The sequence below is a fragment of the Archocentrus centrarchus genome, chromosome 14 (assembly GCF_007364275.1).
Source record: "Archocentrus centrarchus isolate MPI-CPG fArcCen1 chromosome 14, fArcCen1, whole genome shotgun sequence".
NCBI lineage: Eukaryota > Metazoa > Chordata > Actinopteri > Cichliformes > Cichlidae > Archocentrus > Archocentrus centrarchus.
The window spans coordinates 25,644,089-25,716,177 of NC_044359.1; the positions used below are offsets into that span (position 1 = coordinate 25,644,089).

General features: G+C 41.1%; 4 protein-coding genes, 1 long non-coding RNA gene and 1 pseudogene across 5 annotated transcripts; 5 read left to right on the forward strand and 1 right to left on the reverse strand.

Moving 5' to 3' along the window:
• Positions 1-2,340: 2,340 nt before the first annotated feature.
• On the forward strand, positions 2,341-3,066 carry LOC115792569 (olfactory receptor 1500-like; annotated as a pseudogene).
• Positions 3,067-24,080: 21,014 nt separating this feature from the next.
• On the forward strand, positions 24,081-25,061 carry LOC115791463 (olfactory receptor 1-like). The gene has a single exon (XM_030745550.1). It carries the CDS (start codon positions 24,081-24,083, stop codon positions 25,059-25,061), a length of 981 nt encoding a protein of 326 aa, XP_030601410.1.
• Positions 25,062-29,186: 4,125 nt separating this feature from the next.
• LOC115791464 (olfactory receptor 1-like) lies at positions 29,187-36,979 on the forward strand. Its single transcript, XM_030745551.1, has 3 exons — positions 29,187-30,112; positions 30,211-30,246; positions 36,856-36,979. Exons 1-3 carry the CDS (start codon positions 29,187-29,189, stop codon positions 36,977-36,979), a joined length of 1,086 nt encoding a protein of 361 aa, XP_030601411.1.
• A 10,013-nt stretch (positions 36,980-46,992) lies between these two features.
• LOC115791466 (olfactory receptor 1-like) lies at positions 46,993-47,973 on the forward strand. The gene has a single exon (XM_030745552.1). It carries the CDS (start codon positions 46,993-46,995, stop codon positions 47,971-47,973), a length of 981 nt encoding a protein of 326 aa, XP_030601412.1.
• An 8,900-nt stretch (positions 47,974-56,873) lies between these two features.
• Positions 56,874-57,854, forward strand: LOC115791467 (olfactory receptor 1-like). Its single transcript, XM_030745553.1, has one exon. The coding sequence runs from the start codon at positions 56,874-56,876 to the stop codon at positions 57,852-57,854; it is 981 nt and encodes a 326-aa protein (XP_030601413.1).
• A 10,109-nt stretch (positions 57,855-67,963) lies between these two features.
• LOC115791625 (uncharacterized) lies at positions 67,964-69,630 on the reverse strand. Its single transcript, XR_004020969.1, has 3 exons — positions 69,520-69,630; positions 68,134-68,167; positions 67,964-67,998 (listed from the first exon to the last, which is right to left on the reverse strand). It is a non-coding gene; the product is annotated as an uncharacterized LOC115791625 (long non-coding RNA).
• Between the last annotated feature and the right edge of the window lie 2,459 nt (positions 69,631-72,089).

Consider the following 72,089-nt stretch of genomic DNA (forward strand, 5'->3'; position numbering starts at 1 on the left):
AGTTATCTTAGTGTGAAACGTACATACCCAAAATGCAATTACAACGCCTAAGATGAATGGCAGATGTTATGAGATACTCTCACGTGTGGTGTCACAACTCCATGTTTTTTTTTCCCTAGCCATGCTCAAACATCCTGGGTTAGGTCACATGACTGGTTGAGCTCACTAGCTTTCTTAAAGTGACAGTACAGAACAGAACTTATTTCCTTAATTCTGCAGAACCGAACTTAATACACCATACACTAAAGTATTCTGTTAATCGTGTAACAGTACACCTGCAGTTTAACTAATTGATGTGTGTCATCTGGCTTCATGGATAGATAAAGCTTAGTATCATCTGCATAACAATGAAAATGTTTGCAATGCTTTCTAATAACACTGCCTCGGGGAAGCATGTATAATGTAAATAAAATTGGTCCTAGCACAGAACTCTGTGGAACTCCATAATTAACCTTAGTGTGTGAAGAAGACTCCCATTTATATGAACAAATTGGAGTCTATTAAATAAATATGGTTCAAAGTAACGTATTCTTAGTTAAGTTCCCAGTTGCTTTAGACCTTGGTTCTCCCTGTGTCCTGTCCCATAGTGTTTCCTCTCTGTTGCTACTTTCCCACCACTGAGGAGCTGGTTTGCGTGCCAGTGCTCGTGTTGTTCCCAATGAACCAGCGAAACGCTTAAGAACAGGCCCACGTTTCCACCGTGTTTCTGTGAACTCTTCCTTTACGTATGAGTGTGGGCGGGTCCTTGTCTGGACACTGAAGCCAAAGCGCACAAACGTTGGAGAACATGCTCCCTTTTTTGTGCTGCAAATACGTTTACAGTCCAAACCAAACTACTGCAGCATCTTTGTGCAGCACAGAGGTAAACATACAGCGATTAGAGCAAGATGACAAGTACGCACTTTGTGTCCTTTTATCTGTAATATGAACTGATACAAAGCAGCAAGTTCAGCCTTAGAGCCCAACCTAATTCACAGCCGTGAAAATTGCTTTGCTTTTCACATGCAATATGGTAGAAAACTTGATGTTGAGATGGCAGAGTCACGCTCTTCTGCCGCTTTCGCCACACATTCTTGGTCCGAGACCAGCTAGTTTGCGGGGTCGGAGCTGGAAAACCTGCCTAACGATTCAAATAAAGGCACCAGCTCTGGAACCCTGTTGGTGGGAAAGAGGCTTGTGTGGAGTTTCCTGTGTCTGTATTCTCAGTGTGTCGACCCATGTTGTGTCTAGTCTGTGCTCTCTGTGTGTGGTGTCAAGTTTGCGTTTGTTTCCCTGTCTTTTCACTTCTTGTTTTATTTTGCCATCCCCTGTCCCATGTGCTTTATTTTTTGCTTTACTTCCCTGAGTCTCATTAGTGTCATTCTGTTCACCTGTTCTGCCCCAGCTGTTTCCACTCTCCTCTCTTTCCCTCTGTGTATTTATTGTCTGAGTCTTCCCCTTGTCATTTCTCAGTCTTGTTGTGGTATTGGAAGTGTGTCATCCTGTTTTCCTCATGTCTCTAGTTCCTTAGTCAGTTCCCCAGTTTAGGTTTTCTTTAGTTTTGTAACTTACCTGTTTGTTTTTTTTTTTCATGCAATCAGCCACAATAAAGGCTCGCTTTTTGTTACACTCCATCTGGCTGCATTTGGGTCCTCACCTTTTTTCACATGCCACACGGTCGGCCCCAAATTTTTAAACCTTGGGTTGACCAACGTGGCCAAGGCACATACCTAGCGTGACTCTTGTCCCACATCTGGTGTGCAGGCCATCCTTCAAGTGTGAGCCTAATGTAGAAAACAGGAACAAACCATAAAATGATAATAAAATTAAGTGACATATCTTGATGTCAATAAGTCTCTTTAGTCTTCAGCTTCTTCTCATCTGCCTTCAGCATCAGACCCTGCAGCAGCTCCTCTTTAGTCACCAGAGTCTGAAGCTCTTCAGTCTGCAAATTTAAAAAATCTGGGATCAAAACTGGGGACAATGACACCATGTTTACCCCTTTCACCTTTTTGAGGTTCTCAAAGACCCTCAAATTGATCACATATAGACATGGGGAATTTAAATACATATTTTATCCATCTGTCCGTCTGTCCATTCTCTTATGCTTATCAGGCATGCTTTTATGCCTGTGAAGCCCTTTGAGTCTCCACAAGCTTTTTTTTTTTTTTTGTGAACTCAGTGAGTCCAGTACAGCCACTGTGACCTGCTACGGTTAACACAAGGGAACAGGTCGCTGCTATAAGAAATAGAATACAAAGCTGCTCTGCTTCTATTTGGAGACAGCCTTCACTAAACAGGGCTTGCTTAAAGAGATGATAGAGGACAGTGAATTATAGAAAATTAACAAAAGGTCTTCTAATGGAATTTTTTAACTCAGCTGTTGATATAAATACCACCTTTGTGCGACCTGCCTATTTCATAATAAGTGGTTTTATTGGCATACCTAATATTAGCTATTACTTTGTCTTTCTCTGTTTTATTTACATTATTTCAGTGGTGGGAAACACACTTGTGATGATTATAATTATTTTGGATCATACTTTGAGAAGTCCTAAACATATTGCAGTTTGTCATCTTGCATTTACAGACCTGTTAAGTAGCTCTGCTTTGGTGCCAAAGGTTCTTGACATTTTTCTGTTTAAGCATTACAATATTTCCTACAATGACTGCTTGACATTTATGTTTTTCAGTTTTACTTTTGTTTCAATGCAGGCTTTTAATCTGGTTGTACTGTCCTTTGACAGAGTGATGGCGATCATCTTCCCACTGCACTATCAAATGAGAGTGAGCCACAAGCTCATTTTATCTTTGATCGCTTTTTTCTGGCTTCTTGCCATTACTCTTCTGCTCATTGTAGTTGGTCTTCTCACAAGAATTTCTTTCTGTACGTCTGTGGTTATTCAGAGCTATCATTGTGATCATGGCCCTGTATTTCGGCTGGCTGCAATGATGTTAGTCCCAGTCGTGCAATTGCTGATTTCGCAATAGTTCTTGGTCTTGGGTTTCCACTGGCATTTATCTTGGGAAGTTACTGCTGTATTGGCTATTCATTGTCCAAAATTTCTACATTTGGGGAAAGAGTGAAGGGTATAAAAACCTGCACAGGTCACCTTTCATTAGTAGCGATTTATTTTCTTCCTGTTACATTTGTATATGTCTTTGGGGGAGTAATACATCCAAATGCTAGGATCATAAACCTTTCTATTACGACCGTAATGCCTCCCATGTTAAACCCGATAATCTATGTTCTTCAGACACAGGAAATCAAAAAATCTGTTAAAAAGTTGTTGAAAGCCAGAGTGCAGTCTAAAATTGGAAAAGTTTAGACTTGTAGTGCCTGTTTCTTTTCAAAGTGAAAATGTATTCTAAGTATTTCATAAACAATAATGGGATGTAATACGCAACAAAATACATCAAGATTTAATTTGTAATTATAAAAAAATATAACATTACATAATTCACTGAAAATTGAAACAATTTCAAAATGTAAGCATGAAATTCTACAATGTAACCAGAGTTTTCCCTCATTTGTATTTTGTTGGAATATAACATGTAGAAATCATGTCATGTGTAATCTCTAGTGTTACAATAGCAGTAGTCTGCTTTATTTTCTGTTCATTGGTCATGCATATTACTTTCATGGTATAGTAATACAGCTATAGAATCTTTATTATTCTTTGCTCCTAAGATATTACATGCATACTGTTATTGTGTGTTATTGTAAGGTGTGAATTTAAAAAAAAAAAGCACCTAAATTCACAAACAGTGGACAATCTTGTGGTTTAAGTGCTAACATAGTTTATGGAATTCTATATGGGTCAGTATAGAACTGATAATATAAAATTGAAAACCCGTGCAGTTTTCTATACATGTGCTCATGTGGGTGTTCTATTATCATATTAACATTAATGCTTAAATTTCAGTTTATCTATTAAAATATCTTGTTTTTCAAACATTCAGATACTAGCCCCCATATATCTAATGACATGTAAGCAACTTCAGGAAGTACAAGATTAAAGTTGCCAGCAGAAAAACACTGTTCTTGCAGGCTGCCTGATTTTTTTTTCTTTCTGCCTTTATGAACATAGAGTATTTGTTATGTAAACAAATATGGTTAAGTAAGTTGGTCTGTATAAGAGGTTTCAAAAAGGATTTTAATCATACTAAAAGAAAAACATGCATGAGGATATGTCTTCTTCTTTATTCCTGATAATTATGCCTTATCAAACATATATATCGTCATGAACTGCTGTGGCTGACAGGTTGAGGACCCCAATGCAGGTCTCGTGAGACAGGGTTAAAACTAAAAAACCTCAGCTTTATTGCTGGAAAGCACAGAGGAAAACAAAGCTGGACGGGGCCAGCAGAAAAAAGTACTCAACGTCTCAAAAAGAACACAGATGGGAAAGCACAGCAGCAGGAAATCAATGATGACGTCACAACAAAGGACACAGGAAAACTGAGACAATATATATTCACCTGTAATGAGACTATGGGAAACAGCTGCCAGGGAAACAACGGAAGTAAAACTAAATACAATATACAGGGAACAGGACACTAGGAAAATAAAACAGGAAGTGAATAAACCAGAACACAGAAACACAGCCTTGACACATGAGGAGGCAGGCACACTAAGGGAATCAAAACATAACTAAAGCAAGTGCTGGATCACAGGGACACGGGGAAATAGGAATTACTTACAATAAGGACAACTAAGAACTGAAAATCCAGAACACAGGGAAACTCAGAAACATAGAAGAATATCAATGATAACAGAACTAAAAAACAAACACAAAACACTGGGCAAAATGCCCAGGACCATGACATGGTCTTTCCTCCAGTGCTGAACCCAATCATATATGTTCTACAGACATGAGAAATCAAAGAATCTCTGAAAAAGTTGTTAAGAATCATAGCCCGCTACAAAATGGGAAAAGTAAAATTAAAATTTAAGTGTAAATCTGGCATTAATAATGTGAGTCCTGTGTTTATTTAAGGAGTGTATGTAAGATCATAAAGACTGCGATGCTGCAGTATTTCCAAACAGAAAACAAATCACAAAAGTCAAAGTTCAGTATGTGGTTGATTTTAAAATACGTCATGAAGCAAAAATGTAATTTGTGATGTAACTGTAATCTATATGTTTCTACACAGTCCAAGAAATTGTCTGATAGAGTAAATGTTTTGTGCATGTTGAAGGTGATTTTGTGTCCATTTTTTATGATTTGCATCAATTGATCCTTGTTGTGATCAGATGGCACATTTATATGCATCAAATATCTGTTTTCAAAAATTATTGAGAATTTTGCTTTACATTAGAAGAAAATGACAATATGTATGTTACAAATGATCAAAGATACATCATATTTACATTTCAAAGAGGAATGTTTTCAGACTCAGCTGTGCTTCATGTTAGCTTTTCTGGTCATTCAGGGGACTTTGACCCTGTTCTAAAATTAATGGTGAAGCAGCCACTGAAAGTGTAATTATTGTGGACCTGGCATTCCCTTTTTGGTGTCTATAAATTTTTAGAATTTCAGACTTTAATATTGAGTGAAATTATCAATGTTCATTTTCTTAACAGCTTTTTCAGCTTATAGGCACTCAAGAGCTGAGGACTAAGCCAGCTGTACACCTTGTGTAGGTTGTAACACAGAAAGAGAGACAGACAGCTACACACTCACACTTATGGCCAGTTTATAATTACTAGTTATGCTTACACAACATGTCCATCCAGAAAAGCTCCAGCTGAGGTTCTAACCAGGAATCCTCTTGCTGTGAGATGACTGCATATTAATCACATTAATATTTGGCCAAATGTAAGGGCTGCCTTTTTAAGATGTAATTATTGCATTTTTTGACAATGTAGTGCACAATAAAAATATATATATATAACATCATAAAAGAAAAGTATCTTCGGTTTGCTCTGCTTTGTTTCATCAAGTTTATTTGAAATTGTAACTAAAGAAAGTGTCACTGTGAGGTTGACCAGCAACCAGCAGAAACCTCAGGAAATTGACAAACTTTCTCACAAGCATAGCCATTATTTAGTGTCTCTATTAGCTAAATTGTCTGCATAAAGCTGTGATCACATGGTTTAATGACACAGGGAAACTGACAGCTTGGCTGAACAGAAAATACAGGGACACTGACTTTGTAGATCAACAAAAAAGTCTTGAAATAAATCTGTTTTTTAACTCAGCTGTTGAGAAAAAAATCACCTTTGTGCAACATGCATATTTCATAAGCTGTTTTATTGGGATGTAATATTAGGTATTACTTTTTTGGTATTCATATTGTTTTAGTACTGGCAAACAGCTGCATTGGCAGTAATATATTTGGATGATAGTGATCGGGCTTAGGGGGTTGAGGCCTACGCAGAATAGCAGTAGTGACAGTGCATCATCTTGGTATTTTCCACACTTGTGCAATTGCAAAGTCCCATTGAGCTCCTGAATAATTTCATTAGTGCACTGTTAACCTTGTATTAGTACCAAGCAGTCCTGTATCCATGTGTGGAGCACTGAGTTTTAGATTTTCTTGTTGTCAATCCAGGCGGTGCTAAGATTGGTCAGCCTGGTCTCAGTCCTGGTGTATTGCTCTACCAACCAGTAGCTGGTGCTTTGACCGTCTGGTGTTATTTCCTCTGAGCTGTACTCATGTGTCTACTCAACTTGGTTGCTATAATGCCTGAGAGAAGCTCATGTTGAATTAAATTCCATTCAAGTCATTTTTTTTTAACAATATTTATTCAGGAAATTTTGTCCGTCAATATATCGTAACAACACAAAACAATACACACAAAAGAATATATGAACAAATATATGAACAAATTCAAGAAAATGTTCCCAGCCAAATAAAACTAAGTACAGCAGGTGTACACTTACCACCATGTTGTGTCACAGTTCAAAAATAAATGGTAATTAAAAATAAATATGTTGGTATATCAACTGAAAACAGTCTTTACAGTATTTAAGCCCATCCAAAGTGGTTCATGACAGGAGTCCACAGATCTGTAAACAAATCCAATTTCAAATGAAGTTTTGCAGTAATTTTTTCCATTACATACACCTTTTTTAAACCTTCTTTCATTGAAGAAGTGTGGGAGGCAGTGTTTTAAGCCAGGAACGTGTTATCATTTCATTGCCACCATAAAACAGATTTGGAGTATATAACTTTCTTTTTTCAATCCACCCAGTGGTATCAGACCCAGAATATAATATTTTGGATCAAGTGGCAAATTACATTTTAATATAGTTTGAGTTTCTCCTTGAATCCCTTGCCAACATGGTTTCATGACTGGGCAATCCCAGAAAATATGTAAATAATCGCCAATTTGTCTGCAACTCCTCCAACACAATTCACTTTTAGTTTTGTCACTCTTAAGATAGCATGAGTGGTGTCCTAAAAAATCTCATCTTGATTTTCCAATTAAACTCCTTGTCATGGTCCTCGGCCGGTGGCCCAGCGTTTTGAGTTTATTTGTGTAGCCTTCTTTGTTGTACTTTTCAGGTTATGTTTCTTAGTGTTTCTTATAGTTATATTGTTTGAGTATGGTGTTTAGTTTCCCTTGTTGTTTTTGTGTATGTTCCCTTTGTCAAGTTTTCAGTGTTAGGTCTGCGTCTGTTATGTTTAGTCAGTTCCTGTTTTATTTTGACAGTCTTGTGTTCCCTGTGTTTTGTATCTAGTTTTGCTTCCCCTTTGTCATTAGGTTCATTTGGTTCACCTGTTGTCCCCTGTTGTTTCCACTTGCCCTAATCCCCTTGTGTGTATTTAAGCCCTGAGTCTTCCTTTGTTCGTTGTTGCATCGTTGTCATTGTTTTCCCCCCCAGTGTTCCCCTCCTAGCTGTGTGGTTTGGTTTTTGGTTTCTCCCAGGCTTTCGGTTTTGATTTTTGCCCTGGTGGAGTTCTTGTGTTTTGTAATATTCGAGTTCCTGCAAATAAAAAGTTTTAGTTTTACGCCTGCGTCAGTCCTGCACTTGGGTCCTCTCCCCTCCGCACACAGCCCCTCACCGTGACACTCCTTCCATGTTGGGCTACTTCATCTTCAATGACTGTGTTTGCCTCCAACTCCCACCTCCCCTTCATATCCAGAGAATTATCAGATGAACACAGTTGTAGGTGTGTATACATGTTTGATATTATTTTTACCTTAGTTTTATCCTTAATCACCTTAATCAAAAGATGTTCAGTTGGGTTTGGCAGCTGTTTCAGAGTCTCTCATTCTGAGCATGACAGTATATAATCTCGTGTTTGTAAATACCTATAGAAATTGTTAGAGCGTAAATCTAATTCATCTTGCAACTGTTGGAAGGATTTTATTATCTCTCCATCAAACATTTGGTGTATAATCATTAGGCCTTTACCTGCCCAGGTCATAAATCCGGAATCTATCCTATTGGATACAAAATCTACAGTCTTAGAGATTCTGAGTGCCTGTGATGTTGTTAGAGGTGCACCAATCCTCTTCCTTACCTGCACCCATATCCGCTGTGTACATCTAATCCATTCGTTATTTATTCCAAGATCTCTCCACCTCTTCAATTCTAAGAAAGGTGCAGTCTCCAGTGACACAGCTGGACACACATAATTTTCTAATTTAATCCAATTTGGGTATCCCAGGATGAGAAAAACATTCAACTAACCCCTGCAACTGTGCCGCCCAGTAATTTAATTTCAAATTGGGCAGACCAAGGCCCCCTTTTGTCTTTTCACTAAATAATAATTGAAACCGTATTCTAGGTTTTCTTCTTTGCCACACAAATGATGAGATCATCATTTTCTCTAATAATTTAAAAGTGTGCGGTGGGATCCAAATTGGTAGAGCGGTGAAGAAGCAGGTGAGGAAGGAGATTCATCCTAACTGTCTCTATTCTTCCCATCATGGGTAATGGAAGAATTTCCCAGTGGGCCAGGTCAGATTTTATTGTTGAAATCAGTTTACCATAATTTTCATTATATAATTGTGAGGTCTGTGGGGTGATTGTTATGCTTAAATATTTAAATCCTTGTGTGGGCCAATTAAACAGAGCTATGTTGTTGAGATCCATCAGCCTGTCCCCAACAAACATCATTGCCTGCAACTTGTTCTCATTAACCTTGTAGCCCAAGATCTTCCCAAACTCACCCAGGCAATCTAGAAGTGCAGGAGTAGAAATCAGTGGATTGGTGATGTACAGTATAACATCATCTGCATATACAGCAAAATTTTATACTCAACTCCACCGACTGGTATTCCTGTATTGTCTTGTATCATTTCAGTCAGGGGTTCTATACTTATCGCAAACAATAAGGGGGAAAGCAGACATCCCTGCCTAGTTCCATGTTTCAGTTCAAAAGCCTTGGAGAGACATCCATTTACTTTTTTTTTTTTTTTTTTAAATTAAGGACCTCAGAAGAAAAAAAAAATCTGACGGGTACCCCAGCCATGCAGCATGAACAGGCAGGAAACTGGAAAATAAATAAATAAAAACCATTTATGCTATCTGCTACAGGCTGGGGTATCTGTTGGTTGGTAGTGATTTAATACATCATTGGCCCCCTTTTTTTTTTTTTTTTTTTTGAGTGTGTGTGTGTATGTGTGTGTGCTCATGCTTGCATGACCCTGTGCACATATGTGTCCATGTTCATGCACTTGTGATGGCATGTATGTGCTCTCTTCCAAATTTAATGTAGTGATCCCAACTCATCATAAGATTTTTATTTTCTTCCCCTTTATAAAAATAAATAAATAAACAAGAATAAAATAAACAAGAGTGAAAGCACCTCAGTGACCACCAGCATCCAGACCCCTAAACAAGGACAAACCAAATCAGTCATTGTGGTGAGTCCAAACATCACAACACAGGATGGCAACAAGAACCCAAGTGTCAGTAACCTGCATCAAAGGCCAAGAAGCAGTGGAAACCCCCGTGCCAGGGCAGAAACATGCAGGAAGGTCTACATCAGTGTCTGAGGCCCTCTACAAAGCCAACAGAGGCCGAGAGGTCCCACCCAGGTGGCACAGGCACCCAGAAAAGGAGCCCAAAGCACCACACGAGCCGAGGGACAGTGAACAGAGCCAAGAACCCAGGAGGCACAGCAGCCAGGACAACCTGGGTGCCCAGATACAGCCCCAGCAGCAGAGGACAACCTGGCCCACAGGACACCCACCCAAGCCCCCCACACCCACCGCCCCCCGCCACCCCCCGACAGAGAAAAGGGCGCCCACCCGACCCCACCCCACAGAGCCAGGCACAGGGGCAGGGCATCAGGCCCGCAGGGCAGACGACAAGCCTGCACCACACGGGCACACGCGGGGGGGGCAGATAAACAGAGAGATTGTGGGGCAGGGGAGGGAAAGAGGAGGACCCGCATAGCCCAGCCAGCAAGACCTATATACCCCAACCCATACGCTGGCCGCACCACCCCCAACGCCCACATCACCCCACCCCGCCCACAGATCCAAAAACAGAGCCCCTACACTGTCACCATGACACCCCCACTGCGATCAGCCACTCCTCCAGAGAGACACGGACAGGTCCACCAGGCCAACATCCACCCCAGGGAACCCCAGAGGACCGGACCCCAACAGCACCGGGGAGGAGAGAGACAGCAGGGGAAAGGAAGAAGAGATGCAGGGGGGCGGCAAACACTGCCTCCAAACCCCCACAAGACTACCCCCCGAAACCTAATCAGCCCACCTGCTGATTAGGTTTGAATATTAAATTAAATAATTATATTTTTTATATATATTTTATTTATTTATTTATTTTTTAATGTATAATATATGGAGTCTATGTATTTACGATTCAGATTTGTTCCCCAATTTCCCGACTGCGGGACATCTATAATTTATCATAACTTATGCATTTTCCAATTGCCTGATTGGAATTTATTTATTTTAAGTGTGAGTCCCACCTACCTGTGTAAAGTAACTTGTGAGATGCATTAAAATGGAAGGCAGGTGGGGTATGGGAGAGTGAGGCGGATGAGGGCTGATCCACATTCCTGTAGATGGCCCGACCCGCTATGTGACCTCCCACTACCAATCCAGCCAGCTCCCAACACCTGTAGTGATATATATATATATATATATATATATATATCTATATATATATATATATATATATATATATATATATATATAGTGCTCTACATAAATACAGTTATTATGAATCTTATGTGTGTGTGTGCTAAGCTAGTGCTATGCATTAAAAGAAGAGTGACAAATGAAGCCAATCCGACCCGGGGGGAGAACAGAGGGGAAGGGCAGCGCCAACAATGCCCCCATCCATCTTCAGCCCGACCCCCCAATCCCACCCCCCAGACCCGGCACCAGGGGAAGACCCAGGCCCCCACAGATCGCTGGCAGCAGGGCAGGCCCAGAGGACCCGCCCAATGATCCCTAGAGAGGCAGAAATAACAGCGAGGAGACAGGGCTGAGAGCCTGAAGGGTTTTAAGGACTGATCAAGGGTGAGAAGGAAGCTAGAGAGACCGCCTGGAGGCAGAGCAACCAAGGAGAGGGCCATGGGGATCAGTCTTCCTCTTCTTGCTAGCCTTCTTAGTCGAGTTGTCCGGGTGCTTGTTGGAATCCTCCATGACGCACTGGTCATAATATAAATCAATGAAGTCCTCGAGTTCTTCCACTCTGTATAATCTCAAACGTAGTTGTCGTTTATTTGTTTGAGTTAAAAATAGAAATTTAACTAGCCTAGTTAAGGATCTGATCTAGCAGCCGCCACTGCAATTTTGAATGACAAATCTCACGCTGGTAGTCTCGCGATCTCACAGCATCGCCTCGAGACATCCATTTACTCGTACATTAGATGTGGGTCTTGTATACAACATCCTTATCCAATTAATGAACTCATCTTGAAATCCCATTCTACGCAGCGTAATCTCCAAATAAAGCCAATCAACCCTATCAAATGCTTTCTCAGCATCTAGGCTGAGGATCATTGATGGTTTCTATGTCTGTTTTGCTGTAGATATAATATTTAATGTTCTTCTTATATTATCTACCCCCAAACTCCTAGGTATAAACCCTGTTTGATCGATTTTAATAATAGTATTAATACACTTTTGATTTCTTTTAGCCAATATTGTCAAAATTTTTACATCGCAACAGAGCAGACTAATTGGTCTGTAGGAGGAATGGACTGCCCATTCTTCTTTGCAAAACAGCTCAAGCTCAGTGAGGCTGGATGGAAAGCGTTTGTGAACAGCAGTCTTCAGCTCTTGATTGGATTCAGGTCTGGACTTTGACTTGGCCATTCCAACACCTGGATACGTTTATTTGTGAACTGTTCCATTGTAGATTTGGCTTTATGTTTTGGATCATTGTCTTGTTGGAAGATAAATCTCCGTCCCAGTCTCAGGTCTCTTGAAGACTCCACCAGGTTTTCTTCCAGAATGGTCCTGTATTTGGCTCCATCCATCTTCCCATCAATTTTGACCATCTTCCCTGTCCCTGCTGACGAAAAGCAGGCCCAAACCATGATGCTGCCACCACCATGTTTGACAGTGGGGATGGTGTGTTCAGGGTGATGAGCTGTGTTGCTTTTACGCCGAACATATCGTTTTGCATTGTGGCCAAACAGTTCAATTTTGCTTTCATCTGACCAGAACACCTTCTTCCACATGTTTGGTGTGTCTCCCAGGTGGCTTGTGGCAAACTTTAAAGGAGAATTTTTATGGATATCTTTGAGAAATGGCTTTCTCCTTGCCACTCTTCCATAAAGCCCAGATTTGTGCAGTGTACGACTGATTGTTGTCCTATGGACAGACTCTCCCACCTCAGCTGTAGATCTCTGCAGTTCATCCAGAGTGATCATGGGCCTCTTGGCTGCATCTCTGATCAGTCTTCTCCTTGTTTGAGATGAAAGTTTAGAGGGACGGCCAGATCTTGGTAGATTTGCAGTGGTCTGATACTCCTTCCATTTCAATATGATTGCTTGCACAGTGCTCCTTGAGATGTTTAAAGCTTGGGAAATCTTTTGTATCCAAATCCAGCTTTGAACTTCTCCACAACAGTATCTCGGACCTGGCTGTTGTGTTCCTTGGTCTTCATGATGCTCTCTGCACTTTGAACAGAACCCTGAGACTATCACAGAGCAGGTGCATTTATACGGAGACTTGATTACACACAGGTGGATTCTATTTATCATCATCAGTCATTTGGGACAACATTGGATCATTCAGAGATCCTCACTGAACTTCTGGAGTGAGTTTGCTGCACTGAAAGTAAAGGGGCCGAATAATACTGCGCGCCCCACTTTTCAGTTTTTTATTTGTTAAAAAAGTTTGACACATTCAATAAATTTCCTTCCACTTCACGATTGTGTCCCACTTGTCGTTGGTTCTTCACAAAAAATTAAAATTTTATATTTTTATGTTTCAAGCCTGAAATGTGGCAAAAGGTTGAAAAGTTCAAGGGGGCCGAATACTTTCGCAAGGCACTGTAACTGTACCTGTCTCTTTTCCTGCTTATGTTCTTTTATCTTCAGCACTTCTCGTCTCCTCAGTGTCCACATTCTCCATCTCTGTTGTGGTGACACAGGAGATATCCTCATATTCATCGCCCACACATTCCGTCATTATGTTACTCACATGTTTGTGTCTTTTCCGGTACATTTTTGCTTTGCATTTAGCTGCAACATGGTTCTTTGCGCACTTTTTCCCGCTGGGCATTTTTCTTTCCTCTTCTCATGCGTTTTCCAAAAACATTTACACTGCACTGTATTTCTGTCTTTAAACTGGTACTGTGCTCCTTGCATAGAGTGCACCTCTTCTGCAATTGAGCTGGTAGTTGCTTTCACGTTCTCTTTGGACAGTTCAGCAGCTCTGCACAGTAGCAGGCAGTGGTGGCCAAAGTACTAACATTGTACTTGTGTTAGAAACTACTCTGGTAAAAGTTGAAGTACTGGTTCAACTTCTTTACTCAAGTAAAAGTAAAAAAGTACAGGCTCTGAAATCTACTCAAAGTAAGAAAGTAAAAGTAGCTCCTTGGAGGACGTTTGTACCTCTTTCTTACATCTTCCTCCATCTGAGTGAAGTTATTGCTCATTCTTTGCTCTCCCTTAAAATACAGCAGCTGTTCTTTTAGCTAGCAAACACACTGTGACAAACTGCACACACTTTTTTTGTCCTTTATGATTTTCTGTCATTTATTTTCTTCACCGTTCCGGCGTACAGCCTCTATGTAAAGCGCAACTTCCTCTGGCTCTTTCCGGTCTCCGAGTGAGCGTTGCAGAAGCCTCTCCCTCTATCGTGTGGGGTGTCTGTTCCGTCCCTCCCGCCCTGTTGTTCCGACTTCCAAGAAAAAAGCGCTCGCAATCAAAAGCCGGCTCCCGCACTGACCGGAAATGCAAACGTTTCTCAGATGCATTAAAAATAAAGTAATGAGCTTGTTTTGAAAATGTAAGAAGTAGAAAGTACAGATACTTCTGTAAAAATGTAGTGAGTAAAAGTAAAAAGTTGTCAGAAAAATAAATACTCAAGTAAAGTACAGATACCTGAAAAATCTACTTAAGTACAGTAACGAAGTACAAATACTTCGTTACTGTCCACCACTGGTTGCAGGCATGTGTCCGGTCTCATTCTTGTATTGTTACCTCCACACACAATTCTGTCCCGAATGAATGAATCCCTCATTGTCCCAGAGTTGCACATTTTTGTTAGCAGTCTTAGTTCAGTGACGTAGCTGTCAATGCCCTCACTGGCACCCTGATTCCTAGTAAAGAAACTATAATTTTCAACAGTCTCGTTTACGCTGGGGTTGCAATGATCATCAATCTTCTTGGACCCATTAGCGTGTCCAAAAGGTCTCTGCCAATGTCGCTGACTAGATAGCTGAACAGTTTTACCTTCTGTGTATCATCTGTGTCTGTCAGCATTAGGTCCACATACAGCAGGAACTCATCCCTCCAGCTCTTCCGTGTCTTTGTGATGTTGCTGGAATCCAGACATAGGGACCATGGCAACTTCAAGCTGTCCATGATCTGTCGCAGTGGGCTCTATCCCCGTTAGCTGTTGCTGCCGGTAGACGGCACACACAGTAGTGCTACACTACTGTAATCCAGACCGAGTCCTTGCCACTGCCACCATGTTTTATTCTTTTATTTTTGTTTGTTCCTTTTGCGTTCATTAACTTTATTAATTTAGGCAGGTAAACTACAATACAGCTCGGTCTGGATGCTCTCCTATTTCCAATTCCTACACACAAAACCGTCCGAGTGCCCCACATTACAAACAGTAGTTCCTATTGTAAAACCATGTGCTTTTTATCACACTGAACCTGTCCGTTTGGAAGCTTCCAGTGAAAATTGTGATCTATGCCTTCATTTCTTTTTAGAGAAGATTGTAACCACTAGGACACAGATTTCACCACCTTCTCATGATCCATCAACCCTAATAGCCTGTTTGGCTGAGTTCAACCACTTTGAGCCTGTCTTGCTCTCCTTTTTAGAGCTGCTGGTTTCCAGTTTGAAGCCATCAGGTTCCCCCTTTGATGTTGTCCCCTCTCGACTTGTTAAAGAAGTTTTTCCTGCCCTTGATCCGTTCCTTCTTACCATTATTTGACCTCTAGTGTGGTCAAACTACTATTAATAACAATTAATAAACTACAGTTTAGTTTTAAACACGCTGTTGTGCAGGAGGAGAGAAGCTGCAGAGAGGCAGCTTCTCTCCTCCTGCACAACAGCGTGTTCTCTCCTGCCATCCCCCCAAAACCCCATCCCCATAGAGTCGGTGCCTGCTCCCAGACCACCAAAAAACAAAGCTAAAATCAGCAAAAAGCTATTTAAGCATAAAAATTCAAAAACAATAAATAATACAGCTTCATCAACTGCACCAAAAAATAAAACAATTAAATGTGGATTATTAAACATTAGATCTCTCTCTTCCAAGTCCCTATTAGTAAATGATTTAATAATTGATCAACGTATTGATTTATTCTGCCTTACAGAAACCTGGTTACAGCAGGATGAATATGTTAGTTTAAATGAATCAACACCCCCGAGTCACAGTAACTGTCAGAATGCTCGAAGCACAGGTCGAGGAGGAAGATTAGCTGCAATCTTCAATTCCAGCTTATTAATTAATCAAAGACCCAGACAAAGTTTTCATTCTTTTGAAAGCCTGACTCTTAGTCTTGTCCACACTAATTGGGAAAATCAAAAGCCTGTTTTATTTGTTATTATCTATTGTCCACCTGGTCCTTACTCAGAGTTTCTGTCTGATTTCTCAGACTTTTTATCTGATTTAGTGCTCAGTTCAGATAAAATAATTGTAGTGGGTGATTTTAACATCCATGTAGATGCTGAGAATGACAGCCTCAACACTGCATTTAATCTATTGTTAGATTCAATTGGCTTCTCTCAAAGGAGCCCACCCACCACTTTAACCATACTCTGGATCTTGTCCTGACATATGGCATAGAAACTGAAGACTTCCAGTCTGGAAGTGTTCACAGCACTGAGTCTGCTCTGTAAAGGGTTTTTGATATTCTGTTAACAGATTAAGATTAAGATAGTGTTTATTTGTCACATGCACAGTTATACACAGTACAATGCACAGTGAAATGTATTTTGTACCTGCAACCATATATACACACACATATAAATAAGAATAAAAATAAAAATAAGTAATTCACACTATACACTATACTCTATATACTATACACTATACACACTTTTGCATGGAATTATAGATTATAATATTTACATTGTGCAATAATAGTACAGTTAGGGCTCAGAGTTGAGTAGATGGGTGGCTTGTGGGTAAAAACTCTTCTTCAACCTTTCAGTCTTAGTCCTCAGGCAGCGGTAACGCCGGCCTGATGGGAGCAGGGAGAAGAGAGAGTATCTGGGGTGGCTGGGCTGTTTTAGGATCTTCATGGCCCTCAGCCTGCACTGCTTGGTGTAAATGTCCTGCAGGTTGGGGAGGGTGGTTCTGATGGTCCGTTCAGCTGAACAAACCACCCTTTTTAGGGCCATGAAGTCCTGCTTAGTGCAGTTTCCCATCCAGGTGGTGATGCTCCCACACACGATGCTCTCGATGGTGCAGGTGTAAAAGTTCCTGAGCACCTTGAGTGGGAGCTTGAAGTCTCTCAACTGCCTGAGGAGGTAGAGACGCTGTCTGGCCTTCTTCACAGTGATGTTAATGTGATGAGTCCAGGACAGGTCCCGTGAGATGGTCACTTGATGGTATTTGAAAGTGTCTACTCTTTCCACCTCAGCACCACTGATGACAAGTGGATGGTAGTCCCTCTGCTGCTTCCTGCTGAAGTCCACGATCAGTTCCTTCGTTTTGCTGACGTTGAGCAGGAGGTGGTTCTCCTGGCACCAGTTCTCCAGGCGGGAGACCTCTCTCCTGTAGGCTCTCTCCTCATTGTGGGAGATTAGTCCCACAACAGCAGTGTCGTCAGCAAACTTGATGATGACGTTGGACTCTGATGTGGCCTCGCAGTCCTGGGTGTACAGTGAGTACAGCAGAGGGCTGAGCACACAGCCCTGGGGGGATCCGGTGTTGAGCGTGAGGGAGGGTGAGGTGAGGTGACCCACTCGTACCACCTGTGGTCTGCTGGTCAGGAAGCTGTGAACCCACCTGCACAGGGATGGGCCCAGGCCCAGGTCCAGCAGCTTAGAGACCAGCCTGGAGGGAACTATGGTGTTGAATGCTGAGCTGTAATCTACAAACAGCACTCTCACATAGTTCCCCTTACCAGTGTCTATGTGTGAAAGGGTCTTGTGGAGGAGGAAGGTTATGGTGTCGTCTGTGGATCTGTCTGGCCGGTATGCAAACTGTAGTGGGTCGAGGGTGGTGGGCAGTGAGGAGGTGATGAATGTCTTGATGAGTCTCTCAAAACACTTCATCACCACAGAGGTGAGCGCTATGGGCCTGCAGTCATTGGGGCTGCTGGGGTGTGGTTTCTTTGGGACAGGGACTATGATAGACTTTTTAAAGCAGGTGGGAATCACACAGTTTCAGTGAGGTTGAATATCAGTGTAAACACAGGTGCCAGCTGGTCAGCGCAGGTCTTAAGGACAAGTCCACTAATACCGTCTGGTCCAGCCGCTTTCCTGGTGTTTACACTTCTAAACGCCCTCCTCACGTCGCGCTCCGTCACAGTGAGTGTCTCCACCTCTCCAGCTGGGAGCGCAGCGGGCTGTCGGCTTCCCGACTCGAAGCGCGCAAAGAAGTTGTTGAGTTCATCAGCCAGAGAAGCATCGGCACTCACCGGGGGGGTGTGTGGTGCTTTGTAGTCCGTGATGGTGCGTAGTCCCTGCCACAGTCCCCTGGAGTCAGACTGTTGTAGTTGCTGTTCCAGTCTGCGGAACGATGTTTGGCCTCTTTCACCGCTCTGCGGACATTGTATGATCCAGCCTTGTAGTCCTCCATGTTCCCAGAGGCGAGGCCGGAGTTGTAGGCAACGGTGCGGGACCTCAGAGCGTCGCGGACAGATTTATCCACCCAGGGCTTCTGGTTGGGAAAGGTCCTGATGGTCCTCCTAAGCGAAGTGTCATCAACAACTTTCCCAATAAATCCCACAACCGTTCCCATAAACTCCTCGATGTCTCCGCCCACGCTGCTGCGAAACATGTCCCAGTCGGTTGAATCCAACGCACCCTGCAAAGCGGACTCTGTTTGATCAGACCACCTGTCACTTCTCTCACAACCGACTGTGTGTGCTGCTTGTGTTATTAGACTTAACAGCTACTTTTGACACTGTCGACCATGAGATCCTCACCTCCAGGCTGGAGCAGTGTGTGGGCATCACAGGTGCAGCGCTCCAGTGATTTTAGTTGTACCTCTCTGACAGAAGTTTCTGTATCAGCATTGATGACGTTAACTCTGCCTCTGCTGCCTTCCCTTGGGGGGTTCCACAAGGCTCCATTTGGGGACCTCTCCTTTTCTCCTTGTACCTGTTGCCACTTGATACTATTTTCAGGAAACATTATATTTCTTTTCACTGTTACATGGATGATTGTCAAGTGTATTTTCCACTCAAACACACTGGTTTTTGCTCTGTTCAGCTTCTCCTTGACTGCCTTATGGACACCAGGGGATGATGTCACTAAATTTTCTGAAGTTGAATGAAAAAAGACAGAAATTTTGTGGTTTAGACCCAGTGGCACCAGCAGTACCCATGTTGACCTTTCCTCTCTGGCCTCATATGAGAAAACCATTATCACTAATTTAGGTGTGAAAATGAACCTGACTTTAAGGCTTGATATTCAGGTAAATGCAGTGGTGAAAACCTGCTTCTTCTGGTTGAGGCAGCTGTCAAAAATCAAGCCTCTTTTCTCCAAATGTAATCTTGAAATGGTAATACATGCTTTTATAATGTCTCGTCTTGATTACTGTCATGCACTTTTGATTGGAATCAGCCAGGCCTCCATTGCTCGCCTACAGCTAGTGGAAAATGCTGCTGCTTGATTTTTATCCTGTGCGAGCAAGCAAGAATGCATCACTCCAATTTTAGCTTCCCTTCGCTAGCTCCCAGTTTGTTTACAAATCCGTTTTAAATCTTTCATTTTTTTAAGTCTCTTAATGGTCATGCCCCATTTTATCTGCACCTACATGTCCCATCTCGTTCCCTTAGGTCAGCAGACCAGATGCTTTTACTTGTTCCAAAGACGAAACGCAAACTCAGACGTGATAGAGCTTTGCAGTTGTGGCTCCAAAATTATGAAATGATTTGCCATTGTATGTCAGACAGGCTCCTTCACTTAATGTTTTTAAATCTTGTTTAAAAACACTCGCTTTTTACTCCCTTTGTACTCCCTGGCCTTCGACCCAGTGTGAGACTTTGACTGTAATTTTAAGACACTTTTTTGTAGTTCTTAATTTAACTATTTATTTAACCCTTACACTTTTTTTGTTTCTGTATCTTATTGCCCTCTGGCCTATGTTGGTCTTTTATGTTTGATGTTATTGAACAACACTTTGGTCAGCCCAGTTGTTTTTTTGTAAGTGCTTTATAAATAAAGTGGTATGGTATGGTCACACCCCCGTATGCATCCGTCGGTTGTCACAACCTCTGTGGCCTAGTATCTACTATTCTGTTATTGTTAAATGTTAATATGCTGCCATTTTGTGCCATTGCACTTGCACTGTGTGAATCTATGTAGACATATTTTTATCAGTCTTATATAAACAACAAAAATGCCTTCTAAAAAGTAGATTGTGCATCAATAAACCCGTTGCTCTCATTTAACATTTTATTGTTTCCCATGCTCATATTTATAATGACAATTGCGCACAATTGCGGCATTTCTATAACAACCATCAACATAACAGAGAAACACATGTAAGTGCAAGACTTGCACATCGCATCAATAAAAATAGTATAAATTTGAAAGGAAAATTGATATATCAAATCATAATATATTACTTAGGAAACAATATTAATTTTATTTTACTTTACAAGAGCATCTGGCCCTCACAGCGTCTGCGGAGAAAAATCCAGCACCTTGGACAAATGTAGTTGATGATCCCTGGTGTAAATAAAACTGGTTCTTGCTGCACTGAGGACTAGCAGGACAAACACAGGGATGAATCCACTGTCAGAGTCAATAAGATCATTTGTAACCTTCACTAATGCTGTTTTTGTACCGAAACCTGACTGAAACTCTCAAATAAATCATTCCTCTTGACATGATCAGTAAGCTGTTTTACAACTACTTGTTCATGAATTTCTGAGAGAAAAGGAAGGTTGGAGATTGGCTTATAATTAGCTAAGACAGCTAGGTCAAGTGATGATTTTTAAGCAATGATTTAATTACTGCCGCCTTAAAAACCTGTGGTACGTAGTCTATTAATAAAGATAGACTGATCATATTTGAGATTGAAGCATTAATTAATGGTAGGACTTCTTTGAGCATTCCATTAGGAATGGGATCTAATAGACATGTTGGTGGTTTGGAGGAAGTAACTATTGAAGTTAACTCTGAAACATCAATCAAAGAGGAAGAGAGTCTAAATAAATATCAGTAGCACTGAAAGTAGCTGAACAAGTCATTTGTGGTTAAAGTTAAAGGAATACATTAATTTATAAAGCAACAAGGCTAAATGAATAGTGAAACAGAGATGCAATTTCCTTTCTAGCTTATGGGTTTTCTCCTTTGAGCAGCGCATTCATGAATTATACCAGGGCGTCAGGCACTTCTGATTTAGAACATTCTTATTCAGAGGAGCTACCACAGTATCTAGAGTCATACAAAGTGAGGGTGTAGACCTATTGACAGGATAAATCGGCCTCTGTGAGAGTAGCGTTTAGGTACAGTAGCTGCTTTACACTGTGTTGGCATATGGCATTCAAGAGGATATTAATAGATGAATTATATCCTTAAACATAGTTACAGCACTTTCATAAAGACTTCTTCTGTAGTAAAACTCATTCCCCCACTGCTGTGTAATCCACGAATGTAACTGTAAATGTTATTAAGAAATGATCGGGCAGGAGGGAATTTTCAGGAAATACTGTTAAGTGTTCAGTTTCTATGACATATGTGAGAACAAGAGTGAAATTAAATGGGTGGGTGGGCTCATTTACATTTTGAGTAAAGCCAATTAAATCTAGCAATAGATTAAATGCAGTGTTGAAGCTGTAATTTTCCACATCTACATGGATGTTAAAAGCACCCACTATAATTATTTTATCTGAGCTGAGCACTAAATCAGATAAATAATCCAAGAAATCAAACAGAGACTCTGAGTAAGGGCTAGGTAGATAACAGTTAATAACAAATGAAACAGGTTTTTGAATTTTGGAAATTTTCCAAAGTGGGATGGATGCCTTTTCCACAAGAGACACAAGGGGAGCGACTAACAACAGCGACAAATGGCCCGCATTGCCACTGGGGTGAAACCAAATGCAAGGGACGCGATAGGGCAGTATTGCAAATTGCGCTCTCACGTCACTTGTCTGTCAGACAAGGCAATAAAGATGAGGAGTTAGAAAATTTTACTGGAACTGACAGAAATCTTGCTGTTAAGTCTCCTCTACAAAAGAAAAAGACAACCTTGGGTTCCTCCTATATTGTCACAAAAGTCCTCTCTAGATCAGCCTGGCACCAACAAGTTTCCATACGGCTGCCTTTTATGTGTAACTCGATAATCACTGTGTGAAGTGTCATATAATATTATGCAAGTCAAACAGCTAAAATGATGCTTTTGTTCGTGCTGAAAGTGGTTGCAGTCTGCAGCGTGTATCATAGTCTCCGCTCATTGGTCAGTCAATGAAAACCTCACTGATTGGATTAGTGCCATGCACCAGCGATAAAAGTAGAACATTTTTCAACTTTGTTGTGTCACGTCGCCTGGTCGCGTGTGCACATCTACGTGTACAAGCTCAAAATTTCACATACACGAATGTCGCCGGTCACTTAGCTAGAGGAGGGCAAGCGATTGTCGCCTCATCGCACAAGCTCCATAGGAAATGAATGGAGAGCGAGCGACGTTGCTCCCCTTGTGTCGAACCCCTTAGAGCTGAAACGTTTGCGACTGACATCACTGCCTGTACCTTTGGCTGTAGAGCTGCAGCGCGAGTGCTGCTGTGCTTAATTGGGTAAAAAAAAATAAATAAAATATTCTGATCACTGGCCAGTTCAGCCTGGAAACTATCGGCCATTCGGGAAACCTCCCGAACCTCCCGATGGCCACCACGCCCCTGCTGACAAATGTGTAACGATGTACACAGTCTGTGTTTTTGCAGGATTGAGTCAGGGATGAGACTCAACAGCAGACTGAATAGAATAAACAGATTTATTTGCAGGTAATCATAAATATCGCAGGGAGGGTTATCCACTTAGTCGCCTCTTGAACAGGACCACTCCTATCCATGATGGGCACTTCTTTCCGCCGCTAAGCCACTCACTCAGCACTCAGTATCCTGAACAAAGAGGCGAAAATAAATCATCAGCAGGAAAGGCTGTAAGCATGAGCAAAACCAAAGTTGACCTTAATGTAATGTGCAGTCCATAGAGTTTTAGAAAATATGGGAATGTTGTTCATTGATCCCCATGTGTGTTTATGGAGTGTTTACTGGTATTGGTGTAGATTAGCCATGGAGCTAACTATTAGCAGCAAATGCTAATTCACCAATTCACATAGAGACATTATGGCGTGGTGATGATTTTGTGCATATACCTAGCTGTGATCACCATGAAATAAGACTGGAAATCACAGTAATTGTTTGTGTATGTTGATTTAAAGTATTTTGCTATATTTGATGAGTTGAGTTTAAAGAGGCTATGCCAATCACTGTAAAATAGTGTGCCTAGTATGAGCCCAGAGACTGACAAATGTGTAACGATGTACCTTGTCTGTATATTTGCAGGATGCCAGGCTATGTAGTAAAGGCGGATGCAAAAAATAATTAAATTTATTTTAATTCAAGTGTCAAACACATTGCATTCAGTTTTATGTACATTTTATACACCATCCAAGTATTTTTGGAGAAAGACAGTATCTTTTTATTAGAAGCCTTGGTAAATTGGAGATTTACCAAGACAATGCCAAAGCTCATTCTGCCAGTACTGCAACACATTGCTACACAGAAGATGAGTGTTCTGTTCCTGTTCCTGCAGTTTAGAGTGCTCACTTTGTAAAACATTTGACACATTGTAAAATCTAAAATATGACAAAGGAAGCCCTGAGCTGAACAGTTAAAATCTTAATTCAAGCAAGCAAGGGAAAAAAAATGGCCTTAAAAATTGCAATTTGTCTTACACTTACAGTGTTGTCAAAAGACGCAACACAGTGTATCAGCTTTTTTGATGTATGTTGCTTGCAAGCCTTTTCAGTTTTTACATTTAATATGTTGTGTTTATAATGTTAGCAGTTATAAATTTAAAAGAAAAAGAACACGTTATTGCATTCAGTTTTATGTACATTTTATACACCATCCAAGTATTTTTGGAGAAAGGGTTATAGAACACACTCAAGGGATCACACGTGAATACAAACACTGAGGGGATCTGCAGACAGTTAAAGCTCGCCTGAGTTTCCTCATCAGCAGTACTTCGCCATCTCTATCACAGAAGCCTGATGTGCAGTACTGCTTTCTGTATTGTCAGTGCTTGGACAATACAAGCTTGAAAGAAAATTTACAATGGACTTCTTCAACTCTGCACTTGGGAAAAATATTACTTTTGTGCGCCCTGCATATTTCATTATAAGTGGATTTATTGGGATTCCTAATATTAAATACTATTATGTCTTTCTGTTTTTTGTTTATATTATTTCAGTCCTGGCAAACGCAGCTGTAATGGGGGTCATATGCTTGGATCGTAATCTAAGAATACCAAAATATATTATAGTTTTTAACCTTGCATTGGTGGATCTGCTAGGAAACTCTGTCATTGTGCCAAAGGTTCTTGATATCTTTTTCTTTAATCACACCCAGATTCCTTATAGTGACTGCTTGACATTCCTGTTTTTCTGCTATCTTTGCCTTTTCATGCAGCCTTTTAATCTGGTTGCTCTGTCATATGACAGAGTTATAGCTATCGTTTACCCACTGCATTATCCAGTGAAGGTGACTCACAGGTTCATGTTCTCTTTGATTGCCTCTTTCTGGGTAGTTGTCATTACTGGTATGCTCTTTTTAGTTGGCCTCCTTACAAGACTTTCCTTCTGTCAGTCAGTTGTTATTAAAAGTTATATTTGTGACCATGGCCAGATATACCGGCTTGCATGCAATGATTATACACCCAACTATGTAATTGCTATGATGGTGCCAGCTCTTGTTCTTTGGCTTCCTCTTGCAATTATTTTGATGAGTTACGTGTGTATCGGCCATGCTTTAGCTAAAGTAGCCACAGTCCAAGAAAGAATGAAGGGCTTTAAAACCTGCACAGCTCATCTTTCATTAGTAGCAATCTATTTCATCCCAGTATTAATCACATTTACTCTAGGTGCAGACATAGACCCAAATGCCAGGATCCTAAACCTGTCTCTGACCATGGTCTTTCCTCCAATGCTGAACCCAATCATATATGTTCTACAGACACGAGAAATCAAAGAATCTCTGAAAAAGTTGTTAAGAATCATAACCTGCTACAAAATTAGAAAAGTAAAATTAAATAAGTAAGTATAAATGTGGCATTAATATTGAGAGCCCTGTGTTTATTTAAGGAGTGTATGTAAGATCATAAAGACTGCAATGCTGCAGTATTTCCAAACAGAAAACAAATCACAACAAAGTTTAATCTGCGGTTGCTTTTAAAATACGTCATGCATCAAAAATGTAATTTGTGATGTAACTGTAATCAATATGTTTCTACACAGTCCAAGAAATTGCCTGATTGAGTAAATGCCTTGTGCATGTTGACGGTGATTTTGTGTCCACTTTTTATTTTTTGCATCAATTGATCATTATTTTGATCAGATGGCATGTTTATCAAATATCTATGTTCTAAAAAATAATTGAGTATTTTGATTTACATTAGAAGAAAATAACAGTATGTATGTTACAAATGATCAAAGCTACATCATATTTGCATTTGAAAGAGGAGTATTTTCAAACTTAGCTGTGCTTCATATTAATTTTTTCTAGTCATTCAGGGGTCTTTGACTGTTCTGAATTTAATGGTGAAGCAGCCACTGAAAGTGTAATTATTGTGGACATGGCATTCCCTTTTTTGTGTCTATTAATTCTTTGCATTTCAGACTTTAATATTGAGTAAAATTGTCAGTGTTTATTTTCTTAACAGCTTTTTCAGCTTATAGGCACTCAAGAGCTGAGGACTAAGCCAGATGTAAACCTTGTGTAAGTTGTAACACACAGAGAGAGACAGACAGCGACACACTTACTCACACCTGTGGCCAGTCTATAATTACCATAATCCGGTATGCGCAGCATCATACCCTGCAGCCTTTTGTGAGCGCTCAGCAATGGTTTTCACACTATGGTATCTAATGGCTTGTGATTGCTCTGAAGAGTCACTTGGTGACCATATGCGTAATGACGAAATTTCTGAAAGCCAAAAACCATTGCTACAAACTTTTTTTCTATGGCTGCATACCCTTGTTCTGTTTTTGTTAGTGCTCTACTAGCAAAAGTGACTGGCTTGCCCATTTGCCTCAGTGCTGCACCTAAACCTGTGTCTGAAGCATCGCTCTATAATGTCAGCTCTTCTTCTGGGTTATAATATTTTAATGCAGGGGCATTTGTTTTTGCCTTTTTCAGATCAAGGAATGCCTCCTCTTGTTCAGCATTTCAGCTCCACTCACTATCTTTGTGTGTCCGGTCTCTCAACACTTTGCAGTGATCTGACAGGTGAGGGCAAAACTTGGTTAAGTAATTAACCATACCTAGTAGTCTTTGCACTGCTTTTACATCTCTCTCTCTCTCTCTCTCTATATATATATATATATATATATATATATATATATATATATATATATATGAAACCACACAACTTAAGCTAAATAGGAGCAAAGCCTCAAAACCAAAATGCTGACAGAAGCACCTTAAAAAAAAAAAAAAAAAAAAAAAGATATGTTTTTAAAGAGGCCTGGAGTCCATTTGTCACAGTAAGGTTGGCAGGCAAGCAGTAGAAACTCCAGATATTCACTGGCCAGTATACTTTTCTTTAAAGATGCCACCGCATTTGATGCTGGTAAAATACCCTAAGGTACTCTACTGGATTGAGATTTAAACTCATTCTCAAGTTTGAGATGATTTGAAATTTTGGACATTTTTATCTTGCTGGAAGCACCAGAAGATGGATACACAGTCAAGACTGCAAGGCCAATAAGCTAAAGTGACCCAAATACAGAACCAACAAAGACTTGAAATCAAAGTTTTACAGTCTTCTATAGATACTGAAGCGGCCTTGGGAGAAGCTCAGGAGTCTTTTTCAGGTCCATAAGGTAATGTCCACTGGGAGAGAAGAGACAGGTGTTAATCCAGAGTCTGCTCATATCTACAGAGATGCATTCCCCTACAAAATTATTTGAACAATCCCTTTATTTTTGTTGTAGACTGAAAACATTTGGGTTTTATATAAAAAACATCTCAGCTTTTATTTCCAGGTATTTACATCTGGATCTGATACACAGTTCATAGTATTGTCTGAACCCACCCATTTTTCTTGTCAGCAAAAGTACTGGAACAGTTGAAATAGATTCAGGTGAATAAGACTTAGTATTTAGTTGGAAATCCTTCGCTTGCAATAACTCCCTCAAGCCTTACATTAATTCATTGATTCATGAACTCTAATTCATGAATAACATGTATGACATATAACTAGAAGAATGTTTATTTGATTTAAAAGCTATAAATATATAAACATTTAATTGAAGTTAAAATTGTTACAAAGTCATGGACTACATATGTAAGAATAATATTTATTATGTCTCAGCTTGCATTTTACATCCTGCTACGACACGCTGGATAGTATCTGGGGCACTTTTGTAACGTTTGCAACTTAGGTCCTGTCGGCTGTGGCTGTGGCCTCTTTGGATCTGGTGCTTAGCAGAGTCATTATAGATTTGTGTTTTTTAATTTGTTTTTATTTTTTATTTCATCATCTTTATGTTATAATGAATATATTATGTGCTATATTTCTGGATTCTTGGGTGATATTGTCTTTCTCCATTAAAAATCATAATACAAAACATCAAAAAATGAAGTAAAAAACAAAATGATTAAAACATTTTAAGGATGAAATTCTAAAATGTGACCAGTTTTCCTCATTTTTATTTTGTCACAGTAAATATCTAATATGAAAAAATTATTTTAAATGTGGTCTCTTGTGTTATAATAGCACCAGTCTGTTTTTTCTTGTATGTGTTAATTGGTCGTGCATATTACTGTGATGACACAAATATAAAATCTTATTTGTTCTTTGTTGTTAAGATGTTATGTACATGGTTACTGTGTGCATTACTGGCTGTGGATCTACAAAGAAGGAGCTGAATCCAACCTGATAATATAAACGAGGGAAAAGCAACTGCATATACATGAAAATGAAAATCCAGTCATACATACTGCAGTGTTTTTTTTCCCATGCGCCATTGCGCATTCTATGATCATCAAGTGATGTCATGTGGTGCACCATATTAAAATGTTCAATTGGGTATTCAAACACGCTCTTCGTTCTTCTTTCTTCTACATATAGGCCACTTCAGGAAATAAGGTGATGGAGTTGCTGGGAGAATGACTTGCAGGTTGCCCACAGAGTAAGACAGTCAGTCACAACATGACTAAGCAAGTCAGTCTGTAGAACAGGTTAAGAACCATTTTCATTACATAGGAATAAATAGAGTATATTTGAAAATATGCTTTCATACTGATTCCCTAAAATACTGTATTATTAAACATGCATTCATAAACTGGGCATGTGCAGTGCAAAGACACGTATATACGCACATTGAATTCTTAGTAACAGACGGTCTGCAAACCTGAGTTTGATAAGTGAATGGTAGTAGAGAGAAAACTGAAATGGATGGGTGTTTTTGCACATCTGTAAAGACCTCATTAATGCTTAACAATACATACAGGTTTGGACCAACACACGCTGACATAGAGACAGTATCTTTTTATTAGAAGCCTTGGTAAATTGGAGATTTACCAAGACAATGCCAAAGCTCATTCTGCCAGTACTGCAACACATTGCTACACAGAAGATGAGTGTTCTGTTCCTGTTCCTGCAGTTTAGAGTGCTCACTTTGTAAAACATTTGGCACATTGTAAAATCTAAAATATGACAAAGGAAGCCCTGAGCTGAACAGTTAAAATCTTAAATCAAGCAAGCAAGGGGAAAAAAGTCTGTAGAACAGGTTAATAGTAGAACAATTTGTCTTACACTTACAGTGTTGTCAAAAGACGCAACACAGTGTATCAGCTTTTTTGATGTATGTTGCTTGCAAAGGCTAATAAAATATATTTTATTAGCCTTTTCAGTTTTTACATTTAATATGTTGTGTTTATAATGTTAGCAGTTATACATTTAAAAGAAAAAGAACAAGTTACTGCATTCAGTTTTATGTACATTTTATACACCATCCAAGTATTTTTGGAGAAAGGGTTATAGAACACACTCAAGGGATCACACGTGAATACAAACACAGGGGATCTGCAGACAGTTAAAGCTCGCCTGAGTTTCCTCATCAGCAGTACTTCGCCATCTCTATCACAGAAGCCTGATGTGCAGTACTGCTTTCTGTATTGTCAGTGCTTGGACAATACAAGCTTGAAAGAAAATTTACAATGGACTTCTTCAACTCTGCACTTGGGAAAAATATTACTTTTGTGCGCCCTGCATATTTCATTATAAGTGGATTTACTGGAATTCCTAATATTAGATACTATTATGTCTTTCTTTTTTTTGTTTATATTATTTCAGTCCTGGCAAACGCAGCTGTAATGGGGGTCATATGCTTGGATCATAATCTAAGAATACCAAAATATGTTCCAGTTTTTAATCTTGCATTGGTGGATCTGTTAGGAAACTCTGTCGTTGTACCGAAAGTTCTTGATATCTTTTTGTTTAATCACCCCCAGATTCCTTATAGTGACTGCTTGACATTCCTGTTTTTCTGCTATCTTTGCGTTTTGATGCAGGCTTTAAATCTGGTTGCTCTGTCATATGACAGAGTTATAGCTATCGTTTACCCACTGCATTATCCAGTGAAGGTGACTCACAGGTTCATGATCTCTTTGATTGCCTCTTTGTGGGTATTTGTCATTACTGTTATGCTCGTTGTAGTTGGCCTCCTTACAAGACTTTCCTTCTGTCAGTCAGTTGTTATTAACAGTTATATCTGTGACCATGGCCCGATATACTGGCTTGCATGCAATGACTATACACCCAATGATGTATTTGGTTGGATTGTGACAGTTCTTGTTCTTTATCTTCCTCTTACAATTGTTTTGATCAGCTATATGTGTATTGGCTATGCTTTAGCTAAAGTAGCTACAGTCCAAGAAAGAATGAAGGGCTTTAAAACCTGCACAGCTCATCTTTCATTAGTAGCAATCTATTTCATCCCACAGTCAGTCACATTTAGTCTAGGTGCAGACATAGAGCCAAATGCCAGGATCCTAAACCTGTCTCTGACCATGGTCTTTCCTCCAATGCTGAACCCAATCATATATGTTCTACAGACACGAGAAATCAAAGAATCTCTGAAAAAGTTGTTAAGAATTATAACCCGCTACAAAATTAGAAAAGTAAAATTAAAAACTAAGTGTAAATGTGGCATTAATATTGTGAGCCCTGTGTTTATTTAAGTAATGTATGTAAGATCATAAAGACTGCGATGCTGCAGTATTTCCAAACAGAAAACAAATCACAAAAGTTCAATCTGTGGTTGCTTTTAAAATACGTCATGCAGCAAAAATGTAATTTGTGATGTAACTGTAATCAATATGTTTCTACACAGTCCAAGAAATTGCCTGATTGAGTAAATGCCTTGTGCATGTTGAAGGTGATTTTATATCCATTTTTTTATCTTTTGCATCTATTTATCATTATTGTGATCAGATGGCACATTTATATGCATCAAAAATCTATGTTTTCAAAAATAATTGAGAACTTTGCTTTACATTAGAAGAAAATGACTATGTATGTTACAAATGATCAAAGATACACCATATTTACATTTCAAAGAGGAATGTTTTCAGACTCAGCTGTGCTTCATGTTAGCTTTTCTGGTCATTCAGGGGACTTTGACCCTGTTCTAAATTTAATGGTGAAGCAGCCACTGAAAGTGTAATTATTGTGGACCTGGCATTCCCTTTTTTTGTGTCTATAAATTCTTTGCATTTCAGACTTTAATATTGAGTGAAATTATCAATGTTCATGTTCTTAACAGCTTTTTCAGCTTATAGGCACTCAAGAGCTGAGGACTAAGCCAGATGTACACCTTGTGTAGGTTGTAACACACAGAGAGAGACAGACAGCTACACACTCACTCACACTTATGGCCAGTTTATAATTACGAGTTGTGCTTACACAACATGCAAAGTCCATCCAGAAAAGCTCCAGCTTTTCTGGATGGACCAGGAATCCTCTTGCTGTGAGATGACAGTGCATATTAATCACATTAATAGTTGGCAAATGTAAGGGCTGCCTTTTTAAGATGTAATTATTGCATTTTTGACAGTCTAGTGCCTAATTTTTTTTTTTATTAACATCATAAAAGAAAAGTAAGTATCTTCTGTTTGCTCTGCTTTGTTTCTTCAAGTTTATTTGACATTGTAACTAAAAAAAGTGCTGTCACTGTGAGGTTGACCAGCAACCAGCAGAAACTTAAAGAAATTGACAAACTGTATGACAGTCAGACAAGCATAGTCATTATTTAATACCTTAATACCTTAATTGTCTGCATAAAGCTGTGATCACATGGTTTGGTGACACAAGGAAACTGACAGCTTGGCTGAATAGAAAATACAAGACACTGACTTTGTAGATCAACAACGAAAGTCTTGAAATAGAACTTTGTTTAACCCCTTAACTGGCAGCAAAAAAATCACCTGACAAAAACTACATAACGCCTTCTGGTTATTATTGGCTCTGAAAACCCCATTTCATAGCCTATTAACTGGCCACGTCTGGTCCACCGGCCGAATGAAGTGCATTTTATATGGCAGGCTAGACCCTCCCATTTTGATTGACACTTCATTCGGCCAGTCATGTTAAGAAATGGGTTTGCTAGAGCCAGTGATACTCAGAGGGCGTCACGTAGCTTTGTCAGGTGATTTGGTGCAGCCAGTTACATGATTGGCCGAATGAGGTGTCATAGGAGGGTCTAGGTGAGGTGTCATAGGAGGGTCTAGGTGTCATAGGAGGTGTCATAGGAGGGTCTAGCCTGCCATATAAAAGGGACTACAAACGGCCCGCCAGCGGGCCCTGGCCAGTTAAGGGGCTACCTCAACTTTTGATAAAAACATTACCTTTGTGCAACCTGCATATTTCATAACAACTTGTTTTATTGGCATATACTATTATGTATTACTTTATTGGTGTTCATATTGTTTTAGTACTGGCAAACAGCTGCATTGGCAGTAATATATTTGGATGATAGTGATCAGGCTTAGGGGGTTGAGGCCTATGCAGAATAGCAGTAGTGACAGTGCATCATCTTGGTATTTTCCACACTTGTGCAATTGCAAAGTCCCATTGAGCTCCTGAATAATTTCATTAGTGCACTGTTAACATTGTATTAGTACCAAGCAGTCCTGTATCCATGTGTGGAGCACTGAGTTTTAGATTTTCTTGTTGTCAATCCAGGCAGTGCTCAGGTTGGTATGCCTGGTCTCAGTCCTGGTGAACTGCTCTATCAACCAGTAGGCGGTGCTTTGACCCTCTGGTGTTATTTCCTCTGAGCTGCACTCATGTGTCTACTCAACTTGGTTGCTATAATGCCTGAGAGAAGCTCATGTTGAATTCAAGTCAATTCAGTTTTATATACATAGCACAAAATCACAACAGTCACCTCAAGGTGCTTTATATTGTAAGGCAAAGACCCTACAATAATTACAGAGAATAGTGTTGTGTGAGCCATCTTATTTTTCCAAGATATTATTCCAGTATTGTTCACTCTCAGCTCTGGGTGATTCTGCCCTTGTACTATTGTTGCCTTGCAGCTGAGAGCACACCCTGAATGGATATTTGGAGAATAGGGCATTTATTCTCTTGTCCGCTGCTTTTTGTTTAAATGTATCTCTTTAGCCAAATGGCAGAGCTGTAAGCCTTTGTTTCGCTTCAGTGATGGATCTATTTTTTTCTGTGGTATATTATGAATAAAATATAGGTTTAATGAATTTTGTAAATTATTATATTCAGTCTTTCTTTACATTTTACATAGCTTCCCAACTTTTTTTGAATAGTTTCATGTTTTTGGCAATAATACATCCAAATGCTAAGATTATAAACCTTTTCTTTCACTATCATGCCTTTCATGTTAAATCCAAAATTCTATGTATGTTCTTGCACAGGAAATAAGGAAATCTTGGGGGAAAAAAAATAGAAAGCTAGAGTAGAATCTAAAATTGTATGAATTTATACTAATTTATACTTTGCTCACTTACAAAGAAGTGAATAGCTTCTAATTCATATGTAATTTCATTTTAATAGAAAGCTACAGAATATCAACCACAAATCCAGGAAAAAAAAATTCTTTTACGTCAGTTGGCTTTTAGTGAAATACAGTGCCTTGCGAATGTATTTGGCCCCCTTGAACTTTTCAACCTTTTGCCACATTTCAGGCTTCAAACATAAAGATATAAAATTTAAATGTTTTGTGAAGAATCAACAAGTGGGACACAATCGTGAAGTGGAATGAAATTTATTGGATGTGTCAAACTTTTTTAACAAATAAAAAACTGAAAAGTGGGGCGTGCAGTATTATTCGGCCCCTTTACTTTCAGTGCAGCAAACTCACTCCAGAAGTTCAGTGAGGATCTCTGAATGATCCAATGTTGTCCCAAATGACTGATGATGATCAATAGAATCCACCTGTGTGTAATCAAGTCTCTGTATAAATGCACCTGCTCTGTGATAGTCTCAGGGTTCTGTTCAAAGCGCAGAGAGCATCATGAAGACCAAGGAACACACCAGGCAGGTCCGAGATACTGTTGTGGAGAAGTTCAAAGCCGGATTTGGATACAAAAAGATTTCTCAAGCTTTAAACATCTCAAGGAGCACTGTGCAAGCAATCATATTGAAATGGAAGGAGTATCAGACCACTGCAAATCTACCAAGACCCGGCCGTCCCTCTAAACTTTCATCTCAAACAAGGAGAAGACTGATCATAGATGCAGCCAAGAGGCCCATGATCACTCTGGATGAACTGCAGAGATCTACAGCTGAGGTGGGAGAGTCTGTCCATAGGACAACAATCAGTCATACAGGCTGATTGTTGTAGACAGTTTGTAGACTTAAGCCCAAAGAGAAAACCACTGTAAGCATGATACAGCTATGAATAAAGCAAGCACTTGCAAGCTTTATGGAAGAGTGGCAAGAAGAAAGCCATTTCTCAAAGATATCCATAAAAATTCTCCTTTAAAGTTTGCCACAAGCCACCTGGGAGACACACCAAACATGTGGAAGAAGGTGCTCTGGTCAGATGAAAGCAAAATCAAACTGTTTGGCCACAATGCAAAACGATATGTTTGGCGTAAAAGCAACACAGCTCATCACCCTGAACACACCATCCCCACTGTCAAACATGGTGGTGGCAGCATCATGGTTTGGGCCTGCTTTTCGTCAGCAGGGACAGGGAAGACGGTCAAAATTGATGGGACGATGGATGGAGCCAAATACAGGACCATTCTGGAAGAAAACCTGTTGGAGTCTGCAAGGGACCTGAGACTGGGACAGAGACTTATCTTCCAACAAGACAATGATCGAAAACATAAAGCCAAATCTACAATGGAATGGTTCACAAATAAATGTATCCAGGTGTTGGAATGGCCAAGTCAAAGTCCAGACCTTAATCCAATCAAGAATCTGTGGAAAGAGCTGAAGACTGCTGTTCACAAACGCTCTCCATCCAACCTCACTGAGCTCGAGCTGTTTTGCAAGGAAGAATGGGCAAGAATTTCAGTCTCTCGATGTGCAAAACTGATAGAGACATACCCCAAGCAACTTGCAGCTGTAATTGCAGCAAAATGTGGCACTGCAAAGTATTAACGCAAGGGGGCCGAATAATATTGCACGCCCCACTTTTCAGTTTTTTATTTGTTAAAAAAGTTTGACACATCCAATAAATTTCATTCCACTTCACGACTGTGTCCCACTTGTTGTTGATTCTTCACGAAAAATTAAAATGTTATATCTTTATGTTTGAAGCCTGAAATGTGGCAAAAGGTTGAAAAGTTCAAGGGGGCCGAATACTTTTGCAAGGCACTGTAAGTATTTGATCCCCAAGCAAAAATGACTTAGTACTTGGTGGAGAAACCTTTGCTGCCAGACACAGAAGTAAAATTTTTCTTGTATTGGTGACCATGTTTGCACCCATCCCAGGAGGGATCTTTGCTCACTACTCTTCACTTAAACTCTCTAAATCCTTTAGGTCGCTTGGCTGCTGCTTGGCAACTCAAAGGTTCAGCTCTCTCCACAGATTTTTTTATATAGAATTGATGGTTCTTTGTGCTGGAACACCCAACCATAACTAGCTACTCCCATGAAAATTTAAATTGACTCCCTCCTTTCTGATTATGATCCCATATTGTAGAGCCTGCTTCACTGAACAATTTGCAATTTTAATTATGGTTATATTTCATTCCTGAGCAAAGATATGCAAAGATCATGGCACCCACCGTGGCAGACGTGTTTGCTTGCTCCGCTCCTGGATGTAACCTTTTTCGCATTTCTCTTTTTTTTTGTATGTTTTGTTTTCTTGTTTTAGATGCAGTACACAAATGCCTTGCACTAAGGACATACAGCAGACAGGCATTATTAGATATTGCCGTACATTATTTGGAGTTTGCTGGTCACATCCAGGGCTGGACTGGTAATTGGGCGTACTGGGCATTTGCCTGGTGGGCCGACCGTCCTCAGGGGCTGTTGCATTGTTTTTTTCCTTTTCTTTTCTTTTCTTTTTTTTTTTTTCAGAGACCGGCCCACAATTCAGAGGGGGCGGCCCATTGGCCCATCTTCAATATACACAGTGGATGGAACCAATCAGGATATAGGATGAAAGCGGCCCCACCCTTTCTCTGCGTGGTCCCCTGTAACTCTCGCTAGTAGTTTCAGTGTTGAACACATGTGTTAAAGGAGAGGGAACATGGAGAAACCGAAGCGGCAGAAAGGGGGTGCCGACAAGTTACGTGCAAAGAAATTGAAGAGTGTCACTGATGCTACAAAAAGTGGAAAGATCACAGACATGTTAACTGCTGCAGCCTCCACGTCCTCTGTAACAGCAATGCTACAGCAACAGCAGCTGGAGGCAGGGCCGACCAGAGGCATAGGCAACATATGCGGCTGATCACCAGGGGGCCCCCAAGCTCATCCACATTTGTCATGAAACTTTTTTTTACAAATGCCAATGTCCTAAAAGAAAGAAGAGACTATTCTAAGTGTCCAGATTTGTACACTTGTAACAACACTAATTTAATGATATCTCTAATATTTCTGTCTCAGGCTAATTCATGCATTTATTGCTTGTAGGTTGGACTATATCCATCCATCCATTCGCTTCCGCTTATACTGTTCAGGGTCGCGGGGGGGCTGGAGCCTATCCCAGCTGTGATAGGGCGAGAGGCAGGGTGTACACCCTGAACAGGTCGCCAGCCTGTCACAGGGAAAACACAGAGAGACAAACAACCTTTCACACTCACATTCTCATTCACACCTATGGGCAATTTAGAGTAGCCAATTAACCTAACCCCAGTAAGTGCATGTCTGTGTGGGAGGAAACCGGAGGACCCAGAGCAAACCCACGCAAGCACGGGGAGATGCAAACTCCACACAGAAAGCGGGTGTGGAGTTTGCATCACCTTCTAGTCCACTCCCACAGCTTGGTCGGCCACCGCAGTCATCCCCTTACCATCGGCCAAACATCCAAACCATCAATGGCTCCTCTGTATCCTTCCAGATATCTTCTGTAGCCCAGCTGCATACGACCTCCCAGATTACAGCAGCCTTTGCGGCTAACGGTCTTGGGCTGACCGACCATTCCTACTCGGCCGCTGCTTTAGCCAAGTATTAGCACCTCAAAGGTCTTCTCCTGCAGTCCTTTGAATGGGTCCATCCTTTGTTGCTCATTGGGGCTGACCGCACCCACCTCATAACTCCTACTACACCTGTTCATCTCGGACCACCTGGTGGTCCAGCTGCCATTAAGACTCACCTGGGATGGTTGCTGCAGGGACCAACTCAGCTTGTGCAAAGACAGCTGTCGCCACAACAGTGCCTTTCCCTCTCCCTCAGCCCTGCAGAGCTAGAACTTAAGAAGAACATGGAAAGGTTGTGGCAGCTTGATGTCTTACCTTACCATAGTGAGAAGCTGGCCACTAGATCCCGAGAGGATCAAGAAGCCCTTAATCTCCTGTAGGCCAAGATGACCAGCATTGAGGTGAATTTGATCTTTCGCTATGCCACACCATTACTGTGGAGGAAGGACTTTCCTGGCTTCCAGGCCCCTAAAGAAGTTGTGATGCCTGGCCTTAGGAGCATGGAAAGACGTCTGACCAAGGATCCTGACAAGGCAGCCATGTACAATGCAGAAATCAATAATTTAGTTGTCGCAGGTGCCATAACCAAGGTTACCTTAGACACCACATCGACTGGAGAAAGTTGGTACATCCCCCATCACAAGGTCAACCATAATGGCAAAGACCGTATAGTATTTAACTGTTCCTTCCAGTATGGTGGTCTTAACCTCAATGAATGGTTACTGCCTGGTCCACCCTTGAGTCCCTCTCTCCTGGGTGTACTCCTTCAGTTTAGGGGCACAATGTCACCATCAGTGGAGACATATGTGGTATGTTTCACCAGGTGCTACTCTTGCCAGAAGACAAGCCTCTTTTACAGTTCCTGTGGTGCCACATTAAGAGAGAAAAACCTCCTGAGGTGTATGAGTGGCAGGTACTGCCGTTTGGGGCTACTTGCAGTCCTTGTTGCACGTCCTTCGCTCTCCAGAAACATGTTTTGTCACACAGTCTGCCTGAGGAGGATGTGAGATTCTCAGTGGAGAAGTGCATTTACGTGGACAACTGTCTTCAGAGCTTCCCCTCAGCTGCAGAAGTCCATCATCTCCTTGATAAATTGAGAGCTCTTCTAGCATCTGGCGGGTTTGATATCAGGCAATGGGCCAGCAACCAACCTGAGGTCATTAGCCATCTCCCACCAGAAGCCAAGTCCCCTAAGTTGGAACTGTGGCTCTTCCATGACAAAACAGAGGCCACGGAATCCACCCTGGGTCTGAGTTGGTGTTGTGACCCTGACAACCTAGGCTTCAAGTGCCGAAGGGTGACTTATGGTGTTCCTACAATGAGGAATATCTACAGGGTTTTGGCCACACAGTACGACCCCCTAGGTGTCATCCTTCCTTTTACCACCAGGGCAAAGGTGATTGTCCAGCAGCTGTGGGACAAATAGAGGGAGTGGGATGACCCTGCACTCCCCTGATCACCTTCTTTAAGCATGGAAGGTGTGGGAAGCTGAACTCCAATACTTGCCACAGATAACATTACCTAGATGTTACACCCCAAGTACTATGGAACATCCGGAGGTGATCCATGAGATACATGTCTTCTTGGATGCCTCAGAGAAGGCTTATGGTTCCGTAGCCTATCTGCGTTCAGTGAATCTCACTGGCCAGGTGCACTTGTCCTTTGTTCTGGCCAGATCCCACGTAGCCCCATGGAAGCAGCACTCTGTGCCCCGTCTTGAACTCTGTGCAGCTTTAACTGGAGCTCAGCTGGCTAAAGTGCTCACCAAGGAGCTTACCATATTGAGTCAGGAGGTCACTTACTGGACAGATTCCACCACAGTCTTCCACTGGTTGAATTCAGAATCCTGCCACTCCAAAGTATTTGTGGGCACCAGAGTGGCAGAGATTCAGGAACTGACCAATTTGAAGGAATGGCATTATGTGGACTCAGCCAGAAACCCTGCTGATGACCTCACAAATGGAAAGAGCCTGAGAGATTTACTCGGAGCCAGCCGCTGGATGCAGGGCCCACAGTTTCTCCAGCAGCCTCCCAGTGAATGGCCATTGAACCAGCCTGCAATTATGAGGCAGAGCTACGGAAACCCGCCTTCTGTGGAGTGATAACCTCACCACCTCCTGGGACTGATGAAAGCAAGTGTAGCAGTTGGTAGGAGTTAGCAGAGACAATAGCTGAGGAGCTCCATGGGGTGGAAGGGCTGACGGGACAGCCTCTGGCTAGTGCATACAAAGAAGCTGAGTTCCTGGCTATGAGGCAAGTCCAGGTAGATAGTTTCCCAGAGGATTATCAGCTCCTAAAGACAGGGAAACCTATTCCACATACCAGGCAATTATTGTGCCTCTCTCCTGAGTTTGACAACTCCAGCCTGCTTATCTGTGTTGGAGGCCAGTTGAGCCGGAGTGAAGACCTTGATCTGGATACTGTACACCGAATTGTCTTGGACTCCAACCACCAGAACACTAGACTCCTCATAAAGGACTTTGACTCCCGGCTTGGTCATCCTGGACCTGAGAGAGTATTTGCAGAGCTCCGCCAAAATGTATGGATCCTTAGAGGCAGGGAGGCGGTACGCAGACACCAAAGGACATTCCTGGAATGTTGCAAATGGAGGTCCAAACCAGTCTGCCAGAAAATGGTAGATCTTCGACCCCCACTCACAAGTGCTGGCAGACAGATTCAGTTTCAAACTGTCATCACTACACTCAGTAGTGATGACAGTAATGAGGGCAGCCTTTGTAAGAGCCTACTTGCTTGGACTGCAAACCAGAGGGAAATGGCAAAGTCCCACATCGGACATCAGAGTAGGAATTAGGGATGCGCCGATCCGATATTCTGTATCGGTATCGGTCTGATCCTGGCCTAAATTACTAGATCGGATATGGAAAGAAATAAAAAATGCAATCCGATCCCATCCGTCCCACATTAGCTGCATTACAGTTCTCCGTCATCATCTTCTTCTTGTGGGTTTGTGGTTGACCAAACCAGCTTAGAGCTGCATTACCGCCACTTACCAGAATTGAGTGGGGATCAGGAAACAACCCCCTCAGTTCTCCATCACTGGGACAGATTCCCTTTGACACTGAGTGTAGTGATGACAGTTTGAAACTGAAGCCTCGATACGTGCTTCGAATGGTTCTATGGACTTACAACTCAGTAGAACCACTGCTTTGAAGCTTGCTTCAGAGCAAAAAAAAATCATGTGACATGGGAAGCAGCAACTGCTTCGTTCTCGGAATGAATCGCCTGACTGGTTCAGGTGATTCTCTGGCTACGAGTGAAGAAGCGAGTGCGAGACAGTCAGCCAGGTTCATACTCGCACAGTTTTAGCATTGTTATGGTCATCAGTTACTGCTGTGTTATGAATTAAAGACAATCTTTGCTGGCTCATCCTTTCAATGTGACACTGTCATGTCAATATTAACGCAGCAGTTACACAAGCACAGTCATAGATGGATCTAACGGAGAGAATCTGCCCATTTTTCAAAATGGTTGTTGTTCAGACTCATAATAAATAAAAAGGAAAAAATGTAAGCAATTTTTTTTTTCAGTGCGGCCCAGTACCAAATGACCTAGTGGCCGGTACCTGGGAATATCTGATTTAAATTACATGAGAAATGGCTGTCTTAATTGGAGGGGAAAGCAAAATCTTAAAAAATAAGTCAAAGGGCCAAATTGTATTATACTTTTGACATCAATTCGCAGGCCGGAAGTGGGGGGGGAGTAAGTGGCCCTGTCACGTCCTGGGCCGTTTGCCCAGCGTTTTGTGTTTAGTTTATTTCCTGAGCTTCTCCTCCCAGTATGTTTGTCTTGTTCCCCGTGTTGTGACTCGTCTGCGTGTTCCTTGGTTTATCACTTCCTGTTTTATTTTGTCAGTATGATTTCCCTGTGCTTCGTGTCTAGTTTTGCTTCCCCCCGTGTGATTAGTTTCATTTGCCTCACCTGTTGTTCCCTGCTGTTTCCTCTTGCCCTGATTACCCATTGTGTATTTAAGCCCTCAGTTTTCATTTGTTCTCTGTCGCGTCGTTGATGTTGTGTGCCCGTGTGTTCCTGTGCTCCCTGTGGTTCCCCTTCGTCTCCCTTCTGAACGGTTTTTGTATTGTTTTCCCTACATTAATAAATGCCTTTAAGTTATGCCCATCTCCGGAGTCCTGCATGTTTGTCCTTCCTCGTCCGTTTCCTCCCCGGCCATGACAGAACGACGCGACCATACTAAAGACCTGGCTAGCTCCGGCTACTTCAACGGCACTCGTCTGGCGCTGGGGGGCCCAGCATTTCAGAACAGTGCCCGTCAGCGTCCTTCATCTGCGGCTCCGCTCACTGGCTTCCCCCTTCCACTGCAGTCGCGGCGGCCACGGAGGAGGGGGAGTTCCCGGCAGCATCGGTAGGGGGCCCCCCCAGACCCGAGCGGTATAACGCCGCGGATATTGTCTCCGCGTCATGCGCAAACTACCGTCTCTGTGAGTAAGACTGACTCCAGTATCACAACCGTTTGGGATAAGGGGCTTTCTCACACCACCAGCTGCCAGCCAGATCTCTCTTGGCTACCCGCCGATGTAGAGATAATCGATTCTCCCCTGATGGTGGACATTTTGGAGGCAGAAACTCATGCATCTCGGCCCAACAGAACAAAACAACCCACTAACAAGGACAAACGTTCACAGGACCCCGCTGCTTTTCCCCTCCCTGAGGTGGCAAAGCAGACCATCATTCGGTGGGTGGACTCGTTGGTCTTTGAGCTGCTGTCTGACCCATGCGAGATTGAGCAAAAAGCTATCACAGCCAAACTGCAAGGGCTAGTGTGTGACCATCCTTGGCTGCTGGACTCTCTGCATGGGCTCGTGAAAGATTTTGTCATCACCACCCTTCATCCACAGCCAGCGCCACAGACCTCAGCTGTAGCTCCAGCCTTCTCGTCTCCCCAGTCAGCTGTAGCGCCAGCTCCTCCTCAGTCGCAGTGTTCCCAGTCAGCTGTAGCGCCAGCTCCTCCTCAGTCGCAGTGTTCCCAGTCAGCTGTAGCTCCAGCTCCTCCTCAGTCGCAGTGTTCCCAGTCAGCTGTAGCTCCAGCTCCTCCTCAGTCGCAGTCTCAGACCCCTCAGTTAGCTCCAGCTCCCTCTGCTCACCCTGCTCCCGCTCCCTTGGCTCCAGCTCCCCCTGCACCCGTACCTGTTCCGCGGGTGGGGGCAGCCACGGACGGGCTGACCTCTGCACCCGTACCTGTTCCGCGGGTGGGGGCAGCCACGGACGGGCTGACCTCTGCACCCGTACCTGTTCCGCGGGTGGGGGCAGCCACGGACGGGCTGACCTCTGCACCCGTACCTGTTCCGCGGGTGGGGGCAGCCACGGACGGGCTGACCTCTGCACCCGTTCCTGTTCCGCGGGTGGGGGCAGCCACGGACGGGCTGACCTCTGCACCCGTTCCTGTTCCGCGGGTGGGGGCAACCAGGTCCAAGCCTTCGCATCGGTTTTCAGCGTTAGCGGCAGCAGCAGGGTCTCCCTCAGCCTCAGCTCTCCCTAGCTCTCAGTCTGTCTCCACGCAGTCAGCTCTCCCTAGCTCTCAGTCAGTTTCCACGCAGTCAGCTCTCCCTAGCTCTCAGTCAGTTTCCACGCAGTCAGCTCTCCCTAGCTCTCAGTCAGTTTCCACGCAGTCAGCTCTCTCTAGCTCTCAGTCAGTTTCCACGCAGTCAGCTCTCTCTAGCTCTCAGTCAGTCTCCACGCAATCAGTCTCCACGCAGCCAGCTCTCTCTAGCTCTCAGTCAGTCTCCACGCAGTCGGCTCTCCCTCAGTCTGCTCCCACGCAGCCAGCAGCTCTCCCTCGCCCTCAGTCAGCTCTAGCTCCAGTCGCTCTCCCTCGCCCTCAGTCAGCTCTAGCTCCAGTCGCTCTCCCTCGCCCTCAGTCAGCTTTAGCTCCAGTCGCTCTCCCTCGCCCTCAGTCAGCTCTAGCTCCAGTCGCTCTTCCTTGGTCCCCAGTTTCAGCAGTTTCAGTGCCCTCTCAGTCAGTTCCCTCAGCTCCTGCCCTCTCTAGCTCGCAGCCTGCTCCCACGCAGTCTGCCCTCTCTAGCTCGCAGTCTGCTCTTTCTGTCTCCCGGCCTGCTTCCACGCAGCCAGTCGTCTCCCGGCCTGCTTCCACGCAGCCAGTTGTCTCCCGGCCTGCTTCCACGCAGCCAGTCGTCTCCCGGCCTGCTTCCACGCAGCCAGTCGTCTCCCGGCCTGCTTCCACGCACTCAGCTTCCCCAGGGTCAGCTCCCACGCACTCAGCTTCCCCAGGGTCAGCTCCCACGCACTCAGCTTCCCCAGGGTCAGCTCCCCCGCACTCAGCTTCCCCAGTGTCAGCTCCCACGCACTCAGCTTCTTTGTCTCAGCCCCGGTCTCTCCCGTCGACTGCTGTTGAGTCTCTGGTCTCTGAGTCAGAGTCCCAGTTAACTCCCATGTCGCCATCATCCTCACCATCATCCTCACCCGCACTATGCCTTGCAAAGCAGCCCCAGCCTGCGCATCCAGTGTTCGAGCATCCGGAGAGTCCTGCTCAGTCCGAGCCGCCAGAGTCCTCAGAGTGTTCCGCTCAGTCCGAGCCGCCAGGGGGTCCCGCTCAGTCCGAGCCGCCAGGGGGTCCCGCTCAGTCCGAGCCTCCGGAGTCTTCGGAGTGTTCCGCTCAGTCCGAGCCGCCAGGGGGTCCCGCTCGGTTCGGACCTTCCGAGTTTCCTGTGTCCTTGACCGCCCTGGGCTCAGGGGAGTCCGGGCATGTTGCGGCTCTGGTGAGTCGTCGTCATCGCCGCCGCCGCCGCTGGGAGCGCGGTTGGCCTCCAGTGTCTTCTCCTCGTCTCCGCCGCCGCCGCTGGGAGCGCGGTTGGCCTCCAGTGTCTTCTCCTCGTCTCCGCCGCCGCCGCTGGGAGCGCGGTTGGCCTCCAGTGTCTTCTCCTCGTCTCCGCCGCCGCCGCTAGGAGCACGGTCGGCCTCCGGTGCCTGCTCCCCATCGCCGCCACCGCTGGGAGCGCGGTCGGCCTCCAGTGACTCCCCCTCGTCGTCGCCGCCGCCGCTGGGAGCGCGGTCGGCCTCCAGTGACTCCCCCTCGTCGTCGCCGCCGCCGCTGGGAGCGCGGTCGGCCTCCAGTGATTCCTCCTCGTCCTCGTCGCCGCCGCCGCTGGGAGCGCGGTCGGCCTCCCTCGTTGGGACTTTGCTTTGTGGCCCCTTGGCCTCTGCGGCCTCCTGAACTGTGTGTTTTTTGTTTTGGATTTCCCATTGACTCCCCTGAACTGTGGACTGTTTTTTCCCCTGCTGTTCTGTTTTGTTTTGTTTTGTTTTAGCTCCTGCTCTGTTCGTGGACTTTGACCCATGTGTTGGATTTTGGAGTTCCCCAGCCTTGTGCCGTCGCTTTTGTTTCATCCTGTTTTTGCTTCTCGTCCCCGTGTTTTGTTCTTGTTTGGACTCTGTTGCCTCTGCTCTGCCTCATTTTGATGCCCCATGTTGGACTGTCTCCGGCCTTGTGCCGTCGCCTTTTGTTCTGGTCCTGTGTTTTTGTTTTCTTCCTGTACGGGTTTGATTTGTTTTGTTCACGCCCTGTGATTTCTGTTTTGCTCCCTGTCTTTGTTTTTGTTTCGGGCCCTCCCTCCTGGTCCCCCGCCTCCCGCCCTTGTCTGGTTTTGTTTTCTGGTTTTGGCCGTCGGGAGCCGGCCTTTAAGGGGGGGGTACTGTCACGTCCTGGGCCGTTTGCCCAGCGTTTTGTGTTTAGTTTATTTCCTGAGCTTCTCCTCCCAGTATGTTTGTCTTGTTCCCCATGTTGTGACTCGTCTGCGTGTTCCTTGGTTTATCACTTCCTGTTTTATTTTGTCAGTATGATTTCCCTGTGCTTCGTGTCTAGTTTTGCTTCCCCCCGTGTGATTAGTTTCATTTGCCTCACCTGTTGTTCCCTGCTGTTTCCTCTTGCCCTGATTACCCATTGTGTATTTAAGCCCTCAGTTTTCATTTGTTCTCTGTCGCGTCGTTGATGTTGTGTGCCCGTGTGTTCCTGTGCTCCCTGTGGTTCCCCTTCGTCTCCCTTCTGAACGGTTTTTGTATTGTTTTTCCCTACATTAATAAATGCCTTTAAGTTATGCCCATCTCCGGAGTCCTGCATGTTTGTCCTTCCTCGTTCGTTTCCTCCCCGGCCATGACAGGCCCGTGGGCCGGGAGTTTGAGACCCCTGTTGTAATACTTTATATTCACAAGCATTCTCCTAAATACATTTCTACTGCAGGTCTACATGTATATTTAGTCACCAATCAGGGACTAAAGTATAAAAAATATTCTGACGAGGAAGGGGTCCTTCCGGTACCGGGCAATCGCGATTGCTAATAGCAGCGCTTGCTAGCAAACTGCAGTTATAGCGATCCATTCAGGGAACTGAAGAAGAAAAATAACAGCTGAGATTCTCAGCACAGCAAGCACAACACAAAAACACAGTAGAGAGCGGTGGAGCCATGGAAAAACATGTGCGAGGATGCTCTTAGTGTCAATGGGAATACGTCGCAGCGATAAAGAACTTTTTAAAATCTTAGGGCTTTTTTTCTAACTCCTGATCCCCTCTCCATTCCAGTAGGTGGTGGTAATGCAGCTCTAAGCTGGTTTGGTCAACCGCAAACCCACAAGAAGCAGAAGACAACGACAGAGAACTGTAATGCAGGTAATGTGGGAGAAACACAATTTAATGGGTCGGATTGCATTTTCTTTTTTTTTTAATTCTTTCCCGATATCTGATCCAGTAATTTAGGTCAGGATCGGACCGATACAATACTGAATATTGGATCAGCGCATCCCTAATTAAAATGTTCAATCAGGCATGCAGACACTCTCTTCATTCTTCTTTCTTCAACATATAGACCACTTCAAGAAATAAGGTGATGGAGTTGCTGGGAGAATGACTTGCAGGTTGCCCACAGAGTAAGTCAGTCAGTCACAACATGATTAAGCAAGTCAGTCTGTAGAAGAGATTAAGAACCATTTTCATTACATAAGAATAACTAAAGCATATTCGAAAATATGCTTTCATACTGATTGCCTCAAATACTGCATTATTAAACTGCAGTAACTGCAGTGCAAAGACACAGATATATATGCAGAGTGAGTTCTAACAGTCTGCAAACCTGAGTTTCATAAGTGAATGGCAGCAGAGAGAAAACTGAAATGGATGGATGTTTGGGCACAACTGTAAAATCCTCATTAATGCTTAACAATATATATACAGGTATTGGACCAACACATGCTGCCATACACACAGTATTGTTTCATTAGAAGCTTTGCTAAATTGAGCATTTACCAAGACAATGCCAAACCCCATTCTGCCAGTATTGCAACAGCTTTGCTACACAGGAGAGTCCAGGCATTAAACTTTTCCAGCAGTTTAGACCTCTCACTTTGTGAAACATTTGGCACATTATAAAATTAAAATATGACAAAGGGATGAACAGTTAAAATCTTATATCAAGCAAGCAAAGGCAAGAAAAAATTGCTTTAAAAATTACAATTTGTCTCACACTTATAGTGTTGTTAAACAATGTAATTCAACACAATGTATCAGCTTTTTTTGGTTGCCACAAATCAAAAATAAGCATAAATATAACAAATATTTCATTAGTCTTTTCAGTTTTTACATTTAATATGTTGTGTTTATTCTGTTACCAGTTATAGGTTTAAAAGAACATGTCATGGCAGGCGGTGTGACAGGCGGGGATGGACCCAAATGCAGGACTCCAAAAACAGGTGCACCTTAAAAGGTATTTATTAAAGAACAAAACAAATAACAAAAATCCACTTGGGAGCCAGACCAAGAGCAAAATCCAAAAACAAGACAAGGCATGGAAATGCAACACTCCACCAAGACAAAACCAATGACACGACAAAGAACTGACTAGAACACAGACAATATATACACACTAGGGTAACGAGGGGATGAGGAACACCTGGGAGGGAGACACAGGAAGGAAAACTAAACACACTGTACTAGAAATAAGACACTACCAAAAATAGGCAGGAAGTAGAACAAGGGAACAAAGACGCCAACCTGACACAGAACACCGGGAAAACATAAGGAACTAGAAATAACAAACAAAAGAACCCAGAACAGATAAAAATAAGGCAAAACAAAACACAGGGTCAAAAGGGCCCTGGACCATGACAGAACAAGTAATTGCATTCAGTTTTATGTACATTTTATACACCATCCAAGGATTTGTTGAAAATGGATTATAGAACACACTCAAGGGATCACACATGAATATAAACACTGAGGGGATCTGCAGACAGTTAAAGCTTGCTTGAGCTTCATCATCAGCAGTACTCCACTGTCTCCATCACAGAAGCCTGATGTGCAGTTTCTGTATTGTCAGTGCTTGGACAATACAAATCTGACAGAAAATTTACAATGAACTTCTTCAACTCTGCACTTGGGGAAAATATTACTTTTGTGCACCCTGCATATTTCATTATAAGTGGATTTACTGGAATTCCTAATATTAAATACTATTATGTCTTTCTTTTTTTTGTTTATATTATTTCAGTCCTGGCAAACACAGCTGTAATGGGGGTCATATACTTGGATCATAATCTAAGAACACCAAAATATATTGCAGTATTTAATCTTGCATTGGTGGATCTGTTAGGAAACTCTGTCATTGTACCAAAGGTTCTTGATATCTTTTTGTTTAATCACCCTCAGATTCCCTATAGTGACTGCTTGACATTCCTGTTTTTCTGCTATCTTTGCGTTTTCATGCAGGCTCTAAATCTGGTTGCTCTGTCATATGACAGAGTTATAGCTATCGTTTACCCACTGCATTATCCAGTGAAGGTGACTCACAGGTTCATGATCTCTTTGATTGCCTCTTTGTGGGTATTTGTCATTACTGTTATGCTTCTTGTAGTTGGCCTTCTTACAAGACTTTCCTTCTGTCAGTCAGTTGTTATTAAAAGTTATATCTGTGACCATGGCCCAATATACCGGCTTGCATGCAATGACTATACACCCAATGATGTAATTGGTACGATTGTGCCAGTTCTTGTTCTTTGGCTTCCTCTTACAGTTATTTTGATGAGTTACATGTGTATCGGATATGCTTTAGCTAAAGTAGTCACAGTCCAAGAAAGAATGAAGGGCTTTAAAACCTGCACAGCTCATCTTTCATTAGTGGCAATCTATTTCATCCCAGTATTAATCACATTTAGTCTAGGTGCAGACATAGACCCAAATGCCAGGATCATAAACCTGTCTCTGACCATGGTCTTTCCTCCAATGCTGAACCCAATCATATATGTTCTACAGACACGAGAAATCAAAGAATGTTTGAAAAAGTTGCTAAGAATCATAATCCGTTCCAAAGTTAGAAAAGTGAAATTTAAAAAGTAAGTTTAAATGTGGCATTAATATTGTGAGCCCTTTGTGTATTTAAGGAGTATATGTAAGATTATAAGGACTGCAATGTTGCAGTATTTCCAAACAGAAAACAAATACAAAAGTTCAATATGTGGTTGATTTTAAAATACATAATGTAGCAAAAATTTAATTTGTGATGTAACTGTAATCAATATGTTTTTACACAGTCCAAGAAATTGCCTGATTGAGTAAATGCCTTGTGCATGTTTAAGGTGATTTTGTATCCATCTTTTACATCAGTTGATCATTATTGTGATCAGATGGCATGTTTCTCTATGTTTTCAAAATAATAGAGTATTTTGATTTACATTAGAAGAAAATGACAATATGTGCTATGACAAACAATCAAAGATACACTATATTTGCATTTCAAAGAGGAATGTTTTCAAACTCAGCTGTGCTTAATCTCAATAGTCATTCAGAGGAATTTGATGCTGTTCTGAATTTAATGGTGAAGCAGCCACTGTAAGTGTAATTATTGTGGACCTGGCATTCCGTTTTTTGTGTTTATAAATTTTTAGAATTATATATTGTGTGAAATTATCCGTGTTCATTTTCTTAACTGCTTTTTCAGCTTATAGGCACTCAGGAGTTCAGAACTAAGCCAGCTGTACACCTCGTGTAGGTTGTAACACACAGTGCGACAAACAGCTACACACTCACTTGCATCTATGGCCAGTTTATAATTACTAGTTATGATTACACAACATTCAAAGTCCATCCAGAAAGGCTCCAGCTGAGGTTCTAACTAGGGAAGCGCCGATCCGATATTCAGTATCGGTATCGGTCCGATACTGGCCTAAATTACTGGATCGGATATCGGAAAGAAATAAAAAAATGTAATCCGATACATTAAATAACTTTTCGCTCACATTAGCTGCATTACAGGGCTCAGTCGTCTTCTTCTTCTTGTGGGTTTGCAGTTGACCAAACCAGCTTAGAGCTGCATTACCGCCACCTACTGGAATGGAGTGGGGGATCAGGAGTTAGAAAACAACCCCCCTCAGATGCTCCGTCGCTGCGACGGATTCCCTTTGACACTGAGCGATCATCGCTGACATGTTTTTCCGCCTCCACCGCTCTCTGCCTTGTTTGTGTGTTGTGCTCGTGGTGCTGAGAATCAGCTGTTATTTTTTTCTCTACTTCAGCTCCCGGACATACTGCTAGCGAGCGCAGCTATTAGCACTAGTGACCGTCCGGTACCGGAAGAACCCCTTCGCCGTCAAAATATTTTTAATACTTTAATCCCTGATTTGTGACTAAATATAGACCTGCAGTAGAAACGTATTTAGGAGAATGCTTGTAAATATAAAGCATTACAAGATTGCGCTCACGCAGCCCCTAGTTTTTCACGTGAACACTGATGACGCAACAGCAGCAGTCAGCTGATTTACGTGCAGTCTGTCTGCACAAGCGGAAAGAGGCGGAGCCGGCGCGCTCAGATGGAGCAGAAGGAAATGTTTTGCTAGTGTCCAAAAGAAGCCTTTTCGTCCCTGTAACATCCATTAAACCTTTACTGGGAAACAGCTGGAGGTCCTTCATCAACCACCTGATCAGTAAGTGAAGAAATTCACCCTGTTTGTTTCACACAGGGAAAAACTGCAGTACGGAAGTTAAAATATGCAGATGAACTGTTAATATGAAAAAAAGTATTTCTTATCCAGTTACTTGGGTAATCAATATAAACAGAATACACAATTGCTAAAATAATCGATAGTTGCAGCCCTAATGAAATTTGCAACATGCTTCTCACACAGAAGCAACAGGATTCAGGTGATAGTTATTGTTGTAAGTAAGTACAGTTTATTTATATAGCGCTTTTCACAGACAGAAAAGCGCTGTACAATAATTAAAACACAATATCACCCCCCCCACCCCACCCCCAGAAAACACTATGTTAAAAACATAACATTACCATATTAAAAGAAAAAGAAAGTCAGATACCAGAAAGCCTGGTTAAACAGAAAATTTTTCAACTATTTTTTAAGTGATGCCACAGAGTCAGCTAAATGGAGCTGGAGTGGTAAACAGTTCCAGAGCTTTGGTGCCACTGCCTAAAAAGCTCTGCCCGCCCTGGTCCTTAAGTCTTGTATGTGGGACAACTAAAAGACTTTGATTTTGTTGTGTGAGAGACTGTTGACTTCTAATTTTTTTTTTTTTTTTTTTTAAATGCCTTGATCAATTTTAAATATCGGATTTATATCGGTATCGGCCGATATCCAAATGTAAAATATCGGTATCAGACATAAAAAAGTGGTATCGTGCCATCCCTAGTTCTAACTAGGAATCCTCTTGCTGTGAAGTGACAGTGCATATTAATCACATTTATCTTTGGCCAAATTAAAGGGCTGCATCTTTAAGATGTAGTTATAGCATTTTTTGACAATGTAGTGCATAATAATAAAAATATAACATAATAAAAAACATTTTTTTTCAAATTTATTTGACATTGTAACTAAAAAAAAATGTTGTCACTGTGAGGTTGACCAGCAACCAGAAGAAACTTTAGGAACTTGATAGCGTTTCTTGTGACAGTCAGACAAGCCAATTGATTACTTAGTGTCTTTAGCTGTGATCACATGATTTGATGACACAGGAAAACTGACAGAAATTGATTAAAAAAAACAAAAAAACAAGTGTTTTACTGGCATGTAGAATAAGGTATTACTTTTTTGGTGTTCATATTGTTTTAGCACTGGCAAACAGCTGCATTAGCAGATAGTGATCAGGCTTTGGGGGTTGAGGCCTCCGCAGCATGCTGCTATATAGCAGTAGTGACAGTGCATCATCTTGGTATTTTCCACACTTGTGCAATTGCAAAGTCCCATTGAGTTCCCGAAGGATTTCATTAGTGCACTGTTAACCTTGTATTAGTACCAAGCACTTCAGTATCCATGTGTGGAGTTTTAGATATTCTTGTTGTCAGTCTAGGCGGTGCTCAGGTTGGTCAGCCTGGTCTCAGTCCTGGTGAACTGCTCTATCAACCAGTAGCTGCAGGTTTGACCCTCTGGTGTTATTTCCTCTGAGCTGCACACATGTGTCTACTCAACTTGGTTGCTATAATGCCTGAGAGGAGCTCATGTTGAATTGAATCGAATTGAATTGAATAGTGGCAGAGCTGTAAGCCTTTGTTTCGAAGTTTCTAGAGCTTCAGTGATGGACATATTTTTTCTGTGCTTTATAATGAATAAAATATAGGTTTAATGAAATTTGTAAATTATTATATTCAGTCTTTCTTTACATTTTACATAGCTTCCCAACTTTTTTGAATAGTTTTATGGTTTTGGAAATAATACATCCAAATGCTAGGATCATAAACGTTTTCTTTTGCTATCATGCCTTCCATGTTACAGGAAATCCAAAAATCTTTGTATGTTCTGGCACAGAAAATAAGGGAATCTTTGAAAAAAATTATAAAAAGCTAGAGTAGAATCTAAAATGGTGCTAATTTATTTAATTTATTAATGATTTTAATACTTTGGTTGTCAAGTTATTCAATTATTTAACCTATTTGTTATTATGTTCAATCAACATTCATATAGTACATGTAGATGAAAATTTAACATCAAGCAGCAATATGCCTTCTGCCGTGAACTGAAGAGGATGTCAGGGGAAGAGGCTTTGATACATGTTGATTTCTCAGAAAATTACTGCTGTAAATACAGTTCCCAAGTTCAGGCAGTCCACTTTGGGGCTTCACATAAGCAAGCCACCCTGCATACAGGTGTGTTGTATGTTGGCAGATGCCCAGAGCCTGTGTGCTTTAGCACAATCTCAGCCAGTAGACATAAAAGCCCTCCAGCAATTTGGCAGCACCTAAATCCTGTGCTGGATTACCTTCAGGCACAACATCCACAAGTGTCTGTGCTGCACTTTTTAAGCGACGGGCCCTGTACTCAATACAAACAACGAGGCAACTTCATCCTTTTCACCACAGAACTGGACAAAAGAGGATTCAAGGCTGGTTCTTGGAATTTTTTTGAGGCTAGTAATGGAAAAGGAGCACCAGATGGTGTAGGGGTGCTTCAAGTGCTTCAACACCCAGTGTTTTAGTTTTGGCCCGAAGATAGAAACTGCTCTACCACAATCAGCCAGTGGGGAAAATCCAGACAAGGAAATCCAGTGGGAGAGTTTAGAGCTGATTGGGAAATATGATGATGATTTCTATCCAGGCATCATTCTGATGATACATGAAACACATGTCCAAGTCAAGTGCATGCATCGTGCTGGGTCAAACCGATTCTTCTGGCCCCATCAGGATGATATGCTCTGGTACCTGTTTGATGATGTCCTTGAACTCATTCCACCCCCACAACCGGTGACAAAACGCCATGTGGAGGTCTTGAAAGAGGTGTGGAACCGACTTACAAGATAAATCACACAAGCACTTACACAGATGCACACACACATACTCACGCAAACCAACACGCTGAAATCATTAACTGTTTATCAGATTATCAGTTTAGTTTTATGTTATTACCATGAGGACAAAATGTATTTTAGTGCACCTCTCATGAGGCCTAGTAGTTTTGACCAGTTGATGCTTGGCACACATGCACTCACACACTTACACAGACGCACACAGAGGTACAGATACAAACAGACACGCTGAAATCATTAGCGGTTTGATTAGTTTGGTTCATCAAAAATATCAGTTTACAAGTTTAGTTTTATGTTATTACAGTGAGGACAAGATGGATTTTAGTGCACCTCTCATTAGGCCTAGTAGATTTGACCAGTTGAGGCTTGGCATACACACACAATCTTTGTTAAATCTTTGAGGAATTAACATAATGTTTGACAGATAACATTGTTGTACTTGTTTTTACTTTAGGTTAATAAAACTCAATCCAACTACAATTTATATCTCTTGTCCTTCTTTTGTTACATAATAAAATACAATGTTAATAGAAAGTCCTGTACAGTGAATTTGAAAGTAAAAACCCCCAAACTTAAAACAAATTTTTATACAAAGCTGTATTTGTCCCTTCAACTCTGTTACTATCTTCAACCCTGTTATCCTAGTCTCAACCCCGTCACACCTACATTTTGATGCATTATTTTTAAAAATGTTTAAAATAATAATTTAGTGTTAGTTGAGTTTTGTCTAAAATTTTGAGGGCTATCAACAGACCACTAAATTAGATCACAACTCCTCCATTAAAGAAAATGTTTCATTAAAAATGACAACAATGCTTTCATGCATTGATGGATTTCAGGCTTTAAAATGGGAAAAAATTGAGATTTTATGCCATTTTCACTTTTAAAATTATAGAATAAATGTGTGGGACATCTGATTAATATACAAATATTAGTTTCTTTAGAAATACACTTTATAATCATATTTAAGAAGCCTCAGTAGTGTCCATAACGGGGTTGAAAAAAAACAACAAATATTACAAATATTAGTTTCTTTAGAAATACACTTTATAATCATATTTAAGAAGCCTCAGTAGTGTCCATAACGGGGTTGAAAAAAAAACAGTGACCAGACCTTGAAATAATGACCTATAAAAATGGAAAAATAATCCCTAAGGTGGGAAAATGTTTTTCTGTCCTTAATGCTGAGGGATATACATACACATAATACTTTTTGGTAAAAAATGTGAAAATATCAAAGTCCAATTTGAGCTATTCTCGTAGGCTAAACGTAGGAAAGGCTGGCCGTCGACAAAAGTCTCGAGCTCCGATGGGGAGAGAAGCTAGAGAATTAAGACTCCAGCATAGCACGAACAATTCAGAAACAATTTGAAAAGAGGAAAAAACAAACAAAAAAAAAAAGCTATTTATTAACTGTTTTAGACTGCTTATTGCTAGCGGATCTATTTTGACCCAAAGTGCAGCCGTGACTGGTTCTGAATGACGGCTTTACAGCAGACAGCTGCTCCCCCTCTTCCAGGTACTGCGTACTGGCACAGAATCTTTTAGTGGTACGCAGTACCGGACCGTACCGGCTTACTTTCAGCCCTGGAAATTACCATCACGACAGACACCAATCACCTTGAAGCCACAGCTCAGAGTAGCAGCCTCAACAATGGAGGTCCAGAACATAAACACACACCTGATCGAACTCACCACCAGGTTGTGATCAGTTGACAGCTCAGCTCCTCTCTTTTTATGACTGTGTTCCCCCTTGAATTTGGTTCTGCACACCAACCTGTGTTGGGTAGTATGAATTAGTATGGAGATGAATTTTAGCAAAGTGGGAATTGTCCAAAAAATGTTTTTGTAGCAGAGACTTTAATTGGAAGAAGATCTATTATTTACCAGGCCTGTCAGAATTGTTATAAACCATGGAGTGCTCTGGTGACATGTGTTTCTTTAGCACACATGAGAAAGAAGGTAGCAGTAAGCCCGGGAGGTGTTTGGTCTGATCAGATTTCAGGGGATGACACATTATGCAAATTGAGAGGGGTCAAAGGCAAGTGGGCAGAGTTAGAATCTTCAGGTTAGAATGATGTGTCTGTACTTTGTCCAGACTTGTGTACATGTCAACTTGTGAAACGTCATCAATTTCAGCCCAAGTACTGTTCCAGTTCAAAGTACACACAAAGGCAAGTTTGCTCAAAATATCAAGATGTTCTTGTATTGGTTCTATTTTTAGGGGTCTCCATGTTCCTTTTTCCCAAAAAATTAAAATGAATTAAATCTAAATTTTCCAAAAAATCACTGGGATGAACAGGTTCTGGTGCAGGCTGTTTATTAGACATATTAATTACACAAAACACAGGTAAAGACCAAAACACAGACAGTAACATAGTTAAGCCTAAGATACACACACATACAGGGACAGAGAGAAAAAGAGAGAAACAAAGAGACAGAGAAAGATACAGAGGCAGGAAGAGAAGAAGGACAGGACAGGACAGGGAAGGGCAAAAGTAAGTGAGTAAAGTAAAAAAGTAAGAATAAAAGAAAAAAGAGAAGAAGTGTCATACAAAGAACAAGCACCTTATTTTATACACTTAAAAATGGTAACTGCCCACTTGCCTTTGACCCCTCCTAATTTACATGAAATGCTGTCCCCTAAAACCTGAAACAGACCAATCACCGCCGAGGCCTATTGCAGCATAACTAAGGGGTGCTTCAGGATCACCTGATCCAGCCCTAACTATAAACTTTATCAAAAGGTATGTTTTAAGTCTAATCTTAAAAATAGAGAGGATGTCTTTCTCCTGAACCCAAACTGGGAGCTGGTTCCATAGAAGAGGGGCCTGAAAGCTGAAGACTCTGCCTCCCATTCTACTCTCAAGTATCCTAGGAACCACAAGTAAGCCTGCAGTCTGAGAGCGAAGTGCTCTGTTGGGGTGATACGGTACTATGATTTAAGGTAAGATGACCTTTTATGTAAGAAGGATTTAAAATTCACTTCTGGATTGCTCTTTATTTTGAGTCTCAGTGAGTACTCTAGCTGCAGCATTTTGAACCAGCTGAAGACTTTTCAGGGAGCTTTTAGGACAGCCTGATAGTAATGAATTACATTAATCCAGCCTAGAAGTAATAAATGCATGAATTAGATTTTCATTATCACTCTGAGACAGGATGTTTCTAATTTTAGAAATATTGCACAATTGCAAAAAAGAGGTCAAACATATTTGTTAAAATGTGCATTGAAGGACATATCCTGGTCAAAAATGTCTCCAAGATTTCTCACAGTGTTACTGGAGGCCAAAGTAATGCCATCCAGAGCAACATCTGGTTCGACACCGCATTTCTAAGATTTGTGGGGCCGAGTACAAGAACTTCAGTTCATTGAGTCATGTCATGTGGTGTACCAATAAAATGCTCAATCAGGCATTCAAACACTCTCTTCATTTTTCTTTCTTCACTTCAGGAAATAAGGTGATGGAGTTCCAACTTGCCCACAGAGTAAGTCAGTCAGTCACAACATGATTAAGCAAGTCAGTCTGTAGAAGAGATTAAGAACCATTTTCATTACATACGAATAAATAAAGCATATTTGAAAATATGCTTTCATACTGATTGCCTCAAATACTGCATTATTAAACTGCAGCAACTGCAGTGCAAAGACACAGGTATACATGCAGAGTGAGGTCTTAGTCTGCAAACCTGAGTTTGATAAGTGAATGGCAGCAGAGAGAAAACTGAAATGAATGAATGAATGTTTTTGCACATCTGTAAAGATGTCATTAATGCTTAACAATACATACAGATTTTGGACCAACACATGCTGCCATACACACAGTATCATGTTATTAGAAGCCTTGGTAAATTGAGCATTTACCAAACAATTTCAAACCCTATTCTGTCAGTGTTGCAACAACTTTGCTACATAGAAGAAGAGTCCAGATATTAAACTGTTCCAGAAGTTTATACATCTCAATTTGTAAAACATCTGGCACATTATAAAATGTAAAATATGACAAAGGGAGCCCTGAGTTTTGAACATTTAAAATCATATATCAAGCAAGTAAAAAAAAAAAAAATGCTTTAAAAATTATGTCTCACACTTATTGTGTTGTTAAAAGATGTAATGAAACACAGTGTATCAGCTTTTTTGACATATGCGTCTTATAAGAAATCAAAAACAAGCATGAATATAACAAATATTTTATCAGCCTTTTTAGTTTTTAGATTTATTATGTGTTTATTATGTGTTTATACTGTTGGCAGTTACAGGTTTAAAAGATCAAGTAATTGCATTCAGATCAAGTAATTGCATTCAAAAAGGGTTATAGAACACACTCAAGGGATCACACATGAACATAAACACTGAGGGGATCTGCAGACAGTTAAAGCTCTCCTGAGCTTCCCCATTAGCAGTACTACACCGCCTCCATCACAGAAGCCTGATGTGCAGTACTGCTTTCTGTATTATCAGTGATTGAACAAGAGAAATTTGACAAAAATCTACAATGGACCTTTTCAACTCTGCACTTGGGAAAAATATTACTTTTGTGCGCCCTGCATATTTCATTATAACTGGATTTGTTGGAATTCCTAATATTAAATACTATTATGTCTTTCTGTTTTTTGTTTATATTATTTCAGTCCTGGCAAACACAGCTGTAATGGGGGTCATATGCTTGGATCATAATCTAAGAACACCAAAATATATTGCAGTTTTTAATCTTGCAATGATGGATCTGTTAGGAAACTCTGTCATTGTGCCAAAGGTTCTTGATATCTTTTTGTTTAATCACCCCCAGATTTCTTATAATGACTGCTTGACATTCCTGTTTTTCTGCTATCTTTGCCTTTTCATGCAGGCTCTAAATCTGGTTGCTCTGTCATATGACAGAGTTATAGCTATCGTTTACCCACTGCATTATCCAGTGAAGGTGACTCACAGGTTCATGATCTCTTTGATTGCCTCTTTGTGGGTATTTGCCATTACTGTGATGCTCCTTGTAGTTGGCCTCCTTACAAGACTTTCCTTCTGTCAGTCAGTTGTTATTAAAAGTTATATCTGTGACCATGGCCCAATATACAGGCTTGCATGCAATGACTATACACCCAGCTATGTAATTGGTTGGATTGTGATAGCTCTTGTTCTTTGGCTTCCTCTTACAATTGTTTTGATGAGTTACATATGTATTGGCTATGCTTTAGCTAAACTAGCTACAGTCCAAGAAAGAATGAAGGGCTTTAAAACCTGCACAGCTCATCTTTCATTAGTCGCAATCTATTTCATCCCAGTATTAATCACATTTACTCTAGGTGCAAACATAGACCCAAATGCCAGGATCATAAACCTGTCTTTGACCATGGTCTTTCCTCCAATGCTGAACCCAATTATATATGTCCTACAGACACGAGAAATCAAAGAATCTCTGAAAAAGTTGTTAAGAATCATAACCCGCTACAAAATTCAAAAAGTAAGATTTAAAAAATAAGTGTAAATGTAGCATTAACATTGTGAGCCCTGTGTTTATTTAAGGAGTGTACGTAAGCTCATAAAGACTGCGATGTTGCAGTATTTCCAAACAGAACAGAAATGACAAAGGTCAAACTTCAATCTGTGGTTGATTGTAAAATATGTCAGTTCAAGAAATCACCTGATTGCATAAATGTCTTGTGCATCTTGAATGTGATTTTGTATCCATTTGTTATATTTTGCATCAAAATAATGATTATTGTGATCAGATTAGGGGTGGGAGTCAATTAAATAAATTAATTTAATTAATTAGGAGCTTTATAATTAATTAATCAAAAATAATCGCATTTTAATCTCATTTAAATAAGTTTGGTTGATGAATGAATCAATATACATAAGCTTAAACTTCAAAATTTTGTTTCTTTTCCCACCAGTCTACTACACAGACCAACAAGGGTGGAAGTGCTTCTGTGATAAGCAAACTCCTAAAATTAAAGTTAAGCATCATAACTGGATAGTTTTATTCAACATTAATGTCTCACCTAATATAGTTGGAAATTAATCATTAGCTCAGCTGTATTCCTTGATGTTGAAATATGTTATGCTTGTTTTAACAGCTTATTTTGAATAAAGACTTAAAATTAAACCACAAAAAGGAGAAAAAGTTCGTTCTTCATTTAACCAGCTGCTTTTACACAGCTGTGCTTCGCACTCACGTTGCTGGGCGACATGAGCTACACAGAGGTGAGGGCAGGTGACGCTAATATGAAGGCTAGCTGCTCACTTCCCGCCTTTGCGGAATTCGTGGGCTGCGAAGGACGTGGGCCGGGTCCTTTGAACGATGCAGCCGCTGAATTTTTGACATTGTGCTTCAATATAATCTGTATGCCGGGAACTCGTGCACTGAGAAACGTTCCGGTGCAAAGTGCGATTAAAATGCGTTAAAATTTTTAATTTGTTAATTTCCCCATAATTAATTAATGCGCGTTAAATTAACGCGTTAAAGTCCCACCCCTAGATCAGATATTTCTCTGCACCACATATCTAAGTCTTCAAAAATAATTGAGTATTTTTATTTACATTAGAAGAAAATGGCAGTGTGTATGTTACAAATAATCAAAGATACATCACATTTAGATTTCAAAAAGGAGTGTTTTCAAACTGAGTTGTGCTTCAAGTTTACTTCTCTAGTCATTCAGGATCATTTGACACTGTTCTGAATTTAATGGTGGACCTGACATTCTCTTTTTTGTTGTGTGAATTTATCCATGTTGATTTTCAGCTTATAGGCACTCAAGAGCTTAGGACTAAGCCAGCTGTACACCTTGTGTAGATTGTTAGCATACCACAGAGAGAGACAGAAAGATAGATACTCATCTATGGCCAGTTGGTAATTACCAGTTTCCCAACATGCATACCCCACACAAAAAGGCTCCAGCTAATCAGAAATCTTCATGCTGTGAGGTGACAGTGCCATCTAATCATATTTAATTTTAGCCAAATGTAAGGGCTGCCTTTGGAAGATCTAATTGTAGCATTTTTTGACAATCTAGTGCGTAATAATAAAAATATAACATTGTAAAATAAAAGTAAGTATCTTCTGTTTGAGTGGGACAAGTATCAGTGCATACCATATCCAATCTAGAGGGCATAGGCTTTTTAAAACATATTTGATTTTGCTCTTGGGCATGTTGGACATGCTCTTTTCATCCAAAAGATGTATATTTTTGCATAACTTTGCAAATGTGTCTAATTACAGACTAGTAAATAAGCCATTTGTAACTATATAAATAAAAATTATTCATCATACAGAATTGCTCAGCATCAATAGAATAATATCAAACACAAATGGTCAGCAATTGGACCCTGTGCTACAAGAAGTGCTGCAAATATGTTATTACGCTGATATACCACAGAATGGAGTGTTGGAACCCCAAGAGCACTAATGAAGCATAAAAGTGAGGTCCACTAGTCTAACCATGCAACCTGACCACAGTGTGAAAACAAGAAAACACTGTCACCAGTGACAGTAAACAGTGAGTAAACCAGTCAAATTAAAACACCACAGCTCACAAATGCAATTATGTCTGAACATGCATGAATCAAGCCAAGATATGCCAAGCTAACATGTCCCATCCACTGAACCTTGCAAATATTGAACATCCCTGACATATCAGTGTCACGATTCTGCAGTGTGGCAGGCAGGATAAGGACCTAAACACACGACTCAGGAGTGAAAGCGTGAATATATATATATATATATATATATATATATATATATATATATATATATATATATATATATATATATATATATATATATAGCTCCAGCTCCAGCCTCTGACGGGGACGGTCGCATTCTATCTCTCTCCCTGCCCTCCCTATCTTTCCTGCTTGCTGCTTGCTGTGAGAGCGTCTCTTGCACACTGTTCGAATAAGAATAAGATTGAGAGCAATATGGATTTGGCAAACTGGGCCTTCAAGACCATGGATCGAATTTTTTCCACTATGAGATCTGGGAAAGGGGAGCCTGCGTGTCCGAGTGGAACAGACCCGGTTGGATACGTCATCGACTCTTGGAGCTCGTGGAGACCTGTGTGCTTCTCGGCCCTAGAGGTGGAAGACGTGGAAGACGCTTACATATTTGGCTATCTGGTAGCGGTATCTTTTCTGTTTGGGCTTGGAGGATACCTGATTTACCGTGAAATCAAGAAAACCTGGACGGCAGTTCGACATCTGCAGAGGCTGCCGACCCAGGTGGATGGGCTGACCAGAATGGTACAGACTCAGACTCAAAGCCTGATGAACCTGAGCCGTAGACTTGGGGAGTAGCAGGTGAGAGGGGTTCGATCTGGAGATAAGGTACGGTTCTGCTCAGTGAGGACGGTAACTAATGAATTTGGATTATTGGATTATTGAATGGTTTCCCAGTGAGACTGAAGGCTGTTGAAAAAACAAGCAGCCTGTTCCAAAACAACACCTGCATTATCAGAATTCGGCTCCCTAGCCGGCCTTGGCTGGCAATCATATCTCTCCAGAACTATGTGTGAAGGCCGCTATCCCCCTCAGCCCTCTCTGTGATTTGTGAAGCTGGATCTGGTGTACCAAGGCTGCTGATGAACTTCCATCACTATCAGCAAACTGTTTGCCTGAGAGCTGGCATCTGGGCTCCACAATGCCCCCATCCCTCTCGTCTCCGTCTGCGTCCCCTCCTGACCCTGACCCTACCCACCATACTGCTATCCCGGCTTTATATGTGCAATATGCTTTTTGCTGAGGTGTTTTTTGGAACCTCGTAAGGTGTTCTTTATGAACACAGTATGAGATGATTTTTTTGAACCTAACTATCCCAATGTATCTCTTTCTGTCTCTCTGCTAAAGGTAGCGCCGTTGTGAAACGGTTGCATGACCTCAGACATCTGTCCCCCCCTGTCTGTGTTATGTTTTTGTTTTGGATGGATGTTCTGTTAACTGCAATTTCCCCATTTGTGGGACTAATAAAGGCATTCTTGATTCTTGATTCTTGATTCTTGATATATATATATATATATATATATATATATATATATATATATATATATGATGTGTGTATGTGCATATTGCTTTAAAAATTTTAAAAAAATCTAACTTGTGCCTCACAATTTGTTTCTCATAATTGAATTTCCTTTAGTTGAGGTTATTAACATGGCCTGAATACAACATAACATACAAGGTATATCACAGAAATAGTAATAATTTTAAAATAATTTTTATTACTGGGTTATTATTTATTAGGAAGGGGCTTACCCAGGCCTGTCTTTATAAAGGCCAATGGGGGACAGATCTACCAACCACTCACATGTGAATGATGAATTGTGATGTCATTTTTTTCATCCAATGACTGAGAAGCCACGTTGGTCTGTTGCCGCTGCTTCGGCTTGCAGCGCTGCTATTTATATGTAAAGTACAGTCGTTAACACCTCCCGCTAGCCCTGCTGCTTCCGGTGGTACGTAAATGACCATATCCGTCTCAGGTGAACGCAAATGCGCTGCCCCGTCAGCTGTCGAAAGCTGTTGTTAACTAGCGTTGCCCGCGTCAGTATACGGGGACAAAATTCCCTCTTTTCGTGCAGTGGTCATTGGGCTGATTACTGGGGGAGAGGAAGCAGCTTACAGGAAAGAGGTGGCCCAGCTGGTGTCCTGGTGCTAGGAAAATAATCTCTTCTTAAATACAGAGAAGACTAAGGAGATGATTATTGACCCGAGGAAGAGAAGAGACCAGCATGCTCCATTATCCATCAACGGGACTCAGGTGAAGAGGGTGAAGCCCTTCAAATTCCTCGGCACCCACATCAGTGAAGATCTCACCTGGACCCACAACACAGTGCAGACTGTCAAGAAAGCTCAACAGAGACTCTTCTTCTTAAGGAAGCTGAGGAAATTGGGATTATCCCCCAAGAGTATCCTGACAAACTCCATCACAGTGTGGTATGGACACTGCACCACTCAGGACAGGAAGGCTCTCCAGCGTGTCATCAAAGCAGCACAATTCATCTGTGGAGCTTCCTTCCCATCACTACAGGACACTTATAATACCCAGGTAATAAAGAGAACACGCAACATCATCAAGGACTGTACCCACCCACAGCACACACTGTTCACACTCCTGCCATCTGGCAGACGTTACAGGAGTGTAAAAGCAAGAACAACAAGACTAAAAAACAGTTTCTATCCACAGGCCATCAGGCTACTGAACCACTGACTGATTATCAAACTGTGATTACCTGCCGTTTTTTTTCATCTGTATATATTATATATCTGTACATCTATATATATTTCACTTGCTTTATTATTTATTTATTTTTACTTTTAAAATTTTTCTATATAGTTCTTTCATTTTATTTTAACTTAGTTATTTATTTCAATTGTGTGTAAGGCAGTCGCAAGTAAGAATTCCATTGCTCAGCATAACCACTGTGTTTTGCGGTGTACATGACAATGAACTTCTTGAATCTTGAATACAAAGCGACTGTTTGTATGGAGCTAAATTTGTCTCAATATTATTCAATCAAACAACAACTAATCTCAATCAAAAAAATAAATTGTGGTCAAAACTTTCGGAATTGTAATGAATTTTTTTGTAATGGAATATTTTTTTTATATAAAAAAAAAGTAAAAAACTATTTTTTTATTATTCAAATGACTAATTTTTTTCTCACAAAGAGAAAAAGTATTTGCAAAACATAAACTTTTATTTGCGCATGTCAGAAATATTTAGTTACAATTCTCAAACTCTTGGTTTTGATGCTCCCTCTTTTTGGTTGAACTCAAAAAGTTTTGAGTGCAGGTAACATGAACATCCTGGGCAGGGCCTAAAGACGAACGATGTAACACGTGTCCCTACTGATTATGCTGTGACTAAAGCGGCAGACTCTGATCCCTCCCACCTCTGAACTTTAGTTGAAGCAAAGCGGCAAGCCCTGCAGTTCTGGGCAGAGGACATCAACAGTAAAGAAAGGTGGTAACACCGAAAGTGAATGGTAAGTAATCTTCACAAATTTACACTGTTTAACAGCTACTAACGTGTCCGTCCTTTTCAACAAAGAAAGTCTTACACAACTTGAGGACAGTCGATATTATCTTGTGTGCCGCAGTCCCGGTTAGAATAGCATGCTAGCTAATGTTGGCATCAAAGTACATAAACTAGGCTTGTGTAATGTTCGCCTGTCTTTATGTTGAATCTGTTAACTAGAGCACCTTTGTTGAGGTGCAATAAGCGTGGCAAAATACCAAATGTACCTGGAGGAAATATGTGTTAAAAAACTGTTAGGTAATGCCTCCGTGTGTATGCTAACTAGCAATGATGCTAAAGTGGGAAATCACACCAGACCGCTGCACCACAGTGTGTCATTAGGCCCACGTTAATCTACACGACACGTGTCAAGTGACTGTACAAACAGATTATTTATTTCCCGAGCACATAATCATTTCTGTGGATGAGGTGAGACAATGTAACATCTAAATATATATTTTCTTCCAGATGCAAAATGGAAAACCAGACTGGTAGATCATGGGCCGAGGTAGGATGTTCACATAATTTCCGCCTTTTTTTATTATTGTTAATGAGTGTGTATGTGTCTGGTATTTAGTTTTATTTTGAATTATATGTAATATGCCTTTTTCTGTGTTATGTCATGAAATTAAATTGATTTTCTCCTAATTCCCTACTGTAGTATGACCATCAGAGTGCAACAGAAGCAGGACAGCACTTGTTGACATTACTGAACAGAGCAATTCCTCAAGCTCCGAGAGAGGGTCAGAACTTGAGGGTGGACAGACCACCAAGTGTTGAGTCAGAGATGGCCAGGTAGAAAAGGAAGTGTATTTTTGTAAGGGTCACTTGTATATAGTTCACTATATTTCTGTAAGTCAGTTTCTTCAGTGTTTTTTAATTATACTATTTGATGTATTTATATTTTTTTAAATTTACAATAAAGTCACATGCAGATTTTAGGCATTCATGTGATTAGCAAATAGAATTATATTAATGTAAACAAGTTATGTATCCAGTGGCGCTGGTCAGAGATACTAAAAATATAACTTGTGATGTCAGCAAGTACCTGGGTCTCAGGTAAATGGAATGTGTAGTACAGTTTTATAAGTGCTGTAGTTTGTTGGATCCAATAAAGTCCACCACCAGCTCTTTGTTTTTTTTCACAGCAGAATTACAGCAGAATTTTTTTTTGTGCATTTCTTTGATCTTTGTTCTTTTTTATAATTAGCTTCATTTTTAAGAGCTGTATGTCTTACAGGAAAATGTATTCACGGTTCTATTTATTAATGTGTTGATTTAGTTCAGTGATTTTACATTGCAGAAATTTTAACTTTGCCATTTTACTTGAAAATCTACAGATCATTCCCTGGCTTTTTTAAAAGAGGTGGCAAAAAGAGAAATGATCTGATGAGGCCCAACAGTACAGCAAAATTCGCAAAAATTTGGAAGCCACTGGAAGTGTCTTTTTTTGTGTTGGCTTCAAAAAATGACACCATCTCTACCTCTTCTGTTGAGCTTGAACATTTGCAAGCAGGACTTGAGAAAAGGACTTTGTCCATCACCACTGACCTAACGCATGCAGTGGTAATCAGAATTTAAGCAGCTGTGTTTTGCTTTCAATTGTTCTTTTAGGGAAAAAAGTCCAGTGTATTCTGTTATCTTAACATTGAACATTTTCCATATCTATTCATAAAATTGTTACTGTTGACATGAGTTATTTAACACAAAAAGATTTTATTTTTTTATTGTTGTTTTAGGTACACTCATTTGCACCTAACTGAAATGTACATGTTTTTGGATCTGGAACTTCATTTAGTGCACATACACAATTGTGTAATTGCAACATTTTATTATTCCCTTTTTTTTAGTGAAACTCTTTATTGAGGACTACTTACCCTAAGATGCTGGATCTAGAGGACAGTTAGTTAATATATAAAGCTGTAGGTGGGCTTCCAGCCTTCTTCACATATTTCAGAATTGGTTTATTCTACTCAGAATATTTGTGAAGGCTCTGAACTTATTTTATTGTGTTAAAAGGTGGGAATGGAAGATGAAAACTGTTTCCTGTCCCGTTGGAGGCAGAGGGATACACTGAATCTCTCATCAAAAGAGCATCAAATGGGGGGAAATGTTTGCTATACTTAATGCCCCTCCAAGATAAGTTGGATTTAACACCCTTGCCTGCAGATTCACCTGAATTTGCTCTTATGCCAAAAGCAGCTTGTAAGAAATGCAAGGCTTCAATGCCTCTGCAAATGCTGGCCTTGCACATTGAAGAATGCAGTGACCTATCAAGCTCAGACAGTGAGGTAAATAATGTGGTTGGGGTATCAAGGTTGCAAATGACCCAATTTCAGCATGCTCAGAATCACCATGCCCCCCTTTACTCTTTTTGACTGTGGAAATGAATGTGCCTAATAATTATGCACATCTTGATAGGCTGTTACATTTTATATAGGCCACACCCTCATTCAAGTTTATGTCACTTGGAGATGGAAATGTGAATTGTAGATGTATGCAAATGTAAAATTGTAATACCTAAAACTTGTTTCAAATGTTTCATATCCAGCTAATTTGATTTTGTGTGTGCATTCCTCTTACCATTCCTCTTACCTCATTTTATGTACTTTAATTTTTTTAATGCATGGTTCCTTAAAATTACAAATGTATATTGGTGTCCAGTATGCAACAAATTGTTTCCATTGTTAGACATAGAAGATCATGCCAGGTTCTGCGGTGAGAGGTAAGTGTTAAGCAACCAGATTTGTTTATATAGTGATCTGTGGTATTTTCATTCATGTTTTCAGCCATTGCTTTTATGTGCTTTGTAATAATATTTGTTCCTCACTGGTTTTTATTTCACTATATAAAAAAAAACAAAACTCTGAATTTGAATGATAGTTGCGTTTTCGTTTTGTTTTAGAGTGGAGCAATATCTAAACCAAACTGAGGGAAATGAGAAAAATCTGGATCATATTTCTTGGTAATCAATCTGTTTCCTTTTATTTTAGGAACTTCTTGAAAGTAATAATTGTTTTTATTATTGTGGAGTAATTTAAAAATCTCAACAGTGAAGAAGATGTTCACTGGGCAGCATCACAGGTGGACACCAGCAAAACCTTTGAAATATGTGTTTCATGAGACAGTGCGTTGAAAGAGGACTTCAATTTTGGCAGCGTCAAAAAAATGGTGGCCCAGTGAACCTTTTAAAAATCTCCTTCCGAGGAGAATTAGGTGTGGACACTGGAGCTCTCAGAAAGGAGTTTCTTAAAAGTAAGTCAGTCTTTTTGTTATGTGGAATAGTGTGTACAGCAACATGAACCAAATTCTGACAAGTTATGATGTGAAAAACTGAAAATGTGCTGTCAGATGTATTTCTTCTAAAAGCTATTTTTTTCCCCTTTTGATAATTGGAAATGCCATGTTGTGTCTATAATGTGACTTTTGTTTTCATTTGATTTGGTCTATAGCTATGGTTGTAGGGATTGTGAAGAGACTGATTGAGGGTGACTGAGAGGGGGAAAATACCAAAATACGATCTTGATAAACAGCTGTTCAAGTATGTTTTTCACTTTTTATTATTTTTATATTCTGATAGATACGTTCTCATTTTAAAATATGAGAAAATGTAACAAGGTGTATTAGGCTTTGCGATACCGCCACTGATTGACTTTTCATATTTACAGAGTCGCAGGGGAAATATTTTGTCTGAGTGTAGCCCACGGAGGACCAGCACCACGGTTTATGCAGGAGTGGTGTTACAACTATCTCATCACTAAAAAACTTCAAACTCGTGGTGTATATGACACCGAGTTGTCAGCATTAATAACAATGGTATGTTCAGTGAAAGAATTGAATTCATGGTAAAAGTTATCATTCATTTATTTTGTTAGTGCCTTTCTCACATTGTGTGTGTTGATAGTCAATTATTGTTATGTAACTGCAAATAAGTTCTAGAAGCACTGTGTCCATTAACACCAACAAATGATATAAAAAGCTTAGATCAAAATTAATTTTAAATTCCTATGATGTTTGCATGTGTTAAAGTGTGTTTTTTTGCTTGAGAAGGAATGAGTCATAAACACTTTAGTTCTCATGCAAAAGATTTTATATACTGAAGAATCAGAAAATTATCACATGTACATGTGGGCAAATCCTGGGGGAGAGACAGGCATCTCTCCCTAGAAGAGCACTGCTCTAAACTAACCGTAACATCTTTATACTGCCATTATCTAAAAAGATTCTGGTGCTATGAGTCGACCTTGGTCCTCGGTCTGGTCCAAGCTGGTTTTTCGTGACTCAGATTCCTCTCATCAGCGGTGGAGTCATAAAGCACATCTTCTGCCTGAGGTTTTAATTTTGTCATAAAGAGCAATCTTGTCCAGATTAATAACAACATGGTGAAGTTGGTGATGTTTTAATTGTACGTACGGTGGCTGAACCTCAATATAAGATGCACTGAGACAGAAAAGTTAGTCAGCACTTTCTATCTGTTGCTCTGTCTAATTATTTGTTTATTATTTGGTTGATCCACTGTTTATTAACCTGTTAACTGGCAGTGTCCCTCCCGCGGGACGTTTGTGGTGCTTTCCAACTTTGAAGTCTCATACGTCACAGTAATGCTGCAGTCCTATGATAAAAAACAAACAAACCAAAAAAAAAAAACAATGACACCATATTTATTAACCATTACACATTTAATCAGCATAGTACTTTTGGTGTTGACCAGATTAATAAATCAAAATGCAATTAGGCAGCAGCTTACCTGGGTCTGAGAACTGTCTAATTGGTTTTCCATTCTGTATAAAAGAGAGGGTAATATCATTCCATTGCAATTAGTCTATTGTCACATCTGAATAACAGAAAATTCAACCGTGTGACTGGAAAACAAGGAAGAAAGGTGATCTGACATGTGTGTAGGCTTAGGCCGGGTCTGGTTGGATTTTTTTAGGCTCTAGTATGAGCAGAGAGTTCAAGGTTCAACTAATAATCTGTTTGTACAGTAATTTCAGCTTGACGTGTGGTGCAGATTAATGTGGGCCTAATGACACACTGTGGTGCAGTGGTCCGGTGTGTTTTCCCACTTTAGCATCACTGCTAGTTAGTACACACATGGAGGCATTACCTAACAGTTTTTTAACACATATTTCCTCCAGGTACATTTGGTATTTTGCCATGCTTACTGCACCTCGACAAAGGTGTGCTAGTTAACGGATTCAACATAAAGACAGGCGAACATTACACAAGCCTAGTTTATGCACTTTGATGCCAACATTAGCCAGTGGTGGACAGTAACAAAGTACAAATACTTCGTTACTGTACTTAAGTAGATTTTTCAGGTATCTGTACTTTACTTGAGTATTTATTTTTCTGACAACTTTTTACACAAGTATCTGTACTTTCTACTTCTTACATTTTCAAAACAAGCTCGTTACTTGAGGTTTAATGCGTCTGAGAAACGTTTGCATTTCTGGTCAGTGCGGGAGCCGGCTTTTGATTGCGAGCAGTTTTTTCTTGGAAGTGGCAACAACAGGGTGGGAGGGAGGGAACAGACACCCCACACGGTAGAGGGAGAGGCTCTGGCAACGCTCGCTCGGAGACCGGAAAGAGCCAGAGGAAGTTGCGCTTTACAGTACATAGAGGCTGCACGCCGGAACGGTGAGGAAAATAAATGACAGAAAACGTAGAGGACAAAAAAAGTGTCTGCAGTTTGTCACACAGTGTGTCTGCTAGCTAAAAGAACAGCTGCTGTATTTTAAGGGAGAGCAAAGAATGAGCGATAACTTCACTCAGATGGAGAAAGATGTAAGAAAGAGGTAGAAATGTCCTCCAAGGAGCTACTTTTACTTTCTTACTTTGAGTAGATTTCAGAGCCTGTACTTTTTTTATATTTACTTGAGTACAGAAGTTGAACCAGTACTTCAACTTTTACCAGAGTAGTTTTTAACAAAAGTGCTTGTACTTCTACTTAAGTACAGAATGTCAGTACTTTGGCCACCACTGACATTAGCTAGCATGCTATTCTAACCGGGACCGCGGCACACAAGATAATATCGACTGTCCTCATAAGTTGTGTAAGACTTTCTTCATTGAAAAAAGGATGGACACGTTAGTAGCTGTTAAACAGTGTAAATTTGTGAAGATTACTTACCATTCACTTTCGGTGTTACCGCCTTTCTTTACTGTTGATGTCCTCTGCCCAGAACTACAGGGCTTGCCGCTTTGATTCAATTAAAGTTCAGAGGTGGGAGGGATCAGAGTCTGCCGCTTTAGTCAGCGCTAACCAATAGGGACACGTGTTACATTGTTCGTCTTTAGGCCCCACCCAGGATGTTCATTACCAGCACTCAAAACTCTTTGAGCTCAACCAATAAGAGGGAGCATCAAAACCAAAAGTTTGAGAATCGTAACCAAAGATTTCTGACATGCTCAAATAAAAGTTTATGTTTTGCAAATAACTTTTTCTCTTCATGAGAAAAAAATGAGTCATTTGAATAAAAAAAAATTCCATTACAAAAAAAAATTCATTACAATTCCAAAAGTTTTGACCACAATTTATTTTTTTGATTGAGATTAGTTTTTGTTTGATTGAATAATATTGAGACAAATTTAGCCCCATATGTTTGCTGTGATTTGGCACTATATAAATAAAATTGAATTGAATTGAAGTGAAGTGAATTGAATATATGCTTAAACACCTTCAAAATTACTAAAAGTCCAAATTTACAGTCCATTTATACAATATAAAACTCTACATAGAGGGATGGGATGTGGGTGCCTGAGGGTCCTAGGGTGTGTGGCCAGATGTCTTGGCCTCCGTCCTCCTCTGGGGTGTGCGTGCAGATGTCATTGAGATGTGGCTGCAGGTCTCCTTACCTCCAGGTGGGCTGTGGATGGCCCAGGTCCCCTGGGTCTTTCCCTGTTTAATGACAATGACAAATGACAAACATTAACAAGAGTAGCCTAGAAAATTTATAGAGATTTTCTTGTACAAGAAAATATGTTTGGTACAATAATGCATTCAGATCATGATTCCATTTGAAAAAACTGCCAGACATGACAGACTTTAAAAAAAAAAGCCTGAAACCTTCCACCCATGTATAAATATATTAATACTTAATAATTTGTTACGAAGATATCTGTGTGTTTAAAGTCTTATTATGGGCTCGACACACGGGGAGCGACAAACGACAGCGACGAATGGGTCGCATCGCCACTGGGGTGAAACCGAACACACGGGACGCGATAGCGACGGCAGCTTTGCGAATCGCGCTCTTACGTCACTCATCTCCAAGAAATGTGATTGGTTATGAAACTGGAGGGATTTAGACATTTTAAAAGTAGTCCGTGTCAGACATGGCAATATAGATGAGGGGTCTGAAGATTTTATTGGAACTGACAGAAATCTTGCTGTTAAGTCTCCTCTACAAAAGAAAAAGACAACCTCGCGTTCATCCTATATTAGCACAAAAGGCCTCTCTATCCGTCTGTTTAACGTTAGTCTTGCACCAACACGTTCTCATATGGCTGCCTTTTATGTGTAACTCGATAATCACTGCGTGAAGTGTCATATAATATAGGAAAGTCAAACACAGCTAAAACGATGCTTTCCTTCGTGCTGAAAGTGGTTGCAGACTGCAGTGTGTAGCATACTCTTCGCTCATTGGTCAGTCAATGAAACTGTTGCTGATTGGTTTAGTGCCACATGACAGCGACAAAAGTAGAACATTTTCCAACTTTGTTGTGTCGTGTCGCCTGGTCGCGTGTGCACGTTTACGTGTACGAGCTCGAAATTTCACATGCACGAATGTCGCCGGTCGCTTAGCTGGAGGAGGGCAAGCGATTGTCGCCTCATCGCACAAGCTCCATAGGAAATGAATGGAGAGCGAGCGACGTCGCTCCCCGTGTGTCGAGCCCCTTAGATGTCAGTAAAATGTGTAACCACTGAACCTGATAATCCTGCACTGCTGTGAAATCTCTGGAAAGCTGTTGCAGCTGAAAGTTAATTTTTTTCTTCCATAATAACAAATGTAATGTAAAAATGAAGTTACAGAGTCACCATAGACTGCCATGAACTGCTGTGTGAGAGGCAGGAATTGGCTCCTAATCCAGACTCGTGAAACAAGACTGAACTTGAAGAAACTAGGAAACGTAACAAAACTCACAGCATAGGGAAGCCGACGCCGACACGGCAAAGAACTGAAGACAACACAGACAATTATAAACAAGAGGGAATGAGAGAAGAGAAAATTAAGAATTAAACAGAGACAACAACAACCGGTCGCGGCAGATGACTGCCCCTCCCTGAGCCTGGTTCTGCTGGAGGTTTCTTCCTGTTAAAAGGGAGATTTTCCTTTCCACTGTTGCCAAGTGCTTGCTCATAGGGGGTCGTTTTGACTGTTGGGTTTTCTCTGTATTATTGTAGGGTCTTTACCCACAATACAAAGCACCTTGAGGTGACTGTTGTGATTTGGCGCTATATAAATAAAATAAAATTGAATTGAAATTGAATTGAATTCAGTCCCTGTACAACTGCAGTGAGAGCTTGGTTTGTATAGCCAGCAATAAGTCAGACTCATTTCCTGTGGGTGCTGAACTTTGCCAGGGCTGCACTTTGTCACTGATTCTGTTCATAATTTTTATGGACAGAATTTCTAGGTGCAGCCATGTGGTGGAAGGCCTCTGCCTTGGTGGCCTCAGAATCTCATCTCTGCCCTTTGC

What these genes read in the sequence shown, in the direction of transcription:
- LOC115791466 (XM_030745552.1), top strand. Translation starts at nt 46,993, where the DNA reads ATGAACTTCTTCAACTCTGCACTTGGGGAAAATATTACTTTTGTGCAC.
- LOC115791464 (XM_030745551.1), top strand. Translation starts at nt 29,187, where the DNA reads ATGGACTTCTTCAACTCTGCACTTGGGAAAAATATTACTTTTGTGCGC. An exon ending in ATCAAAGAATCTCTGAAAAA is followed by an intron (nt 30,113 to 30,210) that starts GTTGTTAAGAAT and finishes TGTTTATTTAAG; the next exon opens with TAATGTATGTAAGATCATAA. An exon ending in ATAAAGACTGCGATGCTGCA is followed by an intron (nt 30,247 to 36,855) that starts GTATTTCCAAAC and finishes CCTCTCCCTCAG; the next exon opens with CCCTGCAGAGCTAGAACTTA.
- LOC115791467 (XM_030745553.1), top strand. Translation starts at nt 56,874, where the DNA reads ATGGACCTTTTCAACTCTGCACTTGGGAAAAATATTACTTTTGTGCGC.
- LOC115791463 (XM_030745550.1), top strand. Translation starts at nt 24,081, where the DNA reads ATGGACTTCTTCAACTCTGCACTTGGGAAAAATATTACTTTTGTGCGC.